We start from the raw sequence: 72,089 nt of genomic DNA, 5'->3' as shown, positions 1-72,089 counted from the left end.
AGGCTTAAAACGTGGAACAAGGTAACTAAGAACAAGAACAAGGTCCGTGGAATAACTTGGTAAAATCCGTGGAACAAGGCAAGGATTGGTCCTGGGAAACAAGGCAAAGTCCGTAGATAAACAAAGGCTGGGAAGCAAGGCGAAGGCTGGATAGCAAGGCAAGGCTTGAGCAGGAGCGAGGCTTGAATCGGAGCGCGCTGTCCAGACACAACTCGCTCCGTAGGCTGACGAATTGACTCCGCGAAGTTACTACGCGGGTAAAACCCCTAAATAGAGTCTAACTTTCCCGCCGAAGCAGTTCTCTGGGAATCAGAACCGAAAGCTAAAGTCTGAGACCAGATGTGAGACTCCCCAAAGATTCTCACGAGAAGCAGTCTTAATTGGCCACATTCTTAGCTGCAATCCTCGCACTCCTGCGCGAAGCTGATTCCAAACTTCTCTGTTGTTTACAAAACTCCCGGCGCAAGAACACGGGAGAAGTAGGCTCTGGGGTTGTTTGACATACTTCTGGGAGACAACTTTCTTGCAGGTGCAAGGTTCCCAGATCTGCCTGGGAAAGATCTGGCTGAGAGGAATCCAGTTCTGACTGGGAAGGTAAAAAACCCAAGTTTTCCTCCTCATCAGGAATTACAATGTCCTGAGCAGGACTACAAGGCCCATGAGTCATCACACTATCCCCCTCCTCAAGGCCCCTCCCAAACTGGGGCCCTCTCCCCGAGGCGCGAGGTCGCGGCTTGGCGGGATAGGTCTGATGAAAGCGGCGGGTTAGATCAGGAGCATGGACTGTGGAGGCGTCTTCCCAAGAGCGTTCCTCAGGGCCAAAACCCACCCAGTCAATGAGATATTGTAGGCGGCGGCGATGAAAGCGAGAATCCAAAATGTCCTCAACCTCGAACTCCTCCTCCCCATTCATCAAAACAGGAGGGGGGGCCGGTTGGTCTGTATCAGGACGCACACCATCCGCCGGAAGGAGCAGGGAACGGTGAAACACTGGGTGAATGCGCATTGAACGCGGAAGTTGGAGTTTGAAAGTCACGGGGTTTAATTGCGCCACCACTGGATAGGGGCCAATGAAACGGGCATCTAACTTCCGGCAAGGGCGGTGGGAGGGCAGAAAGCGAGTGGACAGAAAAACCCGTTCTCCTACCTTGATTTCAGGGCCCGGCTGGCGGTGTTTGTCAGCGTGGCGTTTATAGTCCTCCTTGGCTTGGTCCAGTTGCTGGAGCAAAAGTTGTTGCACCGCTGTGAGTTCCTGCAGCCAATCTTCTGCTGCGGGAACTTCTGAAGTTTCAATGACAGGGGGAAAGAAACGTGGATGGAAGCCGTAGTTTGCAAAGAACGGCGTTTCTTTTGTAGAAGCTTGAACTCCATTGTTGTAGGCAAACTCTGACAGTGGTAACAGAGAAGCCCAATTGTCCTGTTGGTAATTTACATAGCAGCGAAGATACTGCTCTAAAGTGGCATTGGTGCGCTCCGTTTGCCCATCTGTTTGGGGATGATGAGCTGAAGATAAGCGAGAGTCTATGCCCAATAGTTTTTGTAGTGCCTTCCAAAAACGAGAGGTGAATTGAGATCCACGGTCTGTGACTAAACTCTTGGGCAATCCATGTAGTCTGAAAACATGTTGAAGGAATAGATCCGCAGTCTCTTTGGCCGTGGGGAGGCCTTCGCAGGGAATGAAATGGGCTAACTTGGTGAAAAGGTCCACCACCACTAAGATCGTGGTGAATCCACAGGAAGGTGGTAGATCAGTGATGAAATCCGCAGAAATTATTTCCCATGGGCGAGATGGGGTAGGAAGGGGGTGTAAAAGCCCTGAGGGCTTCTCCCTTCTTACCTTGGAGCGCTGACATACTGGGCAGGTGTTGACATATTTTTCCACATCCTTGCGGATCTTGGGCCACCAAAAATCCCTTAGGATCAGATGCATGGTTTTAAATAGTCCGAAGTGTCCTGCTGGTTTGCAGTCATGACACAGACGAAGCGCTTTTTCCCTGCCCGGTCCGGGTGGGATATAAACATGATTTCTATAGCAAAGCAGCCCATCTTTAAGCGAAAAGGGAAAATGCAGACCTTGGCGAAGTTGGTCCTGCGCCCAGGCATCTGCTTGCTGACTAGCCCTGATTTCTTGAGCACAGATGGGTCCTGGAGTAGAGGAAGTTGAACCAATGGAAATGGATTTGGTGTTCCCCACTGTGAGCGTGGCAAAGTTCTCGGGTTGTAATAGTTGGGATTCAAAGGTCTCCTTACGTCCTGCAGCGTATTCCGGTTTACGTGACAGGGCGTCTGCTTGCTTGGTCTGGGCTGGGGTCACGTAATGAATCTGGAAGTTGAAACGTTCGAAGAATAAAGCCCAACGTTGCTGCCTCTGATTCAGTTTGCGGGCAGTTCTTAGATGTTCTAGATTACGATGATCAGTATGGACTTCAATGGGAAATTTGGCCCCTTCTAGCCAATGTCTCCAAGTTTCAAAGGCTGCCTTTATGGCCAGTAGTTCTTTTTCCCAAATGGTGTAATTCCTCTCTGGTGTGGTTAGTTGACGAGAGTAAAAGGCACAGGGATGGAGGTGATCTCCCACCGGTTGTAAGAGTACAGCCCCAATTGCCACATCAGAGGCGTCCGCTTGCACAACAAAAGGGGTTCCAGGATTTGGGTGCTGTAGAATTGGCTGGGAGGTGAATAGTTTCTTTAGTTGCTGGAACCCTTTCTCTGCTTGATCAGTCCAGCGGAAAGGCTGCTTTCCACGGATGCAGCTAGTGATGGGGTCGGACCAGCGGGCAAAATCTGGAATGAACTTGCGGTAATAGTTCGCGAACCCCAAGAAACGCTGCACCTCTTTCTTGTTAGTTGGCGCCCGCCATTCCAATACTGCTGAAACCTTGGCTGGATCCATGGAAAGCCCTAGAGGCGAGATGCGGTAACCAAGGAAATCTACCTCTTGTAGATCAAAGGCGCATTTTTCCAGCTTGGCATAAAGTCCATGATCCCGCAGTCGTTGTAACACCATTTTGACGTGGTTCTCATGTTCTGATTGTGATCTAGAAAACACCAAAAAATCGTCCAGGTAGATTATCAAGAACCTGTCTAGATAGTCCTGAAAAATGTCATTGACAAAATGCTGGAACGTTGCGGGAGCTCCGCATAAACCGAAATTCATAACTCGGGACTCGAATAATCCGAATTTGGTCTGGAAGGCGGTCTTCCACTCGTCCCCTTCCCTGATGCGAACTAAGTTGTAAGCCCCCCGAAGATCCAGCTTGGTGTAAACCTTGGCTCCTCGAAGCCGATCCAGTAGATCCGAGATTAAGGGCAGGGGATAGCTGTTCCGCTTGGTGATATTGTTCAATGCTCTGTAGTCCACCACCAAGCGTAGTTCCCCTGACTTCTTCTTCACAAACATCACTGGGGAGGCGGCTGGGGATTGAGAGGGTCTGATGAATCCCTTGCGAAGGTTTGTCTCTATGAATTCCCTGAGAGCTTCTTGCTCTGGTTCGGTCAGGGAGTAGAGATGCCCTCGCGGGATCGGGGCCCCCTCCACCAAGTCAATGGCACAGTCATAAGGTCTATGTGGGGGTAATTTTTCGGCTTCTTTCTCATTGAATACATCCCAATACTCGGAGTACTTCTTTGGCAAGGTGATGATGGGCTCGGTGTCTGTGGCATGGCAGACCTTGGCTACGAGGCAATGGTTTTGGCAATACGGTGAAGCAAACTGCAGTTCTCTGTTGGACCAGGAGATGTTAGGGTCGTGGAGAGTCAGCCATGGGATTCCCAAAATCACAGGGAAATGGGGAACCTCGGTAACAAAGAAGGAAATCTCTTCCATATGTTCCCTTATCCACATCCTGGTGGGTTCCGACCACTGACTTACGGGGCCCGTCTTGAGGGGGCGGCCGTCTATGGCTTGCACCACACGGGCATTCTTGAAATCATGATATTGTAATCCCAGAGAGTCGGCATACTCTCTATCAATGAAATTGTTGGTAGCTCCAGAGTCTATCATGGCGTGGATCATGACGGGTCCCCTTTTTGCTGACCATAATGTGACCACGAGAAGGAACAGGACCCCGGTTGGCGGCTCTTGAATAGATTTTTTGACCGGGTTGGCGAGCCTCTCTACACCCGGTCGTTGGCTTCCCCCGCCGGCTGTGTGCCCGTCGGCTCAGACGCCTTCGTCTCCGTGGAGGACGCCGCCGCAAGACGGGCGGCAGGCTTCCCTTTGGCCGGGCACTCTCTGGCGAAGTGGCCCCCATTCCCGCAGTACCAACAGAGGTTTAAGCGTTGACGACGGGCCTTCTCGGCGGCATCCAGTCTGGGACGCACATTGCCCAACTGCATCGGCACCTCCTCGCCTCCTCTGGGGTATGGGGTTGGCGGTGGGGGTCTCCACACTGGACGTGGCTGAACGCTGGTGGGAGCGGGGGGGTTTGCCCCGGCTCTACTGCCCTGGCCTCGAACCCACTGTTTCCTGTTGGCAATCATGACTTCAGCCCGTAAACATTGATCAATGAGTGCCTCGAGGGTCTGGGGAGGATCCACCTTGGAGATTTCTTCCAGCATTTCAATGTTGAGACCCTCCCGGAATTGTCCTCTGAGGGCTACATCGTTCCAGCCGGTGTTGTGGGCCAGCACTCGGAACTCGGCTATATACTGAGACATAGGCCTGTCTCCTTGGAAAAGGCGACGGAGTTTGTGCCCGGCTGCCTCCAAATTGTCCTCGATTCCCCAAGTCTCCTTGAGGTGGTCCAAGAAGTGTTGCGCTGATCTTAGGTGTGGAGAGGCTTGGTCGAACAGTGCCGTCGCCCAATTGGCCGCTGGCCCGTCTAGAAGACTGTAAACCCACGCCACTTTGATGTCTTCTTGGGGAAACTCGGCATCACGGGCCTCTAGATAAGCTTGACATTGGCGACGGAAAACATGAACCTTAGAAGCTTCTCCAGTAAACTTGGTAGGCAACGCCATGGCCGGGAGGCGGATTCCGCGCTCCCGCAAGCCCTTTATTTCTCCATCCTGGGCGTTGAGTCTGTCGCGGATGCGGTCCACCTCATCCTTGTCGATGGTGTAGGTAAGCGGCTGCCCACCCGGCACGGTTCCGGTAGACATTCTGGCCTTGGTTAATTGGTGCTTATGGGTGGCGGAGTCAAACTGTCACGACCCAGGTTGCAAAGGCACCAATAACCAAACACAGAGGCCAGAATCTAACTAATATCTTTATTGAAGGAATATATAAGGTTAGTAAAAGCAAATGTAAAAGATAGTCCAGAAGCAGACCTTTCAGGAAAGGTCAAAATTAGTCCAAAGAAATAATGTCCAATATGAAATATTAAGGTCCAAAGTTGTAATCCAATAACCGAAACACTCACTTTGCCAAGCAAAGTGAGGGGAGATGACAAGGTCCTTTAGTCCATAAACTTGAGCAAGGCTAGGAAATAACTTGATACTTGAAACAAGGCTTAAAACGTGGAACAAGGTAACTAAGAACAAGAACAAGGTCCGTGGAATAACTTGGTAAAATCCGTGGAACAAGGCAAGGATTGGTCCTGGGAAACAAGGCAAAGTCCGTAGATAAACAAAGGCTGGGAAGCAAGGCGAAGGCTGGATAGCAAGGCAAGGCTTGAGCAGGAGCGAGGCTTGAATCGGAGCGCGCTGTCCAGACACAACTCGCTCCGTAGGCTGACGAATTGACTCCGCGAAGTTACTACGCGGGTAAAACCCCTAAATAGAGTCTAACTTTCCCGCCGAAGCAGTTCTCTGGGAATCAGAACCGAAAGCTAAAGTCTGAGACCAGATGTGAGACTCCCCAAAGATTCTCACGAGAAGCAGTCTTAATTGGCCACATTCTTAGCTGCAATCCTCGCACTCCTGCGCGAAGCTGATTCCAAACTTCTCTGTTGTTTACAAAACTCCCGGCGCAAGAACACGGGAGAAGTAGGCTCTGGGGTTGTTTGACATACTTCTGGGAGACAACTTTCTTGCAGGTGCAAGGTTCCCAGATCTGCCTGGGAAAGATCTGGCTGAGAGGAATCCAGTTCTGACTGGGAAGGTAAAAAACCCAAGTTTTCCTCCTCATCAGGAATTACAATGTCCTGAGCAGGACTACAAGGCCCATGAGTCATCACACTTGGAATACCAAAAAGGAAAAGGAAAAGATGAAAGCTGCCAGTTTAAAAAAAATGTTGCTATTTTTCAAGAGTCTTCTCTCAAGCAAAACCACTCTGGGCTACCAATCAGTCACTCAGGAGCGTTAACATTTGTCCCAATTAAGTAGGCCAACTGAAATCAGTGAGGCAAGATAAACAACACATCTCTTTGAGATGGCTTGGGCAGTCAGCACTAATGCTTACATTTCTGGTTGTAAATAGTTTATTACACAACTCTGCTGTGATAGAAAAGCTATAAGAACCTAATCTTCCAGATAAACCAGGGAATGAAATTTATGGCGCAGTGACAGTTTTCTTATTTAACCAGGATTAGCTATTGATATACAGTTGTGTGATGCACACTGTAAGAAAGCATATTCTTTGGATCAGTGTTATCTTACAGATCTCTGGAGATATAGGCAGTCCCTAAGTTACAAACATCCAACTTACAAACAACTCATAGTTAAGAACAGGGGTGAGAGTGAGAGGAAATTTCCCCCTTGGAAGGGCAATTCACTCCTGAAAGAGTCATCATGGGAAAAAAGTGTCTCCACTGAAGCTTTAACACCAATCCTTGTTTCCACAACGAGCCAAATTTTTCAAAACCCAATCACTACAGGGACAGAAAGTGCAGTGAAATCTTCTGAACGGATAACATCCCTCAAGTAGAAGCTTCCAGGTGCTCCTGAAGCAGCTTCCCCTATTGGTTCAGCACTAAAATGACCGTATTATGCTAATTTAATGTGCAGCCTAATTTTGGCAAGATGATTTAGCCAAAAGGTGAGTGTTAGATTCAAGTAAATACAGTATCTTGTTCAAAACTTGGGGACTGCCTGTAATTTTCTCTTAAAGTAGACTTGTGTTATTGGGTTTGTGACAAAGTAGTTGCAGATTGATAGAAACACGTGGATTCAGATTCTGAGCAATGCTAAACAAGTACACTATTTCAAGTGGACTTACCAATCTACTTCCAGGCTAAGTGAGTGTCGGATTGTGCTACAGAGAATAAACATATTTGTGTCAAGGATTACAATCCATTGATTGGCCTTTGAATGCTCTGTCTTTTCATGGTATTGGAAAAGACTTCAGGATTTCTCTATGGACACTTGCAGAAGATTCTTTAGATTTCTGCAGAACTCAAGGCACAGAATGATTGTGTGGGGATTTTGGCCAAGTCTTAAATCCTATCCTCTTTTGGGATCTAGCTCCACCTGCTTCATCCTCTTTTCTGCCTCATTTGGTCCTAGCATCAGTTACTGTTGTCTTTGAGTTTGCTACAATTACGTTCTGACCAGTTACCCTTGAGGAAATGTGGGCAGCAAAAGAAGAAAAAGTTCCTAAAGCCTGCCAAAGGCATGCTAAAACCAACTTTAACAAGGTAGCCATTGCCGAAGAAGTAATGTACAAGTGTCATTTGCCTATATGGAGCCACTTGTGCCAACAGGACTGCTGATTTGAAGGTTGGATTGCTGACCTGAAGCTTGCCGGTTCGAATCCGGGGAGAGTGTGGATGAGCTTCCTCTGTCAGCTCCAGCTCTCCATGTGGAGACATGAGAGAAGTCTACCACAAGGCTGGTAAAACATCAAAACATCCGGACAACCCCTGGGCAACATCCTTGCGGATGGCCAATTCTCTCACACCAGAAATGACTTGCAGTTTCTCAAGTCGCTCCTGACACACACAAAAAATTGCCTACTCATATGAATCAAGCTGTGAGGTAATCACAGCAAAGCTTGTCACTTTGGTACATGACACAGAACATCCCACCACCTCCTTTCCATTGGAAGCCGTAAATATGCAACAGTAATAAATTACACCATTTCCTTCCCTTTTACGATGCTGAAATCTGCTGACGGAGGTGACCACTTCCCTTTGCCTAATGGGAGAGTTGGCCCTGCTCCTTTCCCACCTTGTCAGAGAAGATTAAATTGTCACCCTGCCATTCCTGAGTCTGAAAACTAGTGGCATCAAAGCAGACAACATGGATACATTCCTCAAAGTAGTTGTTCAACCCACACAGCAAACTTTTCACTCTGTATTTATTTGTGCCACCTTACCTAGACTGGAGCACATGCTACTTCTCTCCATCCTTTCCCCCAATGAATCAATCTATCCTTTTTACAGGTGAATAGATATGGGAAATGGGGGGAAAGGGAGAAAGAGAAAGTCAGAGAGACCTGGTGCAAACCTTGCTAGACCCTTCCTCAATATCAGAGCTTTAAAAAGTTACTTTTTGTGTCAGAACTCCCAGAATTTGACCTGTAGCCATGCTGGCTAGGTAATTGCAAAAGCTATAATCTAAAAGGTATCTTTTCCATGCACTACTCAAAGTGCCCTTGTGTGAGTCTGTCACTAGACACCTATCAGTTTACCTAAGGTGAGAAACATGTAGGGAAAGCAAATTTGTAACCGGGTTGGTGGTCTTAGAGCTTTTGCTTTAATTTCCCATTATATCCAAAGTGTGTCAAGAGTTGTGCAGCACAGAGATGCTAGATTGCCATACCATGCCCTTGCTGCAATAAGACCAATTGCTTGTATCTGCTGTCTCCCTCCTCTTACCTGTTCTTTCAGTCCTGGATTTTGGGTTCAACAGTGTGTGCACTTTCACAACACATATGCAAACATTCATGTTGCTGAGACAGAGAGCTCTGGTGCCATCTGGGAATGAGTGATGACCAGATTTTGATACGGGGAGGGAATTTTGTGGCCTGCCAGATACTGTTGGCAAGAGAGGTAATGGCAGGGAAGGCTGAGAGTTGCTTGCCAGTGTTCCAAAAGCTTTTCCAGAGCTGCAGATTTCTTGTCCCTGGTTTATAGCCATATTAAAAATAAAATCTTCTTCCTCCAATTCCACCTGCTCTAAAGTTGGCCTCTATATCTCAAAAAGCATCCCCATGCCTGAAGACTTGGCAAGCTGGACTATGATAAGATGGAATATGATGAGTTTTAAAGTTTTATAGTGTACTTACTGTATTTTAATTCTGCTTTTACTACACTGTTATTTGTTTTTTAACTTTTGTATTGCACCTTTTAAATGTGTTCAGTGTGGAGTGTTAGCCCCCTTGGGCCCCCATGGGGAGAAAGGCAGGGTATAAAGATAATAATAATAATAATAATAATAATAATAATAATAATAATAATAATAATAATAATAATAATAATAGATTCCAACTTTCCCAGTTTAGCCTTTAGGTAAAAGCCTTTAGGGCAAGATTTAAATCTTCCTGCAGCTTATTTACTACCCCTCCATGAAAGACCAATTGAAAGAAGACGAAAAATATTCTATTGGCACCGGCAACTTTGGGCAGGAGAGCTATACAGTTCCTAGACTAACTCAGAGGAAATTCCCTGTGTCGGAACGGAATGCTGTATAGTTCTTCAAACTTTGCATGATTTTGGTTTTGCCTTAACTAGAAACACTTCAGGATTCAAGCTGCAGTCCTTGACCCACTTTCCTAGGAGTAAGTCCCACTGAACATATTGGCCCTTACCTCTGAGTTGACGCACATCTTTGTGCAAGAAGCACGCTGGCTCATTAATCATGCTGGCTTCGTTCCTGGCTCTGTGACAAGTTCTGTGTTCACAAGCAAAATTACTCACTCTAACTGCTTTGCCATTAGTACACACATACATTGATTCTTTCATGCACTATGCAGCAATTTAAAGTTGATAAATGGAACCACGCATTTGTATTTGGTTAGAAAGAACTTGTTCTCTTTCATCTTCCACCTGAACCAAATTTGGAATGGTTGGGCTGATTGTCCTTTCTTGGTTGCTTGCAATGATCTATCTATATCTAGGTAGGTGCTTATGTATGTGTATACATTTATTTATTTGGGGTGGGGAATGCCTGGCCTGGGGGTTTTATGGAATAGGGCTGCATTAAGATTGTAGAATTAATGCAGTTTGACAAAGCACCAGCTTTCTTTGGTAGAGAAGGCTACCACTCCCATGGTTCCATATGCCAGTTAAGGTGTTGTTGTTGCACTATATATATTTGCAAAACTCCTTAATTAGGCTTTGTGCTTATATCCTTCTAACCAAAGGTTGTCAATTCTGATGGGTAGTAATGACTTTACATAATTTCCAGAAGCTTTCCTAGCCCCGCCTTGATGCTGTGGATGGAACCTAAGACATCCTGTATATAAAGCAGGTGCCTTACCACTTAGCTATGGCTCTTTTCTCATTATTCCAGTAAAGAAGAGCACCAGAACATCATTTGCTTCTTTATCCAGTGTTGTACATTATGGTGAAGATATTTTAGCAGACTTGATATACTGAGATCAAAAGAAATAAAATAAATATTTACATTGGGAATTGCTTCTTTGAAGAGGCCACAAAATTCATTGCAACACCATCAAATCTATTGAAGGCCTGGGATGTTTTAGACAGTAATAATAATTTTCTGGCACTTCTTGACCAACTGTAACTAATCCCTTTCCTCTGGTACATATTGGTTTTTATAAAAATGGCTGTTTGGGGGATTTAATATTACCAACTGCCTGGAGGACAAGGTTCAAAATTACCTTAATAGATTGAAAGGCTGAGAAAAACTAACAAATTTCCACAATGATAAGTTAGGTAAATAAAATAAAAATGTACAAAAAAGAATGTTTGAGCACAAGACATGTGCACAAGACAAGGGCTGGTCTTTAGCACAGCTGGTAAATCATCAGCAGAAATAAGATCTACCAACCGAAAGGTGGCCAGATCAAAGCTCAGTTAGGGTGAGCACTCGAGCATTAAGCCTAGCTCACTATTTACCTGAGCAGTTCGAAAACAACTTGGAGCTATAAGTAGAGAAAGTAGGTACCACTAATTAGCAGGGGAGGTATTTTATGACACCATAAAGAACAAGACCAGAAGTGCAGTGACCAAAAGGAAGGTGGAAGGAGGAAGTCCTGATGACTCTTAGTCATAGAGAATGGAGCCACAGTACCCCTCCCCCGTGACTGAATCCAAGTTCAACCTCCAAGGCATCAAAATTGGACTTTGAGACAACATACCTCCTTTCTGTCTGTCCTGTCCTGTCCTGTCCGTCCAAATGGCATTGAATGTTTGCCATGTATGTGTACTGTGATCCACCCTGAATCCCCTTGGGGAGATAGGGCAGAATATAAATAAAGTGTTGTTGTTGTTGTTGATATCATCATCATCATCATCATCATCATCATCATCATCATCATCATCATAGTATGACACAGCAAACAAGAAAGATATGCTGGCTTTCGTATCACAAAACCACAAGTCGAACACTTCCCAAGTATCTAGGACTCTGTGATGTATTTTCAGAGGATGCGTGCAGGTCCCAGTAGGGTGGCCTTTTGCAGTTGGCAGATCGTAATTTTGTCAATGTCTATTGTTTCCAAATGCCGGCTGAGATCTTTTGGCACGGCACCCAGTGTGCCCATCACCACCGGGACTACCTGCACTGGTTTCTGCCACAGTCTTTGAAGTTCAATCTTGAAGTCCTGATAGCGGCTGAGTTTTTCCTGTTGTTTTTCCTCAATGCGACTATCACCTGGGATGGCGGCATCAATGATCCAAACCTTTTTCTTTTCCACAACTGTGAGGTCTGGTGTGTTGTGTTCCAGAACTTTGTCAGTCTGGATTCGGAAGTCCCACAGTATCTTTGTGTGTTCATTTTCCATTACCTTTGCAGGTTGGTGATCTCACCAGTTCCTTACTGTTGGGAGGTGGTACTTGAGGCATAAGTTCCAATGAATCATTTGGGCCACATAGTTGTGCCTCTGTTTGTAGTCTGTCTGTGCGATTTTCTTACAGCAGCTGAGGATATGATCAATGGTTTTGTCAGCTTCCTTGCACAGACTGCATTTTGGGTCATCAGCTGATTTTTCAAACTTGGCCTTAATTGTATTTGTTTTGATGGCTTGCTCCTGGGCAATAATAATAATAATAATAATAATAATAATAATAATAATAATAATAATAATAATTGTTGTTGTTGTTGTTGTTATTATTATGAAAAAATTCCATGGCATTGAACTATGGAAGTTAAAGTGGATGCACACTTAGGGCCCTTCCACACAGCTACATAACCCAGAATATCAAGGCAGAAAATCCCACAATATCTGTTTTGAACCAGGTTATCTGAATCCATACTGCCATTTAATCCAGTTCAAAGCAGATAATATGGGATTTTATTCAATTGTGTGGAAGGGGCTCTAGTGTTATGCAATTTTAATAGATGACTTTAGAGATCCCATCAAGCAACTGCTACACTGGCCCTGCATTTGAAGAAAGGGAGGAGGAGATGGGGAATGAGGGAGACACTTGCAATGCCATCACTGCCACCCTTAAAGGCACTTGCCTATTTAAATAGAAAGATTATGAAATCCCCAAGCACATCTGCAAGCAAATCTTGGTCTATACAGCGCTAGTCCCATTTAACTATTGTATTTCATTATGCAGAAACTCTGATTAGCACAGGAAAAAAATCCAATAGAGTGTGTATCCCATCCATTTGGGGGGTGCGGCGTGAAGAGGTGAAAAACACTGGTCAAAATAGTGCTTTTAAAGTAGAAGAAACCTCCATCTGTTTCCACCAAAGTCAGATAATTTTTGACACAAGTACATCTGCAAAGGAAAGGAAACATATCTTGACATTTCCACAGGACCAAGGGAAGACATCTTGACATTTCCAAGAGAAAATAAAAAGAAGCCATATTGGATCAGACCAAAGACCTATCTAATCCAGCATTCTGTGCACGCAGTGGCTAAGCAGATGCCTATGGGAGGTGGATATGAATACAATAGCACTCTCCTCACTTTTGTTGACCTGAAACTCTATCTAGAGGCATTCTGCCTCTGATATTTAAGGTAATGCTGAACTATCATAACTGGTAACCCCTGATAGCTGCAATCCTTATGCATTTTCCACTCTCCTTCAAAAACTACCCAAGTTTATAGCCATCTCTATATGGTGAGGTAGCAAATTCTACAGTTTAACTATGTGCTGTGTGGAAAAATATGTTATTTTATTATTCTAGAATCATCCAACATTCAAATTTGGTGTATAGTGGATGACCCCATTTTCTGGTATTATGAGAAAAGAAAAAAGCTGACACTTTAGTGTCACATGAAAATATCTTACATACCTAATCTAAACCGAGTTGAACACAAATGATATAAGCATTTGTATTAACTATTGTTGGTAAATGGTGAGCATAAAAAGTCATATGAGAAGTGTGAGTTTTATCCCATATTTCCTCAGGCACACTGCTTCCAACATCTACAGCCCAGCGTTACTTATATGAATTTCTTCTAACTAGTGGATTGACTTGTGACCTTTTACATATGTTATAATAAACTTTTTAAACTGAAAAATTTCTCCTTAATTGCTTACAAGACTTACCCTCAGGCCTTTATTCCTCATATGACAAAATGTCATGTCAAAGTACTGAAACCATCAAGGAAATGAAAAATTATCCTAGTAATTTCCTACTGATCCCTTTCTATGTTATGAATTTGTCATTAATACCACATCTTAATTTTGCTGACATTTGCTGTTTTTCAACTGACATTTCACGGTCTACCTTCAAAACCTAATGTACGGTTCTTTATTTTCAATCAGTGAAGAGGATCCAGGACTCCATTTATGAGAGACACATGGGAATCATTTCAGATTATGAAGTGAAATAGACCAATCATAAAAATAAAATGTCACTTTTTTATTTTATCCAACAAATATATTGAATCCAAATGGCTGAAAATAAGTCATTACTCTAGCACATGGGTGGACATGTGCACGTGTGTGTGTGTGTGTGGGGGGGGGAGGCCATTTGCACCCCAGATGTTTTGGTCTTCAACTACCAGAAATCCTAACAGCTGGTAAACTGGCTGGGATTTCCTGGAGTTGTAGGCCAAAACACCTGGGGACCCACAGGCTGAGAACCACTGCTCTACAGGGAGGCTGGGTTGGTTAGTTTGTGACTAGGTAACGGTTTCATATTTACAATCTTTACTTAGTAATGATTTTGACACTGTTGCCAATATTGTTACTCACTCTGCTGCTGACTTTACCAATGATCAGCTATTCAGTTATGATTGGAGCATGATTAAATGCTATTTATTTATTACAGCATTTGTATCCTGCCCTTCTCACCCAAGAGGGGACTCAGGGGACTATTTCTGTCAGGCTGTGGAGGGTCAGCTCAGAAGAAGGGATTTAGCTAAGTACACTGAGCCCTTGGTATCTGCTGGGATTTGGTTCAAGGACCCCTGTGGATAATGAAATCCATTGATGCTCAAGTGGTGTGCAATGGCATAGTGAAAAGGTGTCCCTTATATACAAAATCAAGATTTGCTTGCGGAGGGCCACTAATTTTACCAAAGGTATCCAGAGGTCACAACGGTGAGGCCTGGAAGGTCCATACCATCCTGATGCCATAGTTTCCCTCCCCCTTTTCTAGTTTATAGAACAAAAACATTTGTTCCAAGTTCAGAAACTCCAATTAATTCAAAACATGGCAGCCAGATTGGTTTAGGAGTGAGCATATTATACACATATTTAAGTGAATCCAGTGGTTTCCAATTAGTTTCTGGGCAAAGTACAATATGTTGTTTTTGACCTTTAAGGCTCAACATGGCATGGGTCCAGGCTACCTACAGGATCGCCTACTCCCATACAATCCACTTCATAAACTGAGGGTGTCTATTCCAGCCTCCCAGAACGCAACTGGTGACCGTCACCCAGAGGCCTTTTTCATCAGCCGCCCCGAGACTGTTGAGTGACCTGCTGGAAGAGACCTGCTGGAAAACTTCCATGTTCCAACATGCCTTTGAATAACAGTTTAGCTTGCAGTCATTCCTGCCCAGCTCTTATTTATTTATTGTTCCAGTTTTCCAACACTTTGTTCCCAGCCTGGTCCTATTACTCTGCGTTTTGCACAACCCAAGCCATTCCTTGCAATTTGAATATGCCCACTTTTTGGTTTTGTGATGTTAACTGATGTATTTTATGATGCGGTTACTTCCTCGGTTTTTTATTGTTTTAATTATTTATTTATTTTGTTATGTGTTTTAATTTTGTACTTTGAATTCTCTGTTTATTCTGGGCTTGGTCCCCATGTAAGCCGCCCTGCGTCCCATCAGGGAAATGGAATAATAATAATAATAATAATAATAATAATAATAATAATACCTGACAGCTAAACACAATGTTGGAATTCATGTCTCAAATGAAGACCCATCTCTTCCGGAAGGTCTACCCAGTCAACTTTTACTCATGATTTTTGAATCTACATTCTATCGCCCCTATATTGATCTTTGTACCCTGTGTTTGGTGTATGTTGTTTTTATAATTGTGTGTTTTGATATATGCATCCTATTGTATGTATTTTATGTTAATATGTTTTGACTTTGTTGTATTCCATGAGCCATTAGGAGAGGCAGGTAATACATCATCGTCGTCATCATCATCATCATCATCATCATCATTATATTGGACTTCTGACTTGTTTGGAGACAGTTATTTCCCTGTCCAAGAAACATGTGTAACTTCATAATGCTATGAAAGATTTGGAATTATTTGTTCTACTTCCTAATTAGAACTTTCAATCCTGGGATACTTTCTTGCCCATATAAAAGTATTCATAATTTTCTGCCAACTTGTAAAGCTTTCACTTATGACATTAATATTGGTGCTCTGCATAATGAGGCAAACATGGTTGTGAGTGGAATCTCCCCCTCCCATCTAAAAAAGGCCTTCAATTGTTTAAAGTGCCCAGAACATTTAAGTTTTGGCAGCTACTTTTGTTGGATTTCCTCCTCCAGCCATAGACTACATTGATTTCCCATTAAAGTTAATGGGGAAAAAAACCTCAGGTTGGCTTCATAAGTAACAGATGGAGGTGTAGACAGGGAGAGGCAATCAAGACATGGTGAAATCTATTAAAGTGCACAATCACATCCCCCAAAGCATCTCTGAAAAGAAGATTTAGACAGCAGTCTGGAAAACAACTACCTGAAGTAAGTCAATGGGAATTACATTGGAATAGGCTATATTTCAGTGGAAGGAACTGGCTAACTACCTCTGAGTTTTCCTTGCTTAAGAAACCCTATGAAATTCACGGGATTGCCATAAATTGACAAATGACTTGATGGAACACACAATGCACACATATATAGAGCTTTGCCCTGCAAGCCAGTGACTCCTGTTTCCTGGCAGATTCTGAGTGTTGATATCTAAAAAGCTAATATTTCCAATTGATGTCTGAAAGTAAGTATAATAATATTCTGCATTCATGGATTCAATCATATACAGCTTGAAAATACCCCCTCCCCACACACAAATCGAAAACGCAAACCTTGATTTTGCCCTTTTATATAAGGGACACAATTTTACTCTAGAATTACATACCATATAATGGGACTTGAACATCCATAGATTTGGATCTATGATAAATACCAAGGGATGTATAGTTATTTACATGGAAATAGTGAGGCATATGTGGCTATTAACTCCGAACGTCTATTAGGGGTCTTGCTACCAGTATGCGATGGGGAAATGACATATTTGTCCCTTCAAATGAGAATTCTTCTTTTCAAACAAAATTTTATTTCACCGAGTCACCAAATTTTTAGTATTGCATAGTGAGATACTGAAAATCATTCACACTATGAACTCCCACATTTTTGTGCTTTTATTCCCATCATAACTTTGGCTGCCCCTTCCTTCAGGTGTCTAAACGCGATTTATACTTGTTCAGCTTAAGTTTTTTAAAGTTACTGCAATGATAGAAATTTGAAGAGAGAAGGAAATTTTCATTTAGGGAATTATGGCCTGACTTTGTTACACAGTAACTGCATTTCATGTGGTTTGGTATAAGATTATGCTGAATAATAATAATAATAATAATAATAATAATAATAATAATAATAATAATACTTTATTTGTAGACTGTCCTATCTCCCTGGAGGGACTCAGGGTGGTTTCCAACACATATGGCAAACATTCAATGCCAACAAAGAAACATGAATAAATGACATCAAAACAAATTAAATAAAAGATAAGTCAAAGAAATAAAACAATTACTAGAACTTAATAACAAATACCAATTATCCAAAAAAAATAAATAAAACTGAAGCAGCCATGGACCAGTATTTACCTAAAAGTAATCAAAGAAATGTTTGTTAAAATTACTAGAATGGGAGGTATCATGTCTCATTTTTAAAGAAGAAGCAACATTAAAACCACAATGGTATATTTGACATATATCAAGGACAGAGATTGTGTCTCTATCTATATGCTTTCTAGACTGCAGTTCCCATCATTTTCTGTCCGTATAGTCAATGGTGAAACATGTAAGACTTGCAATGTCACAGCAGCTGGAATGCATCCTATTATAAACATGTCTATACAGAAGCAACTCACATTGAAAGTCAAACATACTGCATAGGATCACAGCTTTATTTTGGATCAGGCAAAATGGGATACCAAATGGTGCATCCTCCAGATGTTGCTGAGTGGCCATTCCCAGCAGCCCTTGCCATTGGCTTTGCTGGCTTCTTATGCTAGGAGACACAGTCTAAGAATATCTGATGGCCCACAAAATTCCCACCTCAATGTACACAGTTTTGGATCCACGTTCAGAACCCTAATTTCAGCATATTTTTGCTATGTGTTTTTTTGACATCTTAGTTTGGTGAATATGGATAATCTGTAATTATTCTGGTAATACACTAGGATTATTCAACACAGATTCTGATTCTGCACATTTACCATAATATATACATATGCTTCTCTTGAGCAGTGGCAGAGGGATAATTTATTCTGCATATTAAAGAACAGCTGAAATTGGAAAAAGGAAGCAGAATCCAAATAGTTTGAAAATACATTTTAAATGCAAACCCCAATTTACAAATATGCAGATACACTGAAATGCAGGCACACACTCTACATCTAAGCATATCTCTGGGAAGTTTAAACCTCATATCTCTGTGTGTGTTGAGATCAGGAGCCTGGGTTACTTTTGCAAACAGGTGCCAGTTGGTTTTTATTGACTTAAATTTTGTGCCTCAATACATATATTTTGCACCTTCACAGTGTTGAGTATCTTATGTCACATGATGATAATGTCAATTGAACCCTTTTCAGTTCCATTCAATTGGAGTCAGGCAATCTTTCTTTCTAGCGGGTTGCATTTATTTTCCCTCCCCCTTCCTTTTACAGGTTTCTGCGGCCAGACAGAAATTAATCCTTAAATGCCCTGTTCATCTACTGCTCTCTCTTCATGAAGATAAAATATTCTGAATGCATTGATGCCCCTCAAATTTTCATTTGGGCCATTTTTGTATTAAGATGTAGTAATTCAAAGCTAACATGTCACCAATGGGTTTCTCTTTAAACAGCATATATGTTATATAAATAAATTATATGTAAAATCAAGTTGCTTGTAAAATATAATACTTAGCAAGAAATAGAGGACTTTAAAAATAAAAGAATAAAATGCACAATGGCTGCATCTGATAGTACATACTTTCCAATTGTTTTAGTTTGGCAGAGACAAGCTTGATTAATCCTATCTCATTCCATTTTTAGTTGCTTTTAAAATGTCCCATTTTCTCTCTTCACCTCTCATCCCCCCCCCCCAATTTGTCTTCTTTTTACTTCATTTGATGCAAACTGAACTCAAAATGCAAAATGGGTTTGCATTCTATTAACTTGGAGAGAGAAGAGGGATGAATCGTACCTTTTCCAGGAGGCTTAGGCAAAAGCAAACTGCTGCAACCTCTCCTAGCACATCTGTTTTTCTTCATTAATAGCTTCTGCTGTCTTGACTATACCCTGATGTTACTTGGCCACATTTCTTCTTATTTTCATCTGCAAAATGTTGGAGGATGTGCAGAGCTGGTCGAACAATGAGGCGAATTAAGCGGTCACTTGGGGCGCAAAACATACGGGGGCGCAGTCAAGACTGCTTTTTCTGTTGATTTCTTGTAAAACATGATGTTTTGGTGCTTAATTTGTAAAATCTTAATGTAATTTGATGTTTAATAGGCCTTTCCTTAATCCCTCCTTATTATCCAACATTTTCACTTATCCAACGCTTTTATTTTTCAGTGATTGGTTTGGGCGGGGGGGGGGGGGCGCCAAAATTATGTTCGCCTACACTTGAAAAATACCTAGGGCCAGCTCTGAGGATGTGATACTGACTGTGGGTTCTCTGTCACCAAGAAATCAGAATAGAGGCATACTATTTTTTTAGAAAAGACCAATTTAGTTGTTCAAGAAAATAGATTGTTAAATGTAAAAAAATGTTTTCTACCTTTTAAACACAAGACATTGATTTTATAATATACTTTATTTATATTCCGCTCTATCTCCGTTGCCGTTATATAATTGACAAAGACAGACAGTACATAAAGAGAGACAAAGCTTCTCTCTTTTCATCTCCGGCATCCAGCTATGCTTGAACCGGCCATGGGGAGGTGCTGTTTCATTTTCCACGCCAAGAAGCCTGTAGCCCATGGACGCCGTTCCTAGTTGGATTTTTGCTGGTATGTTTTTTCAGGGCACTTTTTACCTCCCCACCAAAGCAATACCTATTTATCTACTTACATTGTTGTTTTCGAACTGCTAGGTGAGTAGAAGCTGGGCTGATGGTGGGAATTCACCCCAACCTAGACTTGAACTGCCAATCTTCTAGTTGGCAGGATCTTCTATAGCAGGCAGTTTAACCTGCTGTGCTAGCCCATCCACAATCCAGTGGTACACACCGAAAACTAATCTCAAATGATACACACCTAAAATTAATCTCAAATGTTTATTCATGAGGCAGACATACATATGGTCTGCCTCAACACAGACCATATTTAGGGCTATTTTAAATATATTTTAAAAAATTACTGTCGGTTAAATGGTGATTTCCCCCCTGGTAGTTATTTGTCCAGTATACTGTGTACCTGTTAATGACATAGAGGTGTCCCTTGGCATTAATTCTTTAACAGAAAATTTGGTTACAGAGACAGAAATAACATGGAAATAATAAGAGATAATATTTCTACACCCCCGCCCCAACAGTTCAATTCACTTAACTGACATGGTGCCAAATCTGTATATACAGGACTGCAACCAAAGTCTAGCTGTTTGGTCTGCAGCATATTTTGCAAACTTCTGGATTCAGCATCATGCCAAGCTTTTTGGTTTCCTCTATCAACTTGGTTTGCATAACACTAAGATTTAAGAGGAGATATGCAGAACTCAATGATGAACTCACTACCTTATGCTTTTTTAGCTGATTCTAATATTTATGTACCACGGTCATGGAGCTGTGCTACATTTCCCCAAATATCTGCACTCCAGACTTGGAAGCATTCCTTTTGTTCAGTAGAATACCCACTAGCCAAACTGGTTTAGAGAAGCCAATCCTGACTTGGAGAAATTCTACTGCTTTGTATTGTAAAGCTTTGTTGATTTGTCTTCCTCTGGTACTGTTGTGCTGTGAAAGCCCCTTCTACGCTGGCTTATATCCAAGGATCTGATCCCAGATTATCTGCTTATCCCAGATTATATGGCAGTGGAGAATGATATAACCCAGTTCAAAGCAGCTAATCTGGGATCAGATCCTGGGATATAGGGCAGTGTAGATCCAGCCAGTCTCCTATAGCTGAATGCTGTGCTGATCCATGAAAATATTATGAAGTCAAACAGCAATCTTGACTGCTGAGGTAGCTCATTTCATGAAGGCTCCAATTGACAGAAGTTCCCTTTTCTTGGGAGAAAGAGGAAATACGGTGTTTAAAAAAAATGGTGAGGGAGAGTAAACCATGTTCTCCACTGCCTATGCTTTATGAAACACTTTATTCCTCTAAACTTGTTTTGAAGGTCTATGGAACCAACCGCAACCTAAGGGGACACAATAACAGGGTATTTTTACAAATCAAACCATTAGCTATTGCTTTGACACTACTTGGAAAAGAGGTGGCATTACTATGTGCCTACACTTTTAATTTATATTACAGTCGGTCAGTCACATTTGCTTTTGATTGATATAGTTTCTCTAGGAATCTCTAGATCCTCCAGTGACACTAGTCAGCTTATACCAGAAGTTGACCTGTTGTGGTAGAAAACCAAGGCAAATGAAAATGTTTTTTAATTATCGTTTTTCCTCTTTTGCGGGGTCCCATACCCCTAAACCACAGCCAATATGAAAGACACCCAACACTGCTGACTTCCAAGTCTCTATGGCCCCGTATATTTGTAGGGTTTGCCCTATAAGCATATGGGGCATGGAGTCTTGATGGCATGAATAAGTCTTGAAGTGGGAGAGGCAATGAACAGATCTCCAAAATGTGATTTCAAGTATGGATACATTTAGCCATTACAACTAAATGTTTCAACAGCCCACAATGACTATTAGAATAGTTTGTATGTCCCAGGTTTGACACTGTGTGGCAGCAATCCTATCACGAGGTTTATTCAGAAAAGATTTGCCACTGCCTTCCTCTGAGGCTGACCAAGTATATTAGTTAAGGTCTTCTAGTGTGCTTTCATGGCTGAGTGGGATGTGAACCCTGGTCTCCCAAAGTCATAGCCACTACACCACACTATTCCAAACCATTAGGATAGCTACATTTAAAGTATTTCATTATCAAGAGTCTGCCTAACTGGATGCCTCTTATCTCTTCTTGTGTTTGAAAGGGGTGCATTTTTTGTACAAGTGCTCTGAGAGAAAGAGAGGCAAGTGGTTTCCCATCACCAATTTCATTTCGGTGACAGCTCATAAGGGCATACATGGAAAATAAATTGAAAAAAGAACACAGACAAAACACAGAGCGCTTCCTTTATTTTCCAAATACAATTTCAAAAGCAAAATAAACTTCTCTGTTCCATGATTTACTGGAAACAAAATTTATAGTATGCATGTTATTAGATAAATAATTCCATATTTTTTATACAAGGTTAGCACTGTAAAAACAAAGCGTAGTCAGCTTCCCAGCATTAGTGGGAATCCACTGCTATCCATACGCAATGCTTAACATGTCATTTGAACCACGGAGTAAGAGTGCCATCTACTGGCAATATTTTGTTCTGAGTACAATTTGACTACATAAAAATAATTTCAATGCATTGGAACAGAATTCTAAGGCTCATTATTTGGCACTTGGGGTTATTATATTTGATAGTGTGAATGCAAAGGCATTCAAACACTTTACCAACATCTCATGTGGCATTGTCACAATTAAGAGCATATGAAGACTTTGAAATACACTTCCTACACTGTGTTTTTTCAATGAGTGCGAATCAAAGGAGGAAAAGGTGTATGGCCTTACAGTCCTGAAATGACATACCACTGATAGGAGGAGTGCACACTCCTCCCTTGTTTTGTAAATCACTAAGAAACCAAAAATAACAATAACAATAATAATAAAAAGTTTATTTCTAACCCACCTTCTCTCCCCAAAGGGACTCAGGACGGCTTCCAGAGCAAAGACAATCATTCAATACCACATACTTAATCATAAAATGTCCTTGGTGTAGTCTGTTAACTGAGCAACATGGCTTCTACTGTGCATGGTTTAATTATTTGCAAGATAGTTGAAGGTACAGAAAAGCAAGGTACATCTCAATCCCAAGAGACACATGCACTTTGACACAGGGCACTGGGTTGAAATGGGACGATGAACATTACCACTTCTGTTGCCCATACACTCTAATTTTTCCCCTATTTGGTATCAAGTTACATTTCCCTTTTGGCATTTTTGTCCATATTTGTTAGCTGAGCCTTCTCCTCAGTGTTCCTTATCAGGTCACATCATGCTCTTTACAGCAGGAATAAACTAAACACAATTTGGATAGAAACTGAACACAAGAAAGCAGCAACAACAACACATGCCTGATTAGAGCAGATATATAGGAGGAGGACAGAGCTGACCAGATGCTAGACCATATGATAAGCACCAAGAGTCATGGAGCAGTATTACAAATGGCATTTATATGGTACAGCTGGCTATGCATAATCTTCTCTTAATTTAGGAGTCTGATGCACCTGCTGTTTTGCTGTCACTCTATCAGATTCCACTGTGTTTTCCCCTACAACTCTGCATGCATGTTGTGTCTTTTGAGTACCACGTTTTAAAGAGCCTTTCTTCCAGTCAGTGAAATAGTCTTGTAATTTGCTAGATGTATTATTGCTAACCTATTTTCATAATGTCTTCAGCTGTGCACACAATAATGTAAGAATAAACAAGGCCTTATGGGATTTCTTTCCTGATTTCCACATTCCTTTTCGTGTTACAGATGACTGTTTACCCAAAGGCTAGAGCTAAAAGTCTCTGCTGGTTGTCTCTAGTGTAGTGCTCAGCCATGGCTCAAGGCAAGTTTTAGCATTTTACTCTCTCGCTAAGAAAAAAAACACCAAGAAACTAGCAGTGAATAAAATATGCTCTTGACGTATTAGGTTTCTATACAGGAATGTGGCTGGAAAAGATACCCAATAATGAAACATTACATGACTGAATGAAATTAAGCTCAATGAGAGACAACTGAAGGAGCTGAGTATGTTTACCCTAGAGAAGAATGACAGAAAAGTAATTTGGACTGCTCATTTCAACTATACAGGGAACAACCTGCTGAATAAATACTAGGAAAACCCTTTTGACAATAAAATGGATCTGACACTGGAATGGGCTGGGCCCGAAGATGAACAGATTCTTCATTTAAAAAGAATGGCAACCTCTGAGGGCTGCTATAGCTATGGATTTTCAGTACTGGCTCCTCCGTGGACTTTAGGAGTTCTTTCCAAGTCTATATCCTGTGGTTCTATGGGCGTACAGGGTCTGCTACATGTCCCAACCATTTCATGTCAGGGGAAGAGACAGTGTTCATCAGTCTCTTATCTCCTGAAGTCAAACTCAGGGGATGAGGAGGGGGATAACAGAAACAGTAAAAGAAAAGGACTTGAGGATTCAGTACAGCAACCTTACCATGAGAATATGCACTCCCAAAATGGTTATTTGTTCTCTACACATAGTAAAATATAGGAACAGCATGTCCAACCACCTGTTACTTCTTTGTCATCAGCAAGTTCAAAGGCCTCACTGTCTATCAGGACTGCAAACATTTACAGGACATTACCCTATATGGCTATATAAGTGCTTGCTAATGGTTTTCAGTGCTGTTTTCCTAGAAGTATCTGGTACAGGTCTTAGGCAGCCTATGTAACCATCGAGTCTACTTCAGAAACTGAGTCTTTCCAATGAGGTTTGTCATACCCAGATATATTTCTGCAGCGAGTGGGTGGCAGCACATCTTCTTTGGGAAGATCTACATATGGAACAGTGTTTTCCATTTCTTCTTGGTCACTGATAGATTTAGAATAATTTTCACTATCTTCAGGATTTTTCTCTCTTTCAGAGATCTCCACTATCACATCTTCCTGGATACTTATCCCTCCTGTTTTATTTAAAGCGCCTTCGGAATCATAAGGATCCATCTCTTTGTTAGAGGTACTGAGATCAGTGGCTTTAACGTCTGCTACTACATCCACTTGCTCCAGGGATTTTTCCTCTTCATTCAAAAGCAAAACTTCATTAGAAAATGATGAAATTAAAGAGAAATTTTTGGGTTCCTCATTTGTGTCAAAACTGTTGATTTTATTCTTTACCACAGCAACCTTAAAATACAAAAAGAATAATCAGTAGCTTGTTTACATTTTCTCTAAAAAAAATCCCTCAAAAACTGTCAATCAGATTAAAACAGAGAGTCAGTATTACACTAATCTAGGGATTTTCCCATTTCCTCCATGACATCCTCACTCCTAGATTTTGAAAAACATTATATCCCATATCATCCTATATTTCTTCCTGCAAAGGAAAAGCGGCAATGCCAAGAACACAAAGAGGTAATTTTATTAAAGCAGCTCCTATTATCTGTGGAACTGGGAAGAGAGTAGCTCCTCATTGATTTAATCTCTTGTATGTATATAAATCTTCATTTATTTCATTCTTGGAAGCGAGAATGAATAATTTTGACAATTTTCTTCTCACATTTAATTCTTCAAAACGTGCTGCTTATAACCCATGGCAGGCACTGCTTTGTGGGAAAAATAAATGGTGGCAGCCACCTAATTTAACAATGTGAGCCCAATGCTCCTGTGAGCATCACTGCTAGGTTATACAGCCCCTCCTACTGATGATCTGACCCAAGGAGAAGCCCAATAGTAAACGTGGAGGGACTGTTTTTTGGGATACTAAAATCGTGTCCATGCCAGGAATACAGATGCTCTTGGCACTAGAGTAAATCCAGCTGAAGGAGTGCAAGCTCGCACTGGACTTGAACCCCAGAGTTGTTTGAGGAATAGTTTTCTCTGCTTATCCAGTGAATTCTCTTGAATGCTGCTTTGAGAGCCTCATGGTTTAGAAAATATGCTGTCAATATTCTACAATAAATAATATTTGTTATCAAGACTTGATGCACAATGAAATATTCTTAGATTCCTAGAAAAAGCTTACCAGAGGTTTTGGAAGTTTAATGTTTTTCTTCTGCATACATCTGAAGATTATTCCAAGAACCGCCACAAAAAAAACCAAGAGCAAAACCCCAATGATTATGATTATGATTAAATCTATAAAAACATTAAAAAGAGAGACATGTTGATACATTAAGATTTCATGACCCTACTACTATTTCATTAGAAATTTGTCACACATTTCAAAGCAGTAAGATTATTTACAAGCAAGTCAACAGTCTCTTCTTTGGCATTGCCCAGCTGGTTTGAACAGGCTTCTGGAAATGAGTATGGATCCAGGGATGTTATGTCTGTGCCCAATGAAAGCATGACCAAGCGATTTTAAAAATCAATGCCACCTAGGAAGCATTTTTGCCAGTAAAATCCCTGACATAATTTTTCTTACAAATTTCTTAGTGGAATCCTAATTTATTATCATATGGGTATCTGCCCCACAAACCTGGAAGATTTGTAATTGAACCAGGTATAAATTGAGAGAAGCAACTGCTAGAAGGACAAGGACCAGAAAAGGCCTCAGTAGTAAAAAGAACCCCAAACAGAAGTGATGCCATTGCAGAAATATTAAGTAATAAACAGGTCTGACACTTTCAACAACAATCTCATGTTAATTCCTTCTTTTCAAAATATGTGTAATCTGTAGAAAGGCAAACTGTGAATATTTTACATAAAATAACATGTAAAGACATCTTAGAAAAGAACTGACAATCCTGAAAAACTAGGGCTCCAGTAAATAATAAATATCCATACTATAATAGTCCATTCTCTATATACTTAATCTTCTTTACAGATACTAAATTGGTCACAGGGATTCGTGTTTATTTAATAATGGTAGCGCAACATTATAAATAATGGCAGAATCAGCAAGATTTCAGCATAAGCCCCTCCCTCCTTTTCGTGGATACTGATAAATCCTTACTGTTCTACTGAGAATTTCAATAAATCCTTATTTGTAACACTGAAACACATTGCAAACTGAAACTCAGCAAGACACTACTCCCAGAAAACCGGTTCCTACATTACAGTTGAACTTTATAGCAACATTAATTTCAACCAACCAGATGTGAAGTTCAGCCCCATATAACAATACAATGATATTATTGATTATCACTTGAGTGTGTGTCGGGGGGAGGGAGAGTGCCAAAGAGATTTCTTAAGAGTTTATCACAGGGGGTAAGAAAATCACAATTACAGTTGGACAACAGCATCTTTGGCTGAGACTTCTCAAATTACTTTGCTCCACCACTACCACTCTCCCTCTGGAACATAGCCTGGAAAGCATTTATTTCACAAACACAAATAATTCATTAATGGCCTCATTTGTAAAAGAAATACTTTCAATGGTCTTCTACAGAGACAGTGGCAGGAAAGCATTGACAGCATCCAAAGCAAAGATGCTATTACAATTTTGCTTGAATTCTTTGTTTAACCTCCTTGTTTGTTGAGTAATCAGATTTTACATGGTATTTTTTTCTTCTTTTATCCCTGCTTCTAAAAATACATAGCTTCTGACATGTGCCTTTCAATGTTTTAAGCTCTCCTTGCCACCCAGCGTATATACATAATTACACAAAACATTGTTGCTTTCTGGTACAATCCTCCAGATGCAGAAATACTGGCCAAGGTCCCATTCAACACTGGTGGAATAACTCCTATCTAGTAAATCTGTGTGAGGGTTTGATGAGCAAACCCTATGCATGGGGCAGGACAAAGAGCTATTCTTTCTGCCCTATGGATACTGCCCAGACTGTCAGGAATTACTTGCACAGTGTGTTCTGGGATGCTTCCTTGTGTGAGTGCTTGGAGTAGCATGAATTGCATCACAATAAAATCTTGGGCCCATATTGACTTTGATTAGTAATTTATCCAATAAATGTTAATGTTAGAACGAAGGAAAAATGACTAGTTTTAAAATAACATGTTCTCCTGTATCACAATGCCTTTGTGATACCGTGTTTTCCTGAAAATAAGACAGTGTCTTATATTAATTTTTGCTCCCAAAGATGCTCTAGGTCTTATTTTCAGGGGATGTCTTATTTTTCCATGAAAAAAAATCACATTTATTGTTGAACAAAAAAATTAACATTTATTATATACTGTACAGTAGTTGTTATCATAAACCAGCATAACCAGACAAACTGAATCCTATTAAGAATTTCTTGTTACTACCAATATTTCCATGTACAACACTTTATGGTGCGTACATTTGCTGATCCTGCATGCTCTGGTGTTCTGTTTGGCGGGCATGCTTCCAGACAAAAACTTTGCTAGGTCTTACTTTTGGGAGAGGCCTTATATTTAGCAATTCAGCAAAACCTCTACTAGGTCTTATTTTCTGGGGATGTCTTATTTTAGGGGAAACAGGGTAATAACAAAGACCTGAGGATAGTCAAGGGTTTACTTTTCAGGTTTCACTTTATTCCACTAAAACGGCATCAACACGGTTTGGAAATGCTGTGGTTTGTTTATTTTAAATCACAGCTCTGAAACCCCCCAGATTTTTTAATGTAAGGGCCCTCAGAGCAGGGGCCACCAATCTTTCACAGTGGTGGCTAACAATATTATAGAAACATGACTGTATCATGAGCAGACACCCATGACTTGTAAGACTGAATACTTAGTGGCTTCTCTAGAAACTGAAATGGAGATACGGTTTGGGTCCGGCTTATTTATGAAAACGCATCTCCCCCTATGAACCAGTTTGGGCCCTAAGATCTGCTAGGCAGGCCCTCCTCATGGCTCCACCTCCGTCACAAGTGCAGTTGGTGGAGACGAGGGAGAGGGCCTTCTCGGTAGTGGCCCCCCAGCTATCCATTTTCCCGAAAGAACTGAAAACCTGGCTATTCAAACAGGCATTTGAAAATGGGTAAACTTAATGTCACCCAACAGTTGGAGATATGATATAAATCTAAAATTGGATCTTACTGTTCCTTTTCACTTCAAAAGTGGCTGGGATTTTTAATGAATGATGTTTTATGTGATATTAAAATGATGCTTTATTTTTGTATTATTTGCCTCATTATTAACTGTTGATTTAATTTAAATTAGATATATGTATGTGTGTTGTTGATTAGATGATTTGTACAATTATATTGTTGTGAGCCACTCCGAGTTCCCTCAAGGAGATGGGACGGAATACAAATAAATTTGTTTATGATTATTATTATATCAAAAGAAGTAGGCTAAGGTGCAGTTGAATAACATTACTGTCCTTTAAATCAGATATTAACATTTTACCTGATTTATGTTTAATTGGAAGATTGATACAGCTTTCCTTTGATTCTTCTCCTTTCACAGTGTAGATTTCTGAAAAGCCATGAGCTGAAACACAATGCAAAGTATTCTCTGAAGAAACTGGAATATCTATGGTGCAGTTTTTGTTTGTGCATTCTTCTGGTTCTGGTTCATACTACAAAAAAGCAAAGGTTTGATAATTAGAACTTAAAAATAAAAAAAATCTCTTTACATCAACAAAATGGATAGAATAGGGAAGGTTTTTAGCTGATTTAAATCTCTTTAGAACAATTTGTTGTTTCTGATGTATCAGCTAAAAAAGAAATCATCTGTTTTTTTCTATGCATTTTATTCTTACTTGGGTATTCAGCCCTTTCTGCTTATCATTGTTTGGTTTATAGTGATGGACTCTTCCTATAATCGACCTCTCAGTCTGAGAACAGATTGAATATCCCTTATCTGAAAATGCTCCAAAATCCAAAATAGTTCACATAAGTGACTGAGAGAGTGATTCTGTTTTATGCACAAAACTATTAAATACATTGTGTATAAGATTATATTCAGGCTACATGAATAAGGTATATATGAAACAAATACATTGTTTGTTGAGACTTGAGTCCCATCTCCAAGGTATTTCACTATAAATATGCAAATATTCAAAAATGTAAAAAGTCAAAAGTCATACATTCTCTGGTCCCAAATATTTTGGGTAAGGGATACTCGTACTAAAATCTGCTGCTGATCCTGTATGTTTTGTGTTTTTTTTCCTGACCCTTCCTCTTTTCTTTCTACTCTTTACTTCATATTCATCTATTCATGGTTTATAATATCTACACATGAATCCTACAATCTCAAAAGTAAAGAACAATGTGAAACAATTTAAAACAGTCTAAGACATAGAAAACAATAAAACATTTCAAATCATATACAGATTTGAGCCAAGATCCTTAGATCACAAAAATTTTGGTGAAGAGCTATAACTGAGCATTGCACTAGAAATGAACTTAATGTTAGCGCCAACTGGATCTCTAAAGAGCATGTCATGGCAATGCAGTGTACATTTTCCACTGGTAGGAAACAAAAAATGGACCACTGGTAGAGACTAGTTCCTGATCAGGAACATATAGGCAAAGGCTTTCCTTCAAGCATCAAGGTCTCAGGAGATTAGGGACTTTAAATGGCACCAGTATTTATATATTCAGATAAGAAGCATATTGGCAGCCACTGCAATACCTTTAAATCTGGTATCACAGAGTTTTGTTAAGATGTTCCTGTCTGCTATGAATTGCTGTATAATGTAGTAGCTTAATGTTGTCTTTCTAGTGCAGTCCCCCCACCCTACAAAAACATTGTAGTAATATCTATCTGAAAAGTTACTCTCAACTGTCTTTCCACCAGCAAATTTACTTTAAACCCCTGCTCCTTCAAATGAATACATATGGCTGCCCTTTATTGCCTCTCTTGCAATTTCAATACAAATGCTCCTACCATGCTGCTTGTATCTCTGAGGATCCCATACACAAGGTTTAATTTCTTCCACAGTTTCACTTCACCATTTTGAGCCTTCTGTACAAGATACTACCTCTTCTAGGTACCTTTTTGGTTTGCCCCAAGAAAAGAGCACACTTTAAGTTGTGGTTTTAAGTTTCACATAAAATTTGGGGATATATGCCCTCCATGTATAAGGGGGTGTATTGTACTCATTATTCATTATCTACGAAAACTGCATCCTTCTGGCACACAGTCCCCATGTTTAAATCACAAATAGATGAACATCTTTTCTCAGGCTCTTCCCCACATTGTGCTACGCTTACAGAAATGATGATGTTAAATTAAACATACCACTTTTCGACTTCCATTTCTCCAAAGAGACACTTTGTAGCTGAAGTCCTCAAGTTTTGCTCGTACACTAAGTGGTTTTTTCTTGTAATATGGAGTGAGAGGGTGTATCAAAACAACTTTGATTTCATGATCCACAATGTGGAGGTTGAGCTTTGGTGGTCCCATTCGACCTGAAACAGTTGAATGCTTATTAATATTGAACATTCATAGTATAATACTGAATCTGCATGATACAGTGATTTTAGTGTTGGACTAGGGCTCTGAGAGATCAAGGTTCAAATCCCCCGCTCCACCGTGGGCATGTTATACCTTCTCAACCTCAAGATGACACATGGCCTGGTCTTTTAGATCATTGGAAGAGGCCCTTCTCTCAAGCCCTCCACCATAACAAGTGTAGTTGGTGGGGATGCGAGAGAAGGCCTTGTTGGTGGCTTTCTCTTCCCAGGAAGGCCAGAATGGCCCCCTCCCTGCTGTTCTCCCAGTGTCAGGATGCAACATTTTTTTGGTAATAGTTTTTATGTATTTCATGTGAATATAGTACATTGAAATAAATCAAAACTATTACCAAAAAAAGGTTGCATCCTAACACTGAGAGAACAGCAGGGAGGGGGCCATTCTGGCCTTCCTGGGAAGAGAGAGCCACCAAAAAGGATGCAACATTTTAATTCAAGCAGGCTTTTAAAACAGGAAGTTTTTTTCATGAGTCATGCATTGGTTCAGTAAATTGTTTCAAAATACTTTTATATATTTAATTTGTATTTAATTAATATACTTTAATACATGTATAAGTTTTAATACATGTTGATATTTACCCTCTTGCAAGTTTCTAATTGAATTGCTTTTTAAGGGTGAGCTGCTTGGGTCTCAATACTGAGAAAAACCATGGTAGAAATAAATAAAGAATTGTAATATGAATGTATCTGTCCTTTACAGAACCAGTTCTGCGGGAATCGAACCAAGACACCACTTCTACGGTTTAACCATTCTAGAACCAAATACAGCTTTAGAAAAGGAAACCTCTGAAACACAACAGCTATTTTTAAAAGAGCAGAAAGTCCCTTGTCAAGCTGCCAAAGGATCTTAAGGAGACACCAGAGTATGTCCCTACTGACTTGGTGGACTTGTGTAGCCAAGCAGCAGAATAAGGTGGAAGAATTCTGTACTAGAGGCTTTCTAACACAGCCCACTTTGTTTCTCCCAAAAATGCTAGGGGATGTTGTTTTTTTCTTGTTTCCCTAGAGGGATATTTTTTAATGGAAGGGAAAATTCAAAAGTGTTCTCTTAAAATATGAAGTGCGATAGTTGACTTCAACCCCTCAAGATTCTACTGCTTCATTCATTGCCTGCTGCATTGTGGATCAAGTCCATGTTGAAACAAGAAACATACTGAGGAAAATCCCAAATTGAAAGCACTTCCATTTCCAATGGAGCTTTCCTCAATATGGGAAACTGTAAGACACCAGAAACTGTGCTGGAAAGATGCAAAATAGGATTGTTGTGCTGCAAAGATGCAAGGTGCTTTTGAAAACACTGAAACAATCATAAATGCAGATAGCATGTAAAAACGTTCACCATGCAAACTTACAGGCAGTCCCCAAAACTACAAACTAGATAGGTTCTGTACGTTTGTTTTTAAGTTGAAATTTTGTATGAAAGTCAGAACAAGTACATTTTTAAGAGATACCCTACACACACACACACACACATATATATATATATATATAAAGAGAGAGAGAGAGATAGATAGATAGATAGATTGGCTTGCTACCTGTGCCCCTGTTCAGAAGATTTCACCTCACTTTCTGTCCCTGTGATAATTAGATGTTGACAACATGGCTTGTTGTGGAAACAAAGATTGGGGATAAAGCTTCAGTAGAGACAACTTTTCCCCACGATAACTCTTCCAGAAGTGAATTTCTCTTCCTATTGATAGATGTTTCTCACTTCCTGTTGTTTCACCCCTGTTCTTAACTATGAGTCAGATGTTTATAACATGGGGACTGCCTGCATTGAGGTGATGTTTCAAGTTAATTTTAATCACTAACCAATCATTGACACATTAAGTACAAGTTATAAACACTATATAGACAAAATATACAATACTTTGTGACCACAAAGTTGCACCACAAAGTACGAAATTTAGGTACCGCTTTATGCGTGGAGGCTAATTTAACTAATTAATGACACCATAAAAAAGCTCAGCAGCATGTGGAAGAATGAGGAAGTACTCCACCAAGGACTCAGTGTCACAGTGGATGATGAAACAGCAGCTCCCCCTGTGGCCGGAATCGAGCATACCCTCATGAAGCTGGAAAATGGTAAATTGCCTCTGTGTCTCTGTGTCTGTAGGTCTAATGGAACTGAATGTTTGCCATGTATATGTACATTGTGATCTGCCCTGAGTCCCCTTCGGGGTGAGAAGGGCGGAATATAAATACTGTAAATAAATAAATAAATAAATAAACTTACCATGGGTGGTTACACGAAAAAAGACAGGCTCTGTATAGCTAGATTCCTGCAGTCCATCAACAGCTTTAACTTTAACCCAGAATGCATCACACTTTTCAACTTTGTAGGTGAGGTCACAATAGTGTTGTGATATATTCACACAACTATCAACGATCCTGAAATCACTACCTGAACTGTAATTAAAAATATTCAAAATTTAGATTCCGAATAGCAAATATTACCAAACTGCAAAGGAAGTTTGCATTTGTCACATCTTTCACTATAAAGTAAAATTTGAAACTTAAACAGCAAACTTTTAGAAAAAGGTCTACTTAACATTACAGTTTAAATTCAAGATACTTACTTGTAGCATAGGAGTTCTACAATAAAGCGAGGTGCTGGTGTTATGTTTTTGTAATCCCAGTGTACAGAGGTATTGAAATTATATGATTCTACAGTAACATTCGTTGGTTTAGGCACTAAAAAGATAAATTATTAATAATGATTAATGCATTTAGTATCTCATGATCATATTTTGTAGCAGAATCCACACAAAATAAGAACAGCATTGCAGGCAATCATGGGCGCGCACACACAGAGAGATCCCCAAAATTATACTCATTACATTTCCAGTATTACAACTGATGAGGAACTGAAAAATATGGATTTTTAGACATATATTGTATGCACATTAGAAGCAGTGAAATGTAGAAAAATCAGACTCTGTGTTAAATTTTAGGGATGCACAAGCTGACAGGACAAGCTGGGAGAAGGGGGGGGGGGCAGTTTTCTATACATTCCAGTGTGAATTGGTTCCTAGTACAGCTTGACAGGTCAAGAGTGGCCTCTTGATGGATCTCTCTTTTGGTGTCTGTGACTTGCTACAAGCTTTTAGAGTGCTTAGATAGAAAAATGCTGATTGTGCATATTTATGCCCATGTATGTAAGCATGTGAAGTGACGTACTAATGACAAGATGTATGTAGAAGCATGTTCTTAGTCTGAAAATGTATAAAAGGCAAGTCAACGCCTTGATCGTCTCTCTGGTTTGCTTTTTGGAAGAGATTCCACTTCCAGAGACTCAGCTGAAATAATAAACCGGACTTTTTGGCCTCTCAGAAGGATCTCTCTTGCGTTATCTCTCCCTTCATCTACAACACAACTATAACAAAAAAGCATCAGCATACACACACAGATTCCCCAAAATTGTATTCACTACATTGCCAGTATTGCAACGATAACAAAAAAAAATCCCATATTGTTTTTGGGTGAACCATTGCGTGCTCTGGTTCTCCAGAGGTTTATCCCTCCAGGTGAAATTGAATTTCCACTTTGGGACCCTGGAATTCACATCACAGCCAGCACACTGTAGTGATTTGGGAGTATGGCCCCTTCCCCACAGCTAAACAAAATCCCACATTATCTGCTTTGAACTGGAATATATGGCAATGTGGACTCAGATAACCCAGCTCAAAGCAGATATTGTGGAATTTTCTGCCTTGATATTCTGGGTTATATGACTGTGTGGAAGGGCCACTTAGATTATAACTCCAGAGACAAGGGTTCAAATCCCTGCTCAGACATGGCAACTCATTGGGTGAATTTGGGCAAGTGCCACTCTCTTAAGCCCCTTCTACACTGCCATATAAAATCCAGATTATCTGCTTTGAACTGGATAATATGGCAGTGTAAACTCAGATAATCCAGTTCAAAGTAGATAATGTAGAATATCTGCTTTGATAATTTGGATTATATGGTAGCAAAGAAGGGGCCTTAAGGCCCTTCTATGCTGCCATATAATTCAGAATATCAAGTCAGATAATCCACATTATCTGCTTTGAACTGGGTTATCTGAGTCTACACTGCCATATACAGTTCAAACCAGATAATTTGGATTTTATAAACTGTGTAGAAGGCACTAATTGCCTCTTCCACACAACTGTATAAAATTCACATTGAAACTGTATTATATGGCAGTGTAGACTCAGATAACCCAGTTCAAATCAGATACTGTGGATCATCTGCCTTGATATTCTGGGTTACATGGCTGTGTGGAAGGGGGACAAAGGCAAACCCCTCTGAACAAATTTTGCCAAGGAAACCCTGTGATAGGTTCACCTTAGAGTTACAATAAATCAGTTAAGACTTGAAGGCACACAACCATCCCTTCAACAAAAATCTTAATTCTAAAACTGACCCCAACTCTAATTTTCAATGCATTGGAATTTTCATTTGGTATCAGAAAATACCCCATGGCCAGCTCAGCACTGTTCTAGTATATCAGTATTAAATGAAGTTTGAAAACAGTCAACAAGACATTTCCAAATGTATGAAAAGCATAAAAAGTGAATACAAATATGTGTGTCTGAGGGATGTTTTGTACTGTAGAATGAAACTTTTACTGCTGCCTCAAGATATTATACCTCATATCTAAAATGCCCAAAAATAAATGTAAGATCATTACATTTCAAAATAAGATGGAGGGAAACTGCACATAAGGATATACCTGTCTTCTGTTTATTTGTGGTTTTTTGAGCGGCAAAAGTATGGGAATCAATGCAGCCTGGCTTATGTTTGCCTTTCACCTTTACTAGTAAATGATTAAACATTTATAAAATGTTACAACATTATATTAACAGACCACACATTCATATTTATGACTCTTCATGTTTTTAAAAAACCTTTGCTCTGGAGTAAGGAACTATTAACTCATGTTCTTTCTCAAGTATTATCCACATGACCTTGACAATTAGTTCTTGTCACCAGACCTCACTGTGAACTTCCCTTTTATAATATCGATATTTATGTATCGATATACATCCTCAAAATCTTAATTACACAGGAATAAACTGACTTAGCCGCCTATTTGCCCACAAGTGTACTCCATTTTCCTTACTTTCTAGCAAGTAATAGCCCTCAAGAAAGACCATATTTGTATGGGATTCTACATGAGAATTGGAAGCATCAAAGAGGATATAGGTGCAACATTTGCCTGGGGGAAGTCATTTTTCTGGTTTTTATAAAAGCTGGCAAGGAGAAAGCCTCTATGACTCAGAAAGAAACTTCCTCCTTCCCTGGCTTCTTCAAGTTATGCTTTTACTCATAATACACAATGAAATTGTGAAATCCCCCATTGTTTTGTCTTAGACAAGTATTTTTTTTTATTTAGCTATAGAAAGTATTAGCTTATTAAAATGTCTGCTTCATTTGCTATGTGTTCCTGTTTTTACAGGACTCATTGCCTGCCACTTATAGTCAGAAGAGGTTCAATAGCTGCACATTATTGGTTGACCTGGATTTTATATCTTTTTTCTATCAAGAGAAGACTTTACACTTGAAGTCTAAAGACACTAAATATTGCTGATTTGTTGGCTGATGAGTTTTGTTGTCTTGGTTGGTTGAGTATTATTATGTATAGTGTATTTTTAGTTGTAAGTTGCCCTGAGTCCCTTTGGAGAGAGGTCGAGATATAAAGTTGATTATTATTATTATTATTATTATTATTATTATTATTATTATTATTACAGTAGAGTCTCACTTATCCAAGCCTTGCTTTTCCAAGCTTCTGGATTATCCAAGTCATTGTTGTAGTCAATGTTTTCAATATATCGTGTTATTTTGGTGCTAAATTTGTAAATACAGTAATTACAACATAACATTACTGCGTACTGAACTACTTTTTCTGTCAAATTTGTTGTATAACATGATGTTTTGGTGCTTAATTTGTAAAATCATAACCTAATTTGATGTTTAATAGGCTTTTCCTTAATCCCTCCTTATTATCCAAGATATTTGCTTATCCAAGCTTCTGCCAGCCCATTTAGCTTGGATAAGTGAGACTCTACTGTATTACCATCATCATCGTCATCATCGGCTCTTTTATCCTATGCAATTACAGGCAGTCCTCAAGTTATGAAGAAGATAGGTTCTGTAGGTTTGTCCTTCAGCTGAATTTGTATGTAAATCAGAAAATATACATTTTTAAATGTAATTCCATCCATATCTATCTAAATCTAAGCTTTGGCTTGCATAGGGAAGTGTTAATACTCCTGTGGTGTTTCTTTTGCTATCTGTGCCCCTGTTCAGAGGATTTCACTTTATTTTCTGTATCTTGGATTTTGGAAAAAAAAATGGCTTGTGGAAACAAGGATTGGTGATAAAGCTTCAGTTGAGACACCTTTTCCTCAGGATAACTCTTTCAGGAGTGAATTTCCCTTCCAAAAATGGGTATATTTCTCTCACTTCCTGTTGTCTCATCCCCCATTCGTAACTGTATGTGCAGTCGTGCCTGGGGCTATAATTCTTAGCGAAAGAGGCATGGACGTGACCTTTCCCCAGGGGATTGCTTCTTGCCCTCCTTTAGGGAAGCTGGAACTCCAAAGGATCAAAACACTGTAGATAACTCAAAACTGGTTTTACTGTTTCAAAAGGTTATCCCTTTAAGGTAATAAGCTGGAAGTTTCAAAGGGGTAAAGGAAAATATACATTACAGTCTGGTTGTCTTGAGTCCAGGGAGCTCTGCAGCTGAGAAGCTTTTCCAAGTCCCTCTTTCTCAATGGCTGTGAATGCAAGAGCAATCCTCAGACTCAGTCCAAATGGCCTATGTTTGAAGACACAGTCTTCCTCTGGTGCCAAAGAACTGATCTGAAGGCGCTTGAGACTCCTCAACGTCGTCCAAGTTGGCCTGAACATGAAGCATAAGTCTCAAGGGCAAGAACCTCAGAATTGGTGCTGAGAGGTAACTTAATCAAGGGCTTTTAGAGCCAAGTCTCTCTCTCTCACATCCATCTGATAGAAAGCTTGATGGTGGAATGAAAAAGGAAACACTGACCCACTCCAGGAAAGGGTGGAGTCAAACAATTGAGCTGAGGGAGCAATATAACTGGTGCAAACAACATTGATTGACAGCTATAAATAACCAATCAATCCAACTACATTTACGGGGTAAAGGCAAAATCAGGCATGATACAACAATTCAAATCTTGCAACTTACAGTTCGACATATAGATGGCGCCACTTGCGCCGTCACACTGTGAGTCATTTGTAAGTCAGATGTTTGTAATTCAGAGACTACCTATAGCAATATTAATTCTCTTGGGCTGCCATGGCTCCATCCTGTGTAATCTGAGATTGGAGGTTTAGGGAGGAGACCTATCTCTCTCAGCTAGTCGGCTCTACAGCCCTCAGGATTACAAAGGACAGTTCCATTGACTTTAAAGTGAAATCACAGCTATAATTTTGTAGTGCAGAGTTTCTCAACTGTGCTCCTTCAGAAGTTATGGACTTCAGCTCTCACAATTCCTACCAGCTGGTAAACTGGCTGGGATTTTTGGGAACTGAAGTCCAAAACACGTAGAGAAGCACAGTTTGAGAAACACTGCTGTAGTATGAATGGGCCCCAGGTTTTCTCATGACTGGAGCACTACTCACTCTTCTTTCCACTTCCTATTGGAATAGGTCAATAAAACCAATGGAACATAGTAAGTGATGATTTACCAAGTTTCTATCCATTCAATGGATCAACTTTAGTTGGGACTAACAATATGATTTCGGCATCAAATAATATAAGAATGTAATAAGTCTGAAAGTAAAAGTCATTGCAGCAATTGTTTTGCTTACTATGCTGCCCATGTCATTCCACACAGAAGTTTTAAGCTTCGTAAACTGTTCCTTTAAAGGTGTACTGAAAGCTTTCTAAACTTGAGCAATGCAAATATTCACAGATACCAAAAAAAAAAAAAAGTAAAACTGGTAACTGGAAATACACAAGCTGATATAAAAAATCAATGCAAGTACCAGTCGTAATTTTGGGGGCCTCTCCTGGAAGCATATTCAAACATGATAATGAGGATGTTGAGCATGGTTGGGAAGCAGAAAGTTAGTAGCATCAGGAGACTAAATTCTACCAAGCAGAATTATCAGAGTGGAGACACCAGATTATGATGCATCCTCCTCTTCAGGGATTAATGGCTGCATCAGCGAAAGGGAACAAATACCTTCAACAGTGAGGTTGGCTGAGAAGCTCTGAAGAAGGAGCTACTGTGCAGCTGTAGTAGTGTGATGAGACACTTTAGCTAATTATCATTAGTATTGCACAGAAGGTAGAACAGGTACACTACATATGGACATCTTTTACTTATAAGAATCTATGATGAATCAATCCAAAATGAAATAAGAGCTAATGATGGAATACAAGATTTCCAAGTAAGAAGGCACTCAATCTGCTCCCAGAGAAAAATAATTGACAAATATGACTAGAACTGTGTCTAATGGTACAAGCTGAAGGGATGTCCAGCTGCTGATAGACTCAGCAATTTTAAAAAGCTGAATGGTGTCTATAATAGGAATATGGAAGGTGAGAAGCACGCATCAGAAAAGTTAGAAGTTGTAAAACAAGAAAATAATTGTATACACATAACCATACTTAGGGCCCTTTCACTCAGCCATATAACCCAGAATATCAAGGCAGATAATCCACAATATCTGCTTTGAACTGGGTTATATGAGTCCACACTGCCATATAATCCAATTAAATGTGGATTTTATACAACTGTGTGGAAGGGGCCTTAGTATGAGCAAGCAAAAGAGGGTGGGAGTGGAGCTTTTCAGTCAGGTGATGAAACAATGCTTCTCCTCTAGAAGTAATAGTCTAAAAAGAAATCAGGTAGCATTAAAAATGTAGAAAGATATCACAAAAGTAGTTGAACTATAAAGCAAAATCTGACTGAATAATATCAGTATGGGATGTGTTATGGTTGAGCCTTATGGCTCCAATACTGGGAGACGTGGTCGTAAGACTCCTCGAGAGTCAGACTCTCTTGAGGAGCGAGAGAGGAAACGGCTGCGAGACATCTTTGCAGAACCATCTGACGAAGACTCCTTTGAGGGCTTTACTGAGAGAATGGAGGAAGAGGTGGTTAGCTCAGAGGAGGATGACATGGAATGGACTCGTGTAAGGGAGGATTTGGGTGTTCCTGGTAATGATAGCATGGGAAGCGACTGGCGGGTTGCAGGATCGGACCCGTGGACGAGTTGGAGGGATGGGACGGGATCCACAGCTGGGGATGCTGTGGGGCGTAGTCAAAGATGTTTTAGCTCTGATGAGGATGATGATGATGAGGCACCTGGAATTAGGGTAACAGCTGATAGCGATGAGGAGTTGTAAACTGGCATAAAATGGGGTTTGGAATCCAGGGCTAATTGCGTTGGGCAAGGTAATCTGGACGGACGCTTGGGATCTTGTTGGGAAATTCCTGAAGATGGGTGTGTTTCGTTTGCTGAATACGTAAGTTACCAAGGACACTGGGCATAGATGGCGGGAGGAACTGTGTGGGCTTTTGTTGTGCAACCTGTGTTTAATCTTATTAGCTTGGACCTCCGTCGTCTTCTTGACGGACATTATTTACCTACTCGGAATTGACGCTGGACTGGCTGACTGACTGACTGACTGACTGACTACGATCTTGGACGACCCTTTCTTTGTTTATCGGAGGATTTCGTGGAACCTAAGACGCCTGCACCTGGTAATCGACCTCGGACCGGATTGGGACCTCGCTGACCGCTGCAACCCTTGATTGATGTGTTTGGACCCGGAGTTCGCCCGCTGCACGGAGGAGTAACAACTTAGTTGCTCAACCACAGCTGTTGAGTAGCAGAGAGGAATCTGCTGCCAGTATTTATGTTCTATTGAATCTTTGTTTACCAGCTTTTGTTTGTTTAAGGTCCCAGGCTGAAGTAAGCATTTTTGGTTTAACCCGGATTAAACTCCTGTTTAATCCGGTTTATCTTTTGAACCGTTTTTGTGTGATTTTTCATATTGAAGGCGAGTGTTTGCCTAGCTCTTTGTTTTTTACGAGCATTTTTGGTTCTGTATCTTTAATAAACTGTGTTGAATCTTATCTAGTGGCGTTCTGTCCTTGACAGGTTGCCCAACGCCAGAAAGAAGTTTTTTCTAGTTAGGTAATTACGTTTAGAAGACGATGGAGGAGCTTAAGGCTCGTTTTGACCAGCTGCAAGCTGCATTTTACGCTGCACAAGCGGCACAGCCAGCTAAAGGACATGTTATGACTCCCGAACGTTTTGACGGGTCTCAAAATAAGTTGCCTACTTTTTTGGCGCAAATTGAACTTTATTTTTCCCAAATTAGTGCTCAGGCTTTTCCTACGGACACCAGTAAGGTGGCATTTATTTTGAGTTTATTGACCGGTCCTGCGGGACAATGGGCCACTAATTTAATTTTTACGAAACAACCCAGTCAAGGACAATTTAAATGATTTCAAGAAGTTACTATCTGACACTTTTGGGGACCCCCTCCGTATGGAGAATGCTAGCTGGGCTCTTTATCGGTTGAAACAGGGAAAGGGGTCTGTTTTGGACTATTTAAATAAGTTTAACTCTTATCGCCATCAACTTGACTGGGGAGAGAACGCGTTTATGCTCTTGTTTATTGCGGGCTTAAATGATTATCTCCAGGATGAATTGGCGCGTTTAGAGCCGGCAGAAAACTGGGACGCTTTGGTGGCAAAAGTTTTGCGTTTAGACGCCCGGTTCGAATCTCGCAAACAGTCTAGAGCAATGTATGCGCCAACTGTATCTGCGCCTAGGGCACCTGTAGCAAAAGGGGAGGAACCTATGGAACTTGGGGTGTTTAGAAAATTGTCAACGGCAGAAAAGGACCGTAGAAGACAATTGGGGCTGTGTTTGTATTGTGGGAACGCTGGGCATTTTGCTAGAAATTGTAATGTTAAGCCTTCCCAGCTTTCGGGAAAAGGTCAGCCCTAGTGCGACGTGAGTCCAACGCACTAGGGCTTCTAAAGCAGTCACTTGAGGGGAAGAAACATGTCTTTGTGCCCATTTCTTTATCTGTTGGGGGAAAAGAACTTGCTTCTACTCTGGCACTGCTGGACTCAGGGGCTACGGTCTCGTATGTGGATGTTGGGTTTGCAAGGAAGCATGGGCTTCCTACAGTACGAAAAGCATGCGATATATGGGTGGAAGGAGCGGACGGGAAACTATTGGAGTCTGGGGTGGTTAATCGTGAGACCTCAGAAATAACGTGGGAGGTACAAGGAGTAACGGGAAAGTTTGTTTGGGACATTACACGTTTACCAAGATATGATGTAATCCTGGGAATGGATTGGTTGACTTTGGTAAATCCTCAAGTGGATTGGGTAAAGCGTACTATAGCTTTTAACAGGCAGGAATGTTTTGCTCTTAGTCCTTCTCAGCCTGACATGGAGGGTGTGCCTGTTGAATATAAAGAGTTTCAAGATGTGTTTTGTAAGAGGGAGGCAGACAAGTTGCCGCCTCATAGACCATATGATTGTGCGATTAGACTAGTAGAGGGCGCTAAATTACCAGCAGGAAGGTTGTACGCTTTAACAGTACCAGAAAGACAAGCTTTGAGGGAATTTCTTGACGAGAACCTAGCCAAAGGTTTTATCCGCCCATCTAGCTCTCCAACTGCCGCACCTGTGTTCTTTGTAGCTAAAAAGACGGGAGAGCTTAGGTTAGTGTGTGATTATCGGGTACTTAATAAAAACACCATTCGTGATAGGTATCCGCTACCTTTGATTTCGGAATTACTATCGAGAGTGTAAGGGGCTAAGATCTTTACCAAGCTTGACCTGCGGGGGGCATATAACTTGATTAGGATACGGGAAGGTGATGAATGGAAGACGGCATTTAACACGTGTTTCGGAGAACTCAAGTCTAAGAAAGATGTACAGCGATTCTTGGGATTTGCTAACTATTACCGAGAGTTTATCCCAAACTTTGCCAAACTCACTGTACCTTTAACGCAACTCTTGCGAAAGAAACAACCGTTTGTGTGGGGACGGGAGGCTCACGATGCATTTCTACAGTTGAAGTCTAGTTTCCAGGCTGACAACATACTAATCCATCCGGACATTAATAGACCGTTCATAGTAGAAGCAGATGCTTCTAGTTATGCATTGGGGGCTGTATTATCGCAAAGAGATTCTTCAGGGACTTTGCGTCCCTGTGGATTTTACTCCAGGCAACTAACACCTTTTGAACAAAACTATACCATCTGGGAAAAGGAGTTGCTGGCTATCAAGGTGGCGTTTGAGGTGTGGCGGCACTGGTTAGAGGGCGCACGACATCAAATTGTGGTCAGATCTGACCATAAGAATTTAGAACATTTACAAACTGCCAAGAAATTGAATCAACGTCAGATTCGATGGGCTTTGTTTTTCTCCAGGTTCAATTTTAAAGTTCAGTTTGTAGAAGGGAAGGAAAACTTGCGGGCAGATGCATTATCTCGTAAGCCGGAGTTCAAGACTTGCGAGCAGCCAGTGTGTCAGACAGTTTTGCCTACTGCCTCTTTATGTGTGGTGGAGAATGAGACGGGATTACATGCTCAAATCCTAGAGGCTCAGAAAGATGATAATTGGACCCAGGAACAACTCATGCTACTTTCGGTAGGGAATCGTACTATGCTGCCTCATTTACAAGACCAGGAGGGGGTATTAGTACGTAATGGTCAGGTTTATGTACCGGCAGGGGCGCTTAGGTTAGAAGTTATCAGGGCACATCATGACGAACCAATGGCTGGGCATTTTGGCAGATTTAAGACCGTACAACTCATTACCAGAAGCTATTGGTGGTCAAAGATGCGTCAGGACATTCTCCGCTTTTGTGACACCTGCGCCGTTTGTCAACAGAGTAAGACGCCCGCCAGGCGCCCTAGGGGATTATTATCCTCCTTGCCTGTTCCTGAGAGACCATGGCAGATTATTTCCATGGATTTTATTTATGACTTGCCTAGGTCTGGGGGTTATACATGTATTTGGGTGGTGGTGGATCTATTTTCTAAAATGGCTCATTTTATACCGTGTTCCACAATTCCTGCAGCTCCTACATTGGCTTTATTGTTTACCAAACATATCTTTCGCTTGCATGGAGCTCCTGAGGTTATTGTTTCTGATAGAGCTCCTCAGTTTGTGTCTCGTTTTTGGAGGCACTTCCATGAGTGCTTGGGAACCAAATTGAATGTGTCTTCTGCTTTTCATCCACAAACAGATGGTCAATCTGAAAGAGTGAATGGGCTGTTGGAACAATATTTACGTTGTTTTTGTCTGGAGCAGCCAACTGCTTGGGTTAAGTGGTTATCGGTGGCTGAGTTCGCCTATAATAACGCTGTACACACGTCTAGTCAACACACTCCCTTTGAGTTAACTTATGGCTTTCATCCGTGGGGAGGGGTGGCGCCGTCGACTAATGTGGTTTCCTCTGATCCGGTGTACCGTTCGTCTGAAATGGCTGCCTTACATGATGTTGCTCGCCGGCTGTTGTTAGAAGCTAAGGCAGCGCAGAAGACTCAGGCCGACCGCCATAGACAAGCCGGGGAGGAGTTGGAGGAAGGGGATCTGGTTTGGCTATCTTCTAAATACATTAAACAGGCTGGAGGAAAGTTTGTGCCACGGTATTTGGGGCCTTTTCCTATTACTAAAAAAAATCTCTTCTGTGGCATTTAGACTGCGTTTACCTTCTTCTTTTAAGATCCATCCTGTCTTTCACCGTTCTTTGTTAAAGTTGGATACTTCTGGGCGCCGTAACACTGTAGCTGAAGACATCACTGCTGTAACTCCACCTTTGGAGGAGTAGGCCTTTGTGAGAGGGGATGGTGTTATGGTTGAGCCTTATGGCTCCAATACTGGGAGACGTGGTCGTAAGACTCCTCGAGAGTCAGACTCTCTTGAGGAGCGCGAGAGGAAATGGCTGCGAGACATCTTTGCAGAACCATCTGACGAAGACTCCTTTGAGGGCTTTACTGAGAGAATGGAGGAAGAGGTGGTTAGCTCAGAGGAGGATGACATGGAATGGACTCGTGTAAGGGAGGATTTGGGTGTTCCTGGTAATGATAGCATGGGAAGCGACTGGCGGGTTGCAGGATCGGACCCGTGGACGAGTTGGAGGGATGGGACGGGATCCACAGCTGGGGATGCTGTGGGGCGTAGTCAAAGATGTTTTAGCTCTGATGAGGATGATGATGATGAGGCACCTGGAATTAGGGTAACAGCTGATAGCGATGAGGAGTTGTAAACTGGCATAAAATGGGGTTTGGAATCCAGGGCTAATTGCGTTGGGCAAGGTAATCTGGACGGACGCTTGGGATCTTGTTGGGAAATTCCTGAAGACGGGTGTGTTTCGTTTGCTGAATACGTAAGTTACCAAGGACACTGGGCATAGATGGTGGGAGGAACTGTGTGGGCTTTTGTTGTGCAACCTGTTTTTAATCTTATTAGCTTGGACCTCCGTCGTCTTCTTGACGGACATTATTTACCTACTCGGAATTGACGCTGGACTGGCTGACTGACTGACTGACTGACTACGATCTTGGACGGCCCTTTCATTGTCTATCGGAGGATTTCGTGGAACCTAAGACGCCTGCACCTGGTAATCGACCTCGGACCGGATTGGGACCTCGCTGACCGCTGCAACCCTTGATTGATGTGTTTGGACCCGGAGTTCGCCCGCTGCACGGAGGAGTAACAACTTAGTTGCTCAACCACAGCTGTTGAGTAGCAGAGAGGAATCTGCTGCCAGTATTTATGTTCTATTGAATCTTTGTTTACCAGCTTTTGTTTGTTTAAGGTCCCAGGCTGAAGTAAGCATTTTTGGTTTAACCCGGATTAAACTCCTGTTTAATCCGGTTTATCTTTTGAACCGTTTTTGTGTGATTTTTCATATTGAAGGCGAGTGTTTGCCTAGCTCTTTGTTTTTTACGAGCATTTTTGGTTCTGTATCTTTAATAAACTGTGTTGAATTTTATCTAGTGGCGTTCTGTCCTTGACAGGATGTCAGAGAAAACATAACATAACCATCATCCACATTTAGACAACTACAAAGGAAGATGAGGAAGAAATCAACAGATGTCACAAAGTGATGGTAATAGGCAATTGGAACACAATGTAGCAAGTACAACAGAACCAAACATTGTTGAGATCAGTCAATGAAGCAGGACACTTAACCAATTTTGTGTGGCTAACAGAGTGCTCAAAGCAATTCAATTATGCAAGATGTATCAGGAGATATTACTCACAATAAAAGGCAATAATGCTTGGTAAATTTAAAGCAGTAGGAAAAAAGAAACCCATATTACAGATGGATACTAATGTATTAATTCAACAAAAATAAATTTGTGTCCCTTGGATACCAGAATTTATTTCCTTCCTAGAAATCAGTCAATGCCAAATAAAATCCAAACTCTTTGTTGTGAACTGGGAGATATGGTAGTGTAGACTGATATAATCCAGTTCAAAGCAGATAATATAGATTATTTGCTTTAATAATGTGAATTATATGGCAGTGTGGAAGGGGCTAAAGTCTCAAAAACTGACATCATTTCAAAGACCACCATTTTACACTAATTCTGCATGAATTCTAGTGACAGAAATACTTGGAAAACCAATAGTTCTTCAGCTGTTTAGGATTCGTCTCGAGATTATTAACAGCCAGAAATACTTTCAAATCCTTTCTAATACATGGATTTTAAAGTTCAAACCTGGTTTAATTAAAAATATGTCTTGTACACTAATGCCCTAATGAATTCTTTCATGTGTTAATCTTTCATACAATTTCTCATGGTTGTCATTTTAAAATCAGTTTAACCTCATTTAAAGCAATGTTTCTAAAACTTGGATCTTGCAGATGTTTGTAAACTTCAAGTCCCATAGGTTTAATCCAGCATGGCCGAAGATCAAGAATGCTGATAGTTCGCCTCAAACATCTGGAGGATCCAAGGAGTGCAAAACACAAATTTAAAGGATTATCAACAGAAAGGCTTCTAGAGCAGTTATAAAAGTTCAGTAATAAGCAAAATAGCCCATGTCAGAAGATGCAGAGTGTAAAACTTATGTCATGGAAGGTAACACACTGAAACAAGAAAACAAACTTCGGCAACAATTATTACAGATATGAGTGGTTCTTATAATTATCAGCGATTAACTGAAAAAGATTAAAATTGCAGTAGTGCTGGTCTCTCAGTTTAACAATTTACAACTCTTACAGATTTTCACTTCAAAATTAATAATTATAGCATAACTTTTTATATACTGGACTATAAGGATCTAAATCCAATTGGTAGACACAAACAGAGCAGACCCATTCAATCAGCTTTGGCATAATATTATATAATTTTATAACTTTTATACAAAGTTGACTGATTCAGCACAGTTAAGATCCAAGACAGCTGAGTGGCAATGTGTTGGAATTTAAGAATATTAGCCTTTTTTGGGAAAAACATGCAAGCTGAAACTGTTTGGAATCAGCTTTCTTTTTATAGCAAGGTAGCAGAAAAGAATGCTTCAATCTCACACTGCTTCCCTCAAAATAAATGAAGCAGGGTCAGGGCCCTTCCACATAACCATATAACTCAGAATATTAAGGCAGAAAATATCTGCTTTGAATATCTGCTTTGAACAGCTGTGTGGAAGGGGCCTCAGATTACAAGTTAAAAATTACTAATGTCTTTCATATCTTCATATGTATTGGGAAACTCCATCCTACATAGCTAAAGAAAAGATCTCGTAAAAAAGAGGCTCCATTCTTAATCCACAATCTTGTTGATGCAGAAGCAAGGCATGGCTAAAGGAGAGGAGAGAAAGAGGAGTAAGAATTGGAAGAGGAAAGGTAGAAAAGAAGGAGGTCTGTAGATGACTGACGATCCTAGGGACTTTCCTATGTCACATAGTCTAGTTACTTGGATACACACACAAAAGGTATTTATGTTTATGTCAACAGACATGAAGAGCAAATAGGGAGACTCCAGATGAGAAAAGGACAGAAGGCTTTCACAGGCTGGAAATTCTATCCTATCTAAATCCAAATGGCTCTAAAAGAAAGATAGAATGCTGAGACAGAATATTGGATCTTTTCAGCAGTGTTTGGGTTGAGAGAGTGGGCAGAAAACAGGGGACAACAATCCCAGTAATGTTTCATAATAAAAGATAGGTGAAATCCTGAGCAGAAAAAGTCTGCAACAATTTACTACAAAACCCACGTCACTATATTCTTCAATTAAATAGATTTTTGAAAAATGTTCATAAACAAATATGGGGAGGTTGGACAAGGCAGAATGGGAATGGGGAAAACCCACTATAGTCAGAGATTATGTGCTGGTAAGTCCCAAACTTGACTAGACTTGAAGTAAACAGCTGATCATCAGCCCTATAGTACATTTACTGCTCCAGCTTCCACTGTGAGATGCTTGTCAGCACCTCTCTTTTAGATATTAGGTCAAAATATGTCTATCTGAACAAGCTATGGAGATATAGGCAATTATAGCAATTGTTTCTCGTCTACTACTACCAGTATTTCTTTTATGTTATTTTAACACAAAGGGGAAATGTATTGTTTCAGATATCTGTAATCAGTGATTTTCATTATGCTAGCCACACTAAATTCCAGAGGGAAAGAAATGGGATTTAACTTGAAAAAAATAAGAAAAATCACAAGAAAAACTTTCTTCCTTTTGCAATTGCTGCACCATTCACTGAAAACCCTGAATGTGTGCCCTTTTGCGTTGCTTAGCATATATGCACGTGTCATGTATGTACTTATATGTCATATAGAAAGTATTAATTTGAAACAATTAAAAACCTATCTCTTCCAGCAGGCTTCTGCAGTCAATTTTAAAATATGAATTTTAAATTTGAATTCTTCTAGTAATATGTGCTATGAATACTATGAATTTTAAGGTGTATTTTATGGTATTATGTTTTTCATGGCCATTTTAACTGTGTTGTACGCCACCTTGAGCTGTGGGGAGAGGCGGGGGAAATATTTATTATTATTATTTAGTAATTTATTATTATCATAATTGAATGGAAAGCACAGTTTAATGTATACAGTACTTCCATGTCTCATTTCCAATTACAGTAGACTCAGTTAGGCCTATTTTTAATAGTAATTCTCGAGCAACCAGAGACTTTATTTTTCTGGCATCTACCAATACCCATGGGTGCCATTCAACTGAGAGTCTACAAATAATTGAATAACTCAATTTGTTAGACCCCTAGCCACTATAAGATTATAGGAGTTGGGAACCTGAGCGTGGTTTTGGTGCCATCATTGTTTGAGTGAAAGCCCATGACAGCTTTTTGCAATAGCAGCAAAAAAGACATTGGTGTGAGATGGTCACAAGGGATATTCAGGTTATCCAGAAAGTTGTAGAAAGTATCATTTAATTTTTATTGACATGTTTGATTCTCCTTTCCATGTGCACTTCTGCCAGATTTCCAACTCCAGAATTTTATCCAACTGCCCACTTTGTACCCAACTGCATGTTAATAAAAATAATGATAAAGGAGGTAACAATTTAAGTAACTGAGTAACTAAGTATGTAACTTGTTGTTATGCAAATAATTTCACTGTTTAGGGTCCCTTTCACACAGTTGAATAAAATACCACATTATCTGCTTTCAACTGGAATATATGGCAGCGTGGACTCAGACAACCCAATTCAAAGTAGATATTGGGTCCCCCTGGGGGAGAAGAGCGTTATATAAATTAAAATAAATAAATAAATAAATAAATAAATAATAAGCCTTCGACAACACATTGTGGGATTTTCTGCCTTGATATTCTGGGTTATATGGCTGTGTGGAAGGCCCCTAGGTTGTCTGTTCTATATATTTTAAAATCCTATATGACAACATTTCCACCCTAGGGACCAAATGCAAGTTGCAAAACACAATCTTCAGATACTCAATCTGATAGCCACTAAAACTGAGGGCCCTTCTACACTACCATATAATCCTGAATACCAAGGCAGATAATCCACACTATCTGCTTTGAACTGGATTATCTGAGTCTACGCTGCCATATAGGAGCCCCCAGTGTCACAGCGGGTTAAACCACTGAGCTGGTGAACTTGCTGTCCGAAAGATCACCGGTTCGAATCCAAGGAACAGGGTGAGCTCCTGCTGTCAGCCTCAGCTTCTGCCAATCTAGCAGTTTGAAAACATGCAAATATGAATAGATCAATAGGTACCGCTCTGGAGGGAAGGTAACGGCACTCCATGCAGTCATGCCAGCCACATGACCTTGGAGGTATCTACGGACAATGCTGGCTCTTCAGCTTAGAAATGGGGATGAGCACCAACCCGCAGAGTTCGGCACGACTAGACTAAATGTCAGGGGAAAACCTTTACCTTTACACTGCCATATAATCCAGTTCAAAGCAGATAATCTGGATTTTATACAGCTGTATTGAAGGTGGCTTGGGTTTCTGTTCCCCTGATGGAATCTCGAAGGTATCCCACCTCAAAAGATGCAGAGGGCAGAAAATGGAATCAAAGTTTTATGCAAGTCCACTGGTCATGCAAAGATCTCCTTCTCATTGAAAACATTCTGGTGATTTCTAGGGTATGAGAAGCCCAAGGCCTAGATCCTTTGACCCACACTATTTTTCTCCAGGAATTGGGAATGATATACAGAATACTTCCCAGCTGCTGTGGATTTCTTGTGTACCATGCTAATCTTCTCATTAAGTAAAATATTTCGCAGATACTGGAAAATTGCACAAACAACAGGAATATTCTATAGCAAACAGAATCCGAGAAGTGCTGTTGGGCAAACAGTTCAGTGTCCTGTGGCATCATGCTTTTTATGACATAATAAACCACACTCGCAGCAATCTCCCACGTAGTGAGGGCGGTTTTAATTCAGATCTGCTTCCTTGTTTGATCAAACACCAACATACTTGACAACAAAAATCCCAGACATTGTTCTACCGTCAATAAATACCTGCACCGAATAAGGTAGATATTAAATTGTCACAAAATGACTCTCAACCGATGAGCAGTAGGCACTCTGGTAATTTGGAGCACTCTTGTTTTCTGCCAGGCAAGAACAAAAAAGATCTTAGCTACTTATTGAGAAGAATCTCATTACTTCCTTGAAAAGTTCAGAGTTCAGCTTTGATAGCAATTCAAATGAAATTCTGGGGAATTTTGACTCATGTCTGTGCCCTTGTATAGGCATGAGGATATAGGGAGATTATTTTATTTTATTTATTACGGTATTTCTATCTTGCCTTTCTCTACCCCAGAGGGGAGAGATTTCGGTATATACTTTTGCCAGGGCTCCTATTTAGTTTGATACAGTTCATTCCCCACTACTTTTTTGTCCCATAAAGATGAGGCCAACAGAATGGTAACAGACAGACTACAATAGGGGCAATGTTAACTGAAGATTTGTGAATTAGAAGAACGTTACCAAAAGTGGTTATTTAGTGTTATCTAAAGAGAGAAGAAGAAGAAGGGATAAAAACCGTGGGATAATGGAAGTCCACAGACTGGGATTTCTGGGAGTTGTAGATCAAAACACCCGGGGATCCACAGGTTGAGAACCACTGTTCTATAGCATTGAGTCATGGCAGACAAAGTGTTATCAAACTGCAATAATTCCGCAGTATAGATACAACCAGTAACAGTTAATAGATCAGTTTGACAACACTTTCTGCCTTTCTCTTTTTCTCTGCCAAAGAGTGCTGGTGTCACACACTGGAATAAAAGCATACTGACTAATAATTATTTTACCAGGCATGGGCAAACACACAAAACCCCAAGATTTTTGACAGTTTGGGTGGGGTCAAATGACAATAATTCTATTAATTACACCAATAAGTCTAATATAAGTTGTACGCAAATGAGAATTTTTGATGGTTAAGCTTGTCAGATGCTGTGTGGGAATGGCAGTTCCAGAAGAAGGCGGGATATCTTTTATCCTTCCGTAGGGACCAGGCCTTTGATTTGTAACAGCAGCATAAATTATTACCATCCTACTCAATGACAGAACATTTATCAGACTCGAAAGGCGTCAATTGTGTATTTATATGCATATTTCCATCAATGTTTAATGTATTTAATTTTAACTGATTGAATTGTTTGTAATATTTTTATATTGTGTTTTATTGTAAGCCGCCCTGAGTCCCCTATGGGTGAGAAGGGCGGGATATAAGTATTGTAATAAATATCAAAATCTTGCTGACTGGTAAGATGTCTGTGTGGTTTTAGTTTGTACTTAACACACAGAACAGTGATTTTAATTGTATCTGTTTTGTACTGTACTGTACTGTTTTGTACTCAATTTTACTCGTATCTTATTAAGTTGTTGCTACAATGTCTCTCTATGTTTTTAATTTTGTTCCATCCCATCATGGCTTGCTTATGTTTTCAAATAGTGTGTGCACAACTTTTTTTTTTTACATGTGTTTACGATGTACTGTATATAACAACTGCATTGCCTTTTGGTTTGTTGGCTGGAATAAAGGCATAGGTAAAGGTAAAGGTTTTCCTCTGACATTAAATCTAGTTGTGTCTGACTCTGGGGGTTGGTGCTCATCTCCATTTCTAAACCAAAGAGCTGGCGTTGTCCATAGACACCTCCTAAGTCATGTGGCGGCATGACTGCATGGAGCAGTTACCTTCCTGCCGAAGAGGTACCTATTGATCTACTCATGCTTGCATGTTTTCAAACTGCTTGGTTGGCAGAAGCTGGGACTAGCAACGGGAGCTCACCCCGTTTAAATCATTTGAACCGCCATGACTCCTGGCTGTGGAATCATGGGAGCTGTAGTTTGCTGAGGCCCCGACACACTTTGCCAGAGAGAAGGGTACAGACCCTACAGCCCCCATGTTTCCCATAGCATTAAGCCATGGCAATTCAGACTGCGTTCATTCTACTGCGAAACCTTTTTTTTTTTTTTTTGCCCAAGATTTAACGCTGAAGGAATAATCTGTAGGAAGGAAGCTGAGCCAATCAGATTTGGGGCCCTTCCACACAGGCAGATAACCCAGAATATGAAGGCAGGAAATCCCACAATATCTGCTTTGAACTGGAATATATGGTAGTGGTGGACTCAGATAACGCAGTTCAAAGCAGATACTGTGGGATTTCCTGCTTTGATATTCTGGGTTCTATGGCCGTGAGGAAGGGCCCTTGGGAAAGGGAGTCAGCTCCTCAAAAGAGGAAGAAAACAAAGGAAGGATTGGCTGCCTAGAGCTGAAGGGAAGGGGAAGCGGAGGAAGGAGGGCGGACAACCCAGGGCCCTTTCACACGGCCCTATATTCCAGAATATCAAGGCAGAAAATCCCACAATATCTGCTTTGAACTGGGTTATCGGAGTCCACACTGCCACATACCCCGGTTCAAAGCAGAATATGTGGGATTTTATTCAGCTGTGTGGAAGGGGCGCCAGACAAAAATCACAAGCTGGAGAGGGCCAAGCCAGGGATTGCTGGGGAAGTCCCTCCGCGGCGCCAGAAACCCACTCAGTCCCGTGTCAGTCTCCCGGAGTGGGCAGAGCCCCCTTCTGCCAAAGACCGGCCCTCCCTCCCGTCCCTACCTTCAGTCGGCGGCTCCCCGGCCCCGAAGGCCAAGGGCAGAAGGGCCAGGAGGGCCCGGAGGAGCCCGGCCTCCATGCCCGGCGCCCACAAAGAGGAAGACCCCTTTCCTTCCGACGCAGAGGGGCCCGGGCCCACGCGGGGAAGGCAAGGCAAGGCAAGGCGGCTCCCGACTCCGCTCACGCAGCCCAGGCTGGCAACACGGAGGCAGCGCCGAGGCGACGTGCAGGCGTGGACTCTCCACGGGAGCGTCCCTGTGGCCTGGGGAAGGGGCGGGGCTTGCGGGGCCTGGGATTGACAGCCGGACCAGGCCGCGCGGGGGCGGGAAACCCACGCCTCGCCAGGCCATTTCAGCCTCGAGTGGGAAAAAGAGTACAGGGGCCACTCCAACCCTTTACCTTGCAGGAAAAGCACAAAGTACCTCCCACAAATGGTCATCCAGCCTCTGTTTAAAAACCCCCAAGGAAGGAGCTTCCACCACACTCCGAGGCAGAGAGTTCCACTGATGAACAGCTCTCACCAGGGCTGTAGTCGGGGGGGGGGGGAGTAGGGGTTCAACCCCCCGACATTTTTCAGGTTATAAAACCCCCTGGTTTACTTATGAATTTTAACTGGTTAACCAAATCTCCATGAGTGTCCATTAAATATCTGCCTTGAGTGTCCACTGAAGTTTATCAGTAGAGCCTGATTTCTACATTATTTTGTGTTACAGAACTACTCTTCATGATTGGTCAAAAAATAAAATTTCAACCCCCCCCCCCTCAATTTTTTTTCTGGCTATGGTCCTGGCTCTCAGAGTCAAGACGTTAATAATAAATAATAATAACTTTCCTAAAATCTCACCTTTTCTCGTGCCTCTCTTTTTTTTCAACATAGTTAAAACAGTCTGGCTCTTCCATTGTGTACATATTACCAAATGATGGGGGGAAATGTTTTTTTGTTTTTGTTTTTTTTTACTATCAGAGTTTCTGAACTATGTTGGCAAAAGGATTCTGGCAGTTGTGGTCCATTTCTGAGTGAGATTTCTGATACTGTACAGGTTTCATTTATCTGGAGAAAATACCTTCTTTAAAAAAGAAATTACCACAGCACAGGAAACACTTTTAACCCACATTGAAAGTTTAGTGAGAAAGTGTTAACCGTGTTTGTTTCACTTTCTTGGTGGTTTTAACAGTTTAAATCAAATCAGTGCCAGCCCAATTGTGAGATTAGAATCTTTTGTTGTCAGTCGCCATCAAAGCAACTTCAATTTATGGTGGCCCTATGAATGAGAGGCCTCCAAGTCACTCAATATCAGCAGTCTGCTCAGGTTTTGCAGACTCAGGGCAGTGGCTTCCTTGATTGAGTCAATACCTGTAGTGCAATCTTCGGGCCCTTCTACACTGCCATATAATCCAGATTATCAAAGCAGATAATCCACATTATCTTCTTTGAACTGGATTATATGAGTCTACATTGCCATATAACCCACTACAAATCAGATAATCTGGATTTTATATAGCAGCGTAGAAGGGAACTTCCTCTTTCCTTTTTTCCTTTCTACTTTCCTTGCTGTTTTGTTACAATATTCCAAAATGTCATACTTTCAGTTTATTAATCTTGGACCCATTTTTTTGGGGGGGGGGGGAGAGGTGGGCATGATACTTGCACAACTCTTCTCCAACACCACATTACAAATGAGCTGATTCTCCATCAGCTTTCTTGACCTTTCATAAGAATAATTAGAAATTGGAAATATGATGGCTTGGACAATCCTGATGTTGGTATTGAATGATATCTTTACACTTGGTGACCTTATCTAGTTCCTTCATAGTTGCCCTGCAAAGTCTTAAGACTTGTGTTTTCTCGACCAAAGTTTCCATTCCAATTAATATGTGACCCAATATATGGAAAATCTTTAAATATCTCAGTACCTTCATTGTCTACTTCAATGTTAAGCAAGGATGGTAAAAAACATCAAACATCCGGGCATCCCCTGGGGAACCTCTTTGCAGACAGCCAATTCTCTCACACCAGAAATGACTTTTCTCAAGTCACTCCTGACATGAAAAAACCCCTATTTTTTGTATTCTTAATGTTCAGCTGTAACCTTGCCTTTACACTTTCTTCACTGACTTTCTTCAAGAATAGTCACCTATTTTCTGCAAGTGATATGGAATCATCTGCACATCTTAATTTGTTTATGTTCCTTTTATGAATTTTCACGCCTCCTTCCTCTGTGTTTAGTTTTGCTTTCAATATGATACATTCCATGTACGACTTAAACAAAAAGGCTAATAAATGCAGTTCTGCCTGACCTCCTTGTCCATTGGAAACCACTATGTTTTTCTATATTCTGTCTGGGGCCCCATCAGCACTGCTTTATAATCCAGTTTCTGAATCCTGTTTATCACTTTGAACTGGATTATATGGCAGTGTAGATTCATATAATCCAGCAAAATGCAGATAATCTGGATTCAGAAACTGGATTATATGGCAGTGTAGATCCAACCTGAACGGTGGCCTCTTATGAATAGAAGTTACACATCAGGACAATAAAATGTTTTAACACTTCCATTTTTAAAAGAGTGATCTGTGGTCTACACCAGGGGTCCTCAAACATTTTAAACAGAGGGCTCACACTCTTGGGGGACGGACCATAGTTTGAAAAAAACACAAATTCCTAGGCACAGTGCACATTTCTTATTTGTAGTGCAGGAGTCGCGGTGGTGCAATGGGTTACACCCTTGTGCCAGCTGAATTGCTGACCTGATCCCAATCTGTGGGATGGAGTGAGTTCCCGTCTGTCAGCCCCAGCTTTTCATGTGGGGACATGATTGAAGCCTCCCACAGGATGGTAACACATCTGGGAGTCCTCTGGGCAATGTTTCTATAGATGGCTGATTCTGTCACACTAGAAGCGACTTGCAGTATGTTCTCAATTCGCTTCTGACACGATAAAAAAAAATCATAGTGCAAAAAAACCCATGAAAGAACAATACAATATTTAAAATGAAGAACAATTTTAACTAACATAAATTTACCACTATGTCAATGGGCAGTATGGGCCTGCTTTTGGCTGATGAGATGGCCAAATTAATCTGGCTCCTCAGCGAGAGCTTCTCTGATGAGGGAAACCCTACCAGTAGTAGAGCCTCTTGCCTCACATGAACATGGAATCTCCACCAAGGAAAGCCAGTGCCTTGGTGGGTAAATCCTTAAGTCATATGTAGTATTCAAAGACTTCTGCCAATGCAACAAAGCATTTTGTAGCCTACAATTAAGTTTCTTCTTCTTAAAATAACTTTCTTTCTTGTGTTTTGATTCTGCATTGAAATCTTTTCATCAGTGATTACATTTTAGAAACCCAGGCACTTACATTATTGTCATACTATAAAGAATGCAAGCACTTGCACTTTAGGATTGGTATCCATGGACCTCCTGTGGATACCAAAATTGTGGATGTTCATGTCCTATTGTATACAGTCGCATAATAAAATGGTGTTCCTTTTGCTTTTGCTTTTGGGATTCTTAAAACATTTTCAAGACATGGATGACTGAATATGTGGGTGTGGAATATGTGGATACAAAGGGCAGACTGTATCCATTGTACTCTACTAGTTATCTTACAAAATTTCAAATGCAAAACAACTTAGTGTGATTTCTATATTCAACCACCTTATTTCCACATATGTTATTATTCTATAGGTGCTGTTATTTATGTATATGATTGTTTCAAGCACTTCTTTAAAATAACTCTTGGGCAGCTTCTTGGTCATCTATGATTGGAGCATGATTGTCCAAGTCTAGAAAAACACCTCCAAAAATCAACACATAAAAGTTCCAGGAGAACTATGGCAACCTGGGATGCGGTAAGCTGAACTTTTTTGTGGGGTGGGGTGGGGGAGTAATATATTGGTTTTTAAAAGGGGCTCTAAGAATTCTTATGGTGAATTCTCAGTCTCTGAAATTAATGAAATAAATGGAAAGGAAAAGAAGAGAAGGAAGGACTTGGATCACTAGCCAAGTAGTTTCTCAAGTGCCGGTAAAGGTGTTAAGTTCTGTCTGCAACCAGTTGTTAAGGGCTATTATCATGTTGCTGGTCAGAGTCCAATGCTTAAAGGCCTAATTTCCTGACTGTTTGATAGAATCTTGAGATGTACATTTATAACATGCACACAGTCATTGGAGACTGAGAAGATAAGAAGTGCCTGTAATTCTTTCCATCTTTGCAATGCCAAGCCAAACAAAAGAAACCTGCTGCCTCGCTTATTCTCTTCAGCAGGAATTCTCAAACTTTTCAAGCCACAAAGCCCTTTCTGAAGCAACAGTTTCTTGTGGAGCCCCAATAAATGTTTATATATTACATAATATATAATAATTTGTGTGTGTGTGTGTGTGTGTGTGTATGTATGTATATATATATATATATATATATATATATATATATATATATATATATCTCAGTCATGGGCTGGGCCAGTGGCAGATGAATGAAGAGCGTTTGTGTAAAGTAATTCACAAAATACAAAAAAAAAAAGGAAAGAAAGAACAACACAGTATTTACAATTAAGAACAATTTAATCAACATAAACTTAACAGTATTTCAGTGGAAAATCCCTGGGGCCATCCAGTTCAACCCAGTTCTGCCATGCAAGAAAAGCACAATCAAGCACCCCCAACAGATTGCCACCCAGCCTTTGTAACAACAACAACAACAAAGGCTCTGGCATAAACCGTGCCAAAAGATCACAGCCCGCATTTGGAAACAATAAACAATGACAAAATTTCGATCTGTCAATTGCAAAGGGCCACCTTACTGGGATCTGCACACATTATCCGAAAATACATCACACAGTCCTAAACACTTGGGAAGTGTCCGACTTGTGATTTTTTGATACAAAATCCAGCATATATATCTCGTTTGCTATGTCATACTGTGTCTTTGTGGCAATAACAACAACAGCAGCAGCAGCAGCAGAAATCCTAGAGACCAGTCCAACCCCCTTCTGCCATGCAGGAAAAACACAATTAAAGCACCCCCTGAGAGGTGGGAGGGAAATAGGGTTTTGGAAGCAAAGAAAGCTGGGTGCGAGGAGGGTCTGGGCAGTGTGAAAAAGAGTATCAGCGGTGAGGGAGGCAGAGGAGAAAGGGTCTGTGCCCTGGAGGATACTGCTGCTGTCGCTGTTGTTGTTTCCAGTAGCTCAAAACTTTAATTTCACTGCATTTCTCAGGAGGAGTAAAAAGGAGACGGCAGGAAGGAGCATGGCACCATGGAGGCCCTCACTATCACCTGAGGAACCTCAAGGGCTCTGCAGAGCACAGTTTGAAAACCTCTCCTCTAAACATCTCTGGACTTTCTCTCTCACAATATAGTGCTATGGAGAAGTCAATAATATTGCTTTTCAAAATCTCAGAAGTTATCATTATAAGTAAACAGTACTACTTCCTCACATTACTGCTGGAGACAATAAAAGTGCAATAATGTTACTTCAACTAACTAATGCAACAATAGGTAAATCATTATGTTTTAGTGTAAGACAAGTAATGTTTAATTGTTATTTTTAAGACGTTGCAAGACTCATTTGAGGGGGATTTTCATAAGTAGCATTTTATAGGTAAATATTAATAGAAAGCACCTGAATTGTAAATGCGTTATCTTCCTGCCCCATAATGCTCAGCTCTGTTGTTTCTGGGAAAGGACTAGGAGTGCCCGCAGCACCTTTTTTAGACTTAGATTTTATCAAACACTTCCTGGGGATTTCTTATTTGTTCTGTTAGGTAGTGCTTTAATCGTATTGGCATACCTGAAATAAGTCATCTTGACTGTGGATGGCAATCATACTCAGCTGTGGGTGAACTTTTTTTTGAGTGAGATACACGGAAGTACAGAGAACACTAAATACTGTACAAAATGACAAATCTGTGTAGAATAATTTCTCCCCAACGCTTCAAGACATTCAAATACGGGGAAATACTCTACAAGAAGACTGGGAGAAAACTGCTGTATTTATGCAACCTTGAACAAGAGGATGAAATAGTCATGAGAGATCTGTGCTGCTGCTAATACTTTGCCTGACTGCCTCCCTGGCAAAGAGCACTTGCTGGGTCTCTCCTCCTTCTGGACTGATTTAACAAAATTTCTAATGTCTCTCTTCCTACATACAGAAGATATATTTTACTTGCAGCTTGAATTCTTCCATGAGGAGGACTAAATCCTCCTGTCTGAGCAACAACTTCTTTGTTTGCATAGAACTGAATGTGGCATTTATCTGCAACAAGTCAGACCGATCAAATTTTGCAGAAGCAGAGGACGTAACTTGTCCAAAATTAGTCATGCCTTTATAAAAATGTAAGAGTTGTGTGTGTGTTTGTGTGTGTTTGTGTGTGCTTGTTGTTGGGGATTGTAGAAATAAATAAATAGAAGTTTTACCACAGTTTCTGAATCAAGATAAACCCTGCACTATAATAAAGTGTCACTCAGGCTTGTGTAACAAGTAACAATATCTTTACTTCAGTTCAAAACATCAAACAGGGCAACAATATATATAGCAGTCTTTCTGAATTCACACAGAAAACATAGGGAATAAACAGTCCCTTTAAACAGTCTTTAAATATGCCTCATTTGCCTTATAAATAATCAGGCTTTGGAGAGTATGGCAGCCATTTCCTTCCGGACCATTTCCAGTCAGCTGCTCTCCTCCCTCTCTGAGATGAAAGTGGCAGTTAAAACCGTTTGTCTCAGCACCAAGCTAGAGACAGCAGCCAATGGGAATTCTGGGTCCTGACTGGCCCAGCCAATCAGCTGTCGACATATGCCCTTTCCAGTCAACTCACCACATCATTGTGCCTCTTTTACAAATCCTCACACTTGTTACAGACTGAGTAGATAGCTAATGTGTATTTAACCATGATACAACAGAGAAACCACTGCTTCCGGAGCCCCAAATGGTTATACAGTGGGCTCTGTTAGCACTTGCTTCCAGTACTTCCTTGGATACCAAAATTCACGGATGCCACCATAGTTGTATCTTTTAAAATTCTAGGATTGACAATTTAGGGAGGGGCATTTAGAATTTTTAGCCAAAAAACTCCAACGGCAGGCTACAACCTTTTTATTCAGGCAGGCTTTTAAAGAAGAAGGTTTTTAAGATCAAGTCAGGGGCTGCTCTGGTTTTTAATTTTGAATATGTTTTTATGGATTTTAATTAAATATTAATGATATTTAATTCTGTTTTAATATTTGTATATTTTAAATTGTATGGAAATACTTTTAATGTTAGCTGCTTTGAGTTTCCTTGTGGAGAGAAAAAGTGGGATATAAATAAACTTATAATAATAGTAATAATAAGTCACACCAACAACAAACTTATCTCCTCCCAACATTTCAATAGGAAGGATGTAGATTCCAATCAGATCTTCTCGTATATCATCAAGATATCTGTTATCCTGCATTAGCTTTTGGAAATATCTGGGACCTCAGTTCCAATGGAGAGTGCTAGTTTCCCATTTTTTCAACAATATCATTTTATCAATATTTTCATTTTGTTATTAATTTCAGCAGTTAGAACTGTGTGACAGATATTATCTTGCATTGTGCAATTTGATGCATATGCTCACACCAAATTGTTTTTATGGGAGGATCGAGATTTGAAAACTGATATACAAGTTTTTTTATCGTGTCAGATGCGACTCACTTCTGGTATGAGAGAATTGGCTGTCTACAAAAACGTTGACCAGGGGATACCCAGATGTGTTAGATGGGAGGCTTCTCTCATGTTCCCACAAGCTAGAGCTGACAGATGGGAGCTCACCCCATCTCACAGATTTGAACCATCAACCTTCAAGTCAGCAACCCAACCTTCAGGTCAGCAGTTCAGCTGGCACAAAGGTTTAACCCCTTGCACCACCGCGGCTCCACGATATACAAGTACATACACACCTTATTTTGTAAAAGAAACAAAATCCAGGAAAGAACTATTTCTTGATAGGAATGATAGCATTCTACCAACCATTTCCTTCCACCATTAACTCCTCCCTTCAACTCCACAGCAGAGTGATGTCCCCTGGAGGGCCAGACACATGCCCCAAAATCCAGGTTTTAAAAAACTGTGAGGCAAACATCAAGGTATTTTTTATACCAGATTAAAACCCAAATAACCACAATCTAAATGAATCATCAAGAGCACGTGTCAAGACCACAGTGCCTGTGAAGGGAGTACAATGTTTTCCTACAGTGTAAATGAGCCCATATACATTCCTATAGCAAACTGATGTATGTGGTGTTTAGTAATAAAATATGGATGTCCTCTTTAAAACAAATGCTACTAGTTTCTGGGTTCTTTTTTGTTAGATAGTATTTTCCCATATATCCTGAGTGCTTAGCTTTATATGATGTATTGTGTGTGTGTTTGTGTGTCTGGTTACGCTGTGTTTGGCAGTTCCTTTTGTGAAAACAACCCAAACTCACCATCTTGCTCTCACTTACAGATTGCCTTTACTGGGCCTGGGCAAAGTTTATAGACAATTCATGAATATTATCCAAGAAGTTATGTTTCTCTATTCAGCTAGCATTACTTTACAATTGCACGCTCATTTTCCAAGACATGACACTTGCTTTGCAAATCCACTTGGAGTCACTGTAACACAGCAACACTAGTTTAGTCCTGCAGATTTGCTAGCTGTGTATATGTATGACATGATAGCCTTTTTCAAAGGGGAAAGAAAGCTCCAAATTAGAATCATAAGTAATACTGAATAATAATTTCAAAATCTGCAGGTCAGTACAAAATCATTTAAAACTATGAAATGTTCAGTTCAAAAAAGGAAGATGTGCTTCTTCTGTAGTAACGAACAAAATTAAAATCCATTACTTTACAGTTTCAGAGACAAGACTTTTGTCATTCTTGTTGTTATTTGCTGCTCTGAGGTGTTGATAATATTGCAATATGAAATTATTTTATATTTGCAGAAGGGGTTTGATATACTTTGAACAGTATTTTGTGGCCTTGTCTGTAAGAAATACATTCATATCTATGGCACCATCTTATATATGTCTACTCAGAAGTAATACCCACTGAATTCAATGGGTGTTTCAGGCAGGGCCTACATATGGCGAGGTGAAGGTAGCAGGCTGCAAGGCTCACTACTATTAGAGAGAAAACAGTTCAATTTGGGAGAACATTTACAGAAACTTATTTCCTTGTAATCCTGCATCTATTTTACAAATGAAAAGGCTATTTGCCATTATTTGTTCCTTATTCTCCAGTCAAAAGTTGGTTTGCCAAAACACAGGAAACCCAGCTGGGAAGAATAACACAAAGGAAAGAATTTTGCACAGTTTATTCCTCCTATTTTCACATCTGGAAGTGTTTAATGAAATAGTTCTGGGCAGAAATACACATTTATATGCCCCCCCCCTTTTGTTGTTGTTGCAAAAAATGTTTTCATAGAAAAAGTACTGGTCTCATAAAGACATGTATGTTTTCTGTGCTAAGAGGATTTGTTTTCAAAACAAAAAAGATCCATGTACTTTTTGGAAACAGCAGTAGGACAAAATACTCTCACTAAATGAAAACTTCCCCCCCACATGAGATGGATAAAGTTATGGGAATTATTCATCCTCATATGGATGAATAATTCCCAAGGATGAAATAGTTGAAGATATATATTTCTAGCATGTTTGTCCAGACCTTGTGAAACTTGCTGAAATACACTGGCAGCATCATTAGAGCAATGTTATGCAACATTCTGAGCTGTTGAACTTCCTAGATCAGCCCCATAAAATGCAGTATTTACATATGAAGTTAAGAGAGAACTATGAGCAAGTATTGATTTGATTTCCTCTATCAGCCACCAGTTTAATTAAAGAACTGCAAGTCCCATAGGTCCTTAAACATAGGCAGGAAAGAAGGACAACTGGACAGAAGGTCAATGCTCTTTTTCATCAGATGCATGGGTGCTATTCCTTAACTTGTTATGGGACTATGTCTGAATTAAACTATGACAGTGGTTCCCAACCTGTGGGTCCCCAGGTGTTTTGGCCTATAACTCCCAGAAATCCCAGCCAGTTTACCAGCTGTTAGGTTTTCTGGGAGTTGCAAGCCAAAACATCTGGGAATACACTGATCTATGAGATACTCATTCTCCCACCCTAACATCTCAGTTTTCCAATGTTTGCACAGTACAACCACAGGACTAGTATCAAGTGTTTCATTTATCCATACCCAACAAAATGAGACATCTCTAGGCATTTTCTAGGTCCTCCAGCACAACTCTGGGGTATTCTTGATGCAGAAGTTCTCCATTTCAATAGGATTCACTATTATCCACATTTTCACATATCCATGTGAACTCCAGGAACTCCCCCATGGATATAGAGGTTGTACTGTATTTTATTTTCAAATGTGTACATTAAATATAAACTGATGAACTATTGGTAAATTGCAGTGCTTTAACTTGGTGGCATGAAAACCATATTCAACAGGTTCTTAGACTTCATGTTGCAGAGTTGCTACCAATCAGAACAGATGGTAAAAAAACCCCTAAATGTTACCCATGGCAGCCTATGTGTACAGAGGCTATATTTTGCAGTCTCTGAAGCCCTCTCCTCAGAAACTCCTCAAAGTTGTCTGACCCCTATTTAATTTTTTAAAGTCTCCCAAAACTGTTTCCCAAATATCTAAACTGCCACAAGACATGTCAGCTTGCCCCTTTTTGCCTCCATGAAGAAAAAATGGTGAAAAATGTCACTTTCAGACAAAAATCTGAAACCAGAAGTGTTATTACATTGGACCCTTGATATGCGGTGAGATTTGTTTCCAATATCCACCATAAATATCAAAATCTGTGAATACTCCAACCCCATTATATACAATGGCATAGTAAAATGGTGCCCCTTGAGTAAAATGGGAAAAATCAAGGTTTGTTTTGGGGATTTTTTAGGAAGAATATTTTCAAGTTGTGAATGATTGCATCCATGAATGGAGAATCCATGGATACAAAGGATCAACTGTGCATCACTTCTGCTTGCATTGGGAGTCTCTTAACACTGAATTAGTGAATTAAACTCCTACTGGCCTAAGCTATAGTGCACTGTCCTTTCTCATACCGTGTTTCCCCGAAAATAAGACAGTGTCTTATATTAATTTTTGTTCCCAAAGATGCACTAGGTCTTATTTTCAGGGGATGTCTTATTTTTCCATGAAGAAGAATTCACATTTATTGTTGAACAAAAAAATGAAAATTTATTATATACTGTACAGTAGTTGTCATCACAAACCAGCATAACCAGACAAACTGTGAATCCTATCAGGAATTTATTGTTACTATCAATATTTCCATGTACAACACTTTATGGTACGTACATTTACCGATCCTGAATGCTCTGGTGTTCTGTTCAGCAGGCATGCTTCCAAACAAAAACTTTGCTAGGTCTTACTTTCAGGGGAAGCCTTATATTTAGCAATTCAGCAAAACCTCTACTAGGTCTTATTTTCTGGGGATGTCTTATTTTAGGGGAAACAGGGTAGGAGAATGAATCCTGGAATACCTTTGTCCGTGGGCAAGATTTTAGTACTAATATCCATGCAACAAAAAGACTGCATGTTTGTTCATGCTAAAACAAAACAAAACAGGATGGATAAATGCTACAGTGCTGCAGAGTTCAGAACTAATTATTTAATTAGGCAGGGCAGTGGAAACGTGCATTTAAGGTAACATTAATAAAAATGTTGTGTATGTGTGTGCAGATAGGCTTGTTGATAGGCCTTGGATTGCTGAAATGGAACTAAAACGGCTTCATTGAGGAGGCATAAATGAAACTTCACCATCCCCGAGATTGCAATGGAAATAAAGTAATAAAACATAAACTGTTGCTTTTATGACTTGTCTCATCTATAAATAAAAAAGGCATAATTCATATTTTATAATTATTTACAGCACAGGCCCAAGGGCTGCTGCTCTAAATGAAGTGTTATCAACATAATGGGGTTTCCTGTAAAGCTAAAGAAAAAACTCTTACTTCCTCCCTTGACTTTTTACAAATTACGATGTTGACCAAAGCTACCCCAAATTCTACAGTTAATGAAGTGGTCATTACCTTTCTAAGAGCAATTGAAAAGGTGAAAAAAAAACTTGGTGGCAATTGATTTTTAAATCTCTGCTGTATGTATTTTTAAGGCATCAAATGGTTCCCATACATAAGCCACCTTGAGTCCCCTTCGGGGTAGGGAAAGGTGGGGTAGAAATAAGGTAAATAAATAAATAATACAATAATTCTTACCATGTTTCACTTTTCTTTATAAGCTGGTTGAGTCTTCCTGTTATGAAAGGGGCCATTGAACACTCTGCCTCCTCTAAAGACCTCAATGTGATTTTAAAATATTTACCAAATGAATGCTCTGCAAGTTTATTTTGCTTATCACTGTGAGGTCATAGATATTTGCAAGAGATGCCCATGGCAGGCAGGCAATCACATTTCTCATTATACCCAGAATGTTAAAATGGCTTTCCCCCAATGGCAAATCACTGCAATATGGGAGCTGGGAAAACGTGATTGCTCACAACAGAAGGCCTCCTTTGGGAAAGATTATGGCGTTGGAGTCCCTCACTCTAACCACAAGCAAAAGGCACCCCCACCCCAAAGTGGGCAATTTCTATCCTGAAATATTTCAAATTACTTAGAAAAAATATTTTTAGATTCCTATTGGTGTTATCACTGTGCCAGTAACCAAATCACACAAATGACTTTATTTGTGGAAAATTGGCATGACTTGGAAGCTATTCTGCACTATTGGGCATAACTGCAGTACAAATCATGCCATAAAAGGGGTGGGAAATTGATTCAGTTAGAAAATTGGAAGAAAAAATTTACAGCCATTATCATATAAAATTATAAATATTGCGATATTATATCTTTTTTAAAAGATAGGAATATTATGCCTCATAAATCAATTGTTCATGTTAATTTGTGTACCCATGCTAAATAATCTAAAAATATTTTGAGTATTGAAACATTAAACATCTAGTCAAATAAAGCTTTGTAAACTATTACATTTCAGTACATAACAGAGACTTGGCTTTAATGATTTGTAACACCAATGTTTTATTTCTTTTGTTTCTGTCAAAACTATGGACAGTAGAGAATATTCTGTCTGGTCATTTAATGTGAGATTTTTTTCTGAAGCCAAAATTATAGCTTTTGTATATTGCTTGCTCCTTTTGTCTGATTTTACTTTTTAAATCTACCATTTGTTCTTAAAATATAATCACTATTGTTATGAACTGCTAAGATTCCAACAATTTTATTTTTAAAAATCAAATTGTAATATGATACTAGCATTAAAATCTTGGTTTTTTGTTTTGTTCTCTTCTAAATGCTAAGCATAACTGTACATATATGTTTTACTGTTTTTTTAGCATGAATCTAAGAAGGTGGTTTATGTTTTGAAAGTTGTATGCATGTAAAATATTACATAAAATTTAGTAAGTGTTTTTAAACATCTGAATAAAAATTATTGAAAAGATTAAAATTTCTAAAGTGGATAACATATTGATCACATCAAATGGAAATTTAAAAGTTACTGAAAAATTAGCATGGCTTCTGAATTCTAAATTCAAAAATTATTCTTAAAACTTTAGGGGGATCTTTCTGATATTTGGATATATAAAAACAATTAGTAGTGGGTTGTTGTGAGTTTTCTGGGCTGTATGGCCATGTTCCAGAAGCATTCTTTCCTGTCATTTCACCCCACATGCTTAGTTTCCAGCAGACCTCACAACCTCTGAGGATGGCAGGCATCCTCAGAGGTTGTGAGGTCTGTTGGAAACTAAGCAAGGGAGGTTTATATATCTGTGGAAAGTCAAGGGTGGGAGAAAGAACTCCTATCTGTAAGAAGCCAGTGAGGCCACCCGCTTTACTTAGTTTTCCAATATGCCCTACAGTCTCTGAGGATGCCTGCCATAGATGTGGGCAAAACATCAGGAGAGAATGCTTCTGGAATATGGCCATACAGCCCGGAAAATTCACAACAACCCATTGATTCCGGCCATGAAAGTCTTCGACAACACAACTCTTGTCTGTTGGAGGCAAGTGTGAATGCTGCAAGTAATCACCTTGATTAGCATTGAAAAGTTAACCAAGGTGATTATGCTGGACACAGCATATTATCTGAGAACACAGAAATGCTGGGCCACTCTAACAACCCACTATGTCAGACTACATAGAGAAGCCATTGAAATCCATAAGCATGTGGACAATTTCAACAGAAAGGAGGAAACCATGAAAGTGAACAAAATCTGGTTACCAGTATTTAAAAAAACCCCTCTAAAGTCAGGACAGTAAATAAAGAGCAACACCCTGAAAACAGGGGAATTGCAGACATGAAACAATCAGGGCCAGCTAACACCACCCAACAAAGGATTCCCCCAGTCAGGAATCAGCCAGGCCTTGAAGCTGCAAGACTTTTCAATACTAATCAAGGTTTTTAATTGCAGCATTCACACTTGCCTCCATCAGACAGGAGTTCTTTCTCCCGCCTTGGACCTTCCACAGATATATAAACCTCCCTTGCTTATTTATTATTATGATTCCAGGCAGGTAAAGCTGGGAGATAATGCCTGGCCAGGTGGAGATTTGAGCCTGTACTTCCCCATCCTGAGCGCCAGCAGTACATAGTAGTTTGTGGGCTGGACTAGGACACCAAGGGACCAAGGTTTGGTTCCTCACTCAGTATGGAAAACCACAGAGTGATCTTGGGTAAGTCACACTCTGCCTCTGAACCAGTCATGCCAACAAAACTCTGTAATCTGATCTCCTTAGGGTCACCATATGTCAAAGATTACTTGAAAGCACTCATGAACAGCAACTCCTGATCCTAGTAAACACACTAAATATAACATCATTCTGTGGTAAGAGACTAAATATGCTAGAATCTGCTGCTCTGTGCAACGACTAGGATTTAACCAAGTCTCAGATCTTGACCATGACACAAAAACAATCAATAAAAGAAATCCCAAAACATCCGAGATATGTCAAAGGCTGACATCCAAGCACATATGTATACAATAATGTTGCCGGGAGAACAATTAGAAAAACCGTCATCTGCAGGGCAAATCTTTTAACCTTCCAGTGGCCAAGCCTGGAAAAAAGTCTTGAAGTCAGTGTAAATTCATCTATTTTTGTGTTGCTGTGAGCTTTCTCTCCTGGGAACATGGCCATACAGCTCGAAAAATTCACAGCAACCCAGTGATTCTGGCCATGAAAGCCTTCAACAATACATTCATCTATTTTTGTTACTTGTATAAGACACATTCTTGTTTCAGGTCCTAAGATGTGTGTTACCATGAAATATAACTCTGAATTCAGTTTTTGTGCTGAGCTGGAATGTGATCTGGTGGCATTTTGATGACATTTTAAGTAAAGAATGGGGGAAAGCAGAAGCAAGCTAATTCATTTTCGATCTCAACTCTTCTGCTTGTTTTGCCTGGGCTCCTTTCAATGTTATTCATGAGCTGATCAGTGGGAGAAGAGGGAAGGGAAAACTTATTTGCATTGTATCTTTGCATTTAAAAGCCATAAATTACAGAAAACCATAAACGTTCCTCCTTTGTAAATGTTACTGCTCATAAAAAATCTGTGTTTGCATCTGGGCCCCTTACTGAAAATTTCTCCCAGCTCAATAGATATGATAGCATGATTAAAACTTCTGGATTCTAATGCCAGCGATAGAATGACCAGGCCTTTGTTCCCGAACTTCTCCTTGATGTATTGTTGTCCCCTGGCATGGGATCAGGCAGGCCTTAAATTAGCCCAGGAATGGCCGAGAAGGGCAATGGTAGCACTGTCCCCTCGCTGTCAGCACACTCTGCTTGTGGTGAACATCAAGCCCAGCAGTTCCTTCCTACCCCATTGACCAGCATCAATGTGGAAATTCTTTCCCTCCTCCCATAGGAACTAATGGATCCCAGGAGGTGAAATGGAGAGTTGGAGTCTGAAAGTCACACCTCTTAGAAGATCTCAGGACTTTCAGTTTTCACCCTCCAATTTTTGCCAAAGCTTGCTGACATTGGAACGAATTAAGGGAACTAGTTAAACCCGGGGGGGGGGGGGGGAACTTCTGCAATGCAGTGTTTTTAAGTCCCACCCTCTGCTTTGATCCCTACTCCCCCCCCCCCCAAGACCACATAATATAAACAGAAACCATCCCCGTCAATGAATAGGGTGCATATCAATCTCCATAGTGAAACAACCCAAAGGAAGTGAGCTGACATGATTCCAGGGGAAAGAGGAAGAAGCTTTGTTTTTGGAGCCTCTCTTTTTGAACACTGATCCACACTGGTTGGCTATCCCATGAAATCCTGCCTGTCCAGACTATCTGTTGTCACCTGAGCTTCTTTGTGCATTTCATATTCCACATTTACCCAGGCATGTAGCGGGGGGGGGGGGGGGGGGGCTTGAGGGGCTTCAGCCCCCCCCCCCCCCCCCCCCGCAAATTCTCAGAGTGATCCGCGAGAAGGCCTTACATTTATTTTTAAACTGTTATGTTTATTCATATCATGATCTGATCACCATGCTCAATATATCCCATATGCATGGGGGTATTGGGATAATGATACAAGAGATTTGCTAGGGTAGATCCTCTCTCACTCAGACTCAGCCCCCCCCCGAACCAAAATCCCAGCCCCCCCAAATCAAAATCCCAGGTCCCCCCCCCCCCCCCCAAAATCAAAATCCTGACTATGGGCCTGCATGTACCTAATCAGTCAAGTAAACAGACAACTCATCTGCTAGTAAAATTCAAGTGTAAGTTCTTTATTTCCCCAAGCTCTGCAAACCTCTTGTGAATATTCTCTTCTGTGGCCTCCTCATATACACCGGTGACATATAAAATTCAGGCTTCCACTGATCTCCACCACACTGGCTCATTTCCATCTTCTTTCATGATTTAATAATCTTTACAAACTTGAGCCCTCTAATCTTCTCGGATCCCAGACTTCTGCCTTGCCCCCCCCCCCCCACCTCAGTTTGTGGGTAATTTCAGTGTCACCTTCATCCATAGCAAAGTCCCTGCTGCATGGCTTATGAAAAACCGGCATCTTTGCCATTTTGGTTTGGCAGCAGATGGCAAGGTGCTTTGCAGCCTACAACAGCTACCATCATTATTTCTATCTTCTTAATATTCATCTTTAACTTAGCATTTCCACTTTCTTCCATATCTTTGCTATAGAAAAGTTTCAGGCCCCTTCTACACTGCTCTATATCCTAGGATCTGATCTCAGATTATCTGCTTTGAACTGGATTATATTAGTCTCCACTGCCAGATGATAACAAGATAATCTGGGATCAGATCCTGGGATATCGAGCAGTGCGCAAGAGTCTCAAAGGCAAGATCTACAAAGGTCTGACTAACTAGAATGTTTAGCTAAGATACAGCAAACATTATGCCTTTATTATTATGTTTAACTGCTTTGGATTCCTTTGGGGTGCTTATATTTTATTTTATGTAGCCCCTGGACTGCTCCCTTGTGTTAATGCACTGTATAGCTGCTTACAACATTCAACAAGCCAAGATGTTGTGGCTACAGTGTGGATTTCAGATAAAATATCCCCTGTTGGATTGCAAAGTCAACCACAAAAGAAACCAATATTCAGGAGTCTGGGAGTCTGGCAATCTCTTCTATCTTTTTTAAGGGAATCATAATTTAGAAGGGAGGGGATAGATGGAACCTGGCTACGCCATTTATTCATTCGTTTCATATATGTACTACTTTTTCTCCAGGAATTGAGGAAGAGATTTGAAATTCTGAGGATATGGTTGGAACCTATAATACAGGCTAATGAAGAATATATGAAATCCTTGGTTGGGCATCCTACAAATTTCTTCAGACAGCTGGACAGATTTCAACCACATTGACAATGCATTTTTGAGAAGGACTGATTTAAAATGCAGATTATGTAGCAGATGCAAAATTTAATTTAGAAGTGTCTGTAGGGGGAACTTGTGTAATTAAGACAAGTGAAGCTAGGAAGTTTTGTTAGTTCTCTTACACCACAGTTATTTCAACCACTTTTTATGCATGCACACACATATATAGTCATATACTGTATAGTCAAGGAAATGATTTCCCTACAACTTACACTCTACCAAGGAGAGAGAGAAAGGCATAGGGATTAGAATAAGATATATAGACTTGTATATATTACGTGCAAATGTTAAAGTAAGGGGTAGAGCCGCTCTTAGGGCCTACTCCACGGCAATGGAAGCAGCCAGGATAGCTTACTCGGCTGCCTGCATTGTGTCTGCAAGTACTAGACCAGCAGAGCTGTTCAGAATAGTCAGGGGGTTTCTTCACCCTGATTCTCAGGATGGGATTCATGATCACTCAGCGGCTTGGTGTGGCAAGTTTGCCCACCACTTTGCAGACAGTCACTCATATCTGCTCTGACTTGGATGCCAGTATTGATGCAGTACAAATGGATGCACCCAGGGTACCTGTCTGTTCTACAGTAATGATTTGTTTCAACTTGTTCAGCCAGATGACCTGGACAAGATTCTTGGAGTGGTGAAGGTTATCACCTGCAC

General features: G+C 40.5%; 1 protein-coding gene across 2 annotated transcripts; it reads right to left on the bottom strand.

Moving 5' to 3' along the window:
• Positions 1 to 21,930: 21,930 nt before the first annotated feature.
• On the bottom strand, positions 21,931 to 53,997 carry ifngr1 (interferon gamma receptor 1). 2 transcript variants are annotated; one of them, XM_062978304.1, is made up of 8 exons: positions 53,529 to 53,997; positions 37,645 to 37,713; positions 33,520 to 33,634; positions 33,177 to 33,349; positions 30,708 to 30,877; positions 28,869 to 29,040; positions 25,618 to 25,730; positions 21,931 to 24,779 (listed from the first exon to the last, which is right to left on the bottom strand). In XM_062978304.1, the coding sequence occupies exons 1-8, from the start codon at positions 53,962 to 53,964 to the stop codon at positions 24,321 to 24,323; spliced, it is 1,707 nt and encodes a 568-aa protein (XP_062834374.1). In that variant the 5' UTR covers positions 53,965 to 53,997; the 3' UTR covers positions 21,931 to 24,320. The 2 variants fall into 2 exon arrangements, with proteins under 2 accessions (XP_062834374.1, XP_008112722.2); XM_008114515.3 differs by lacking the exon at positions 37,645 to 37,713.
• Between the last annotated feature and the right edge of the window lie 18,092 nt (positions 53,998 to 72,089).

The sequence above is a fragment of the Anolis carolinensis genome, chromosome 1, assembly GCF_035594765.1.
Source record: "Anolis carolinensis isolate JA03-04 chromosome 1, rAnoCar3.1.pri, whole genome shotgun sequence".
NCBI classification, from domain to species: Eukaryota; Metazoa; Chordata; class Lepidosauria; order Squamata; family Dactyloidae; genus Anolis; species Anolis carolinensis.
Note: the sequence above shows the minus strand (reverse complement) of the source record. Positions and strands in the feature narration are given on the sequence as shown.

Excerpts from the sequence above, each read along its gene's own strand:
- ifngr1 (XM_062978304.1), bottom strand. The coding sequence starts at position 53,964 with ATGACCATTTGTGGGAGGTACTTTGTGCTTTTCCTGCAAGGTAAAGGG. Across the intron at positions 33,350-33,519 it reads GTAGAACTCCTATGCTACAA|TTCAGGTAGTGATTTCAGGA; the intron begins GTAAGTATCTTG and ends TTTTAATTACAG. Across the intron at positions 24,780-25,617 it reads TTAAACTTCCAAAACCTCTG|GTTGCTGTGGTAAAGAATAA; the intron begins GTAAGCTTTTTC and ends TTGTATTTTAAG.